The following is a 63,140-nucleotide window of genomic DNA, read 5'->3' as shown; positions in this document are numbered from 1 at the left end:
GCCGTCATGGCTAAGAGGGCAAATTCCCCGGGGAGAGGTCAAGCCCGGGCGATGACGTATTGCGAAGCAGGTTAAGGAAAACCAACCAATTACCCCGAACACGCCGCTAATTAAATATAAAAATGTTAACCCAAAACAAGGTGCGTGAGTAATCCGATTCTGAATCGCGATGCCCCCTCTGTTCTTTTTCTGGGTTTATCCGTGGGGCAATTAGTGGGGCTTATTACATCGCCTTTCAGCACCCAATCCGTAGTCCGTAATCCATAGGAAAGACTTTGACTCATAGCTCTATATCCATACATAATATTATGTATTAATGGTGATTAATGATCGGAGCGACTTTGTTTGCGGTGGCAAGGTGGTAAGTGGAATACAATTTTCATCCGGTTAGAACCTGCCTTGGCCACTGCCACTGCCAGCGATTTGATTTTTATTTATAACAATTATTGTGCATGTTAATTGGTTTATTCACCAGCGATCGAAAATGTATGAAAATTAAAGCAAACACAGCTTGCCAAACAAATTGGAAAAAATCAAGTCAAACCGGCCCAGAAATTGTAAATTATATTTAAATTCGCTGAGGTGCATAATAAATTCCAGAATATTTAAATTGCGATTTGTTAATTAAATGCCGGCAGTTGCGTAACGATTGTTATAATTTTTACGAGAAATTCTTTCGATGTTATTGACACGCAAGCCTTTGACTCTCAGCCTTTTGCTGAATTATTCGCTAAGTAATCTCTGAATTTCAGATATTCTAATTGGCCAAATAGGCGTGGCATCCATCCTCCGAACATGGTCCCTCGTCATTGTGTTTAGTCACGGTGCGATTTTCACCTGCCGATGTCGATGTCGAATGCCGATGCCGGCATTCTAAAATAGCCTCCGGCTTTAGATTTATGTGTTGCAATATTGCATAATTTACGAGCTCGCTGGAATAAAAACTAAACAAATAGTACATAATAATCACACAAATCGAGGGAGACAGAGGCGAAGCCAAGAAAAAAAAGACTGAAACAATATTGTGCGTCGTCGTTACGTTGGTGACCAAAAAGGTCATACAATTTATGCAGTTCTATTCGTAATTGTTGCTATGGCGTTAAGGCATTATATTCGATTTAATGCTGGTAATACGCTTTGAGTTCTCGCCACAGTTTCGTTGCACGGCGATCGAAGAGAATATGCTTCTTAATTGGGTACATCGACTGCTAAATGGGCTTTAGTTTCAATAGAAATATGTTTCAATTCAATAGAACCCTTCCTACTGACGCTCTCCAGGCCCATTAAGAACCATCTATTTTTAAAAAATGACTACCTATTTCGCTATCGAATCAAAGTGCAAATAGTTAACTTAACTGGGAAATCCTGCTAATCAAAAAACAATTAAACAAGAGTTCACGATCGCTTCTTTAGGGCATTATATAATCACCGTCGCAAATGGTTCTTGGCTACGAGTAATTATTGCATTACACTTGTAATGGGCACGTTAAAATTGACTTTTATTGATTTCGTGTGTAGTTAGCGGCGGCGTAAATCAAGGAAAATGTGCAAATAACATGCAATCAGTTTGGCGAGTCGCTTAGTCAGTCCGCCAGTACAGTACGGGGCAGTCAGAGCACCCCGTACACCTTTTACTTTCTAAATTTAAATTGGAAGCCTTGCTCTTCGAACTGAGATCTGCCCGGCTTACATTGTCATTTAATTTGCAAGAATTTCTTAGTCAGTGCTGCTGCCCAGTGCCCAGTGGACTTCCGTTTGTGATTCAACTGGGTGAAAGATATCCCCGAGCAATTAATGAAAACAAATCAAATTATATCGAACTTAAAAATAGCGCTCCCTTGGACCCGTCGTGGCGTTCATTGAACCTTTGTCTCAGATTTTTTCTGGTTCCGAGCTGCCGGCCTTAGTTGTCAATATATGTTTGTGGTTTGCCATTAAGACAATGCTTTATAGAGGGTGTGGTTTTAACTTGGCCTTTTTGATTGAGCGATTATACAATTGGCAGGTATTTGCCCATTCTCGGTAGTTAGTAGTTCGCTAATGTATTGCGGATTAGGGGCTGTCATCGGGAAATATTAGATAATATTCAGCCATGATAATATGTTTGGCCGCACTTTGATGATTAATGGAGCATTAGAAGAGGATTATGTCGTTATTAAGTCTCCAGTCTCTCTGGCACGTAGACTCTGAAATTTACATTAACATTTACAAGATCTTAATGCGAACGTCGCACATTATTTCATATTTGAGCGCCGCTCGCCATCGTTTCCGACATAATCAAAAGACTTAAGCGGCGAACTCGACTTCCTGCACAGGTGGTGGAAGCCAACTTCCAACTGCCAAGCAACCAACTGAACCCAGCAGCCCCAAAGCAGCCCAGCTTCAAAGCTTCAAGTTCAATGGAATTTTCGTGCACGCGCCGCAAAGTAAAGCGAGATTTTTAAATTTAGAATGCAATGGCAGTTGATTAAATATTGCATTACATAAAATGCAAAAAATGCAAACAAATGAGCTCAGCACATCGAATCACAGCTCGGTAGTAACACATGCGATTCCCGACACTTGACGCTAATTAGTCGCCACTTTTCACCCTCGTTAAGCATTGAAAGTCTCTTAGTATCTGCTACTAAACATCATCCAGCTAGAATCCAGAATCCAGCGGCCAGCTGGACTAATGAAATTGTTACTTGTTTTTATGGGCAGCTGTTCGATTGAATCGTAATTAATGCAAATGTCTCTCAATCAGGAGGCAACTAACTGCCAACTAACGCCTAGAAAGTACTTGGCCTTCATTTGAACCAATTGCCCAGCCAATTGCCATAGAATTTCGTATGGCTCGCCTTGACGAGACAAGACCAAGAATTATTTTGGCCAAATTTCCATAAGACATTCTTGAAAACAGTAGCTTATCGATTTTGGATAAAAAAAAACTGGGCGTTAAGTGGAGCATATTAAAATAATTATGCAAACCTGTGTGTGTTTAGTTTTTATCAGTTTTGAGAAACCAGTTTGACAGAGAAAACCCCAAAACAAAGCCAAAAGACAAATACAAAATTTGTCAAATCATTCGCTAAGCTATTGCTTACCATTGTGAAAATATATAGAACGTTTCCTAGGAAATAACCAGCAGAATTATGCAAATCCCCCAGAAAACCCAGAGCCATCGGAGACGTCTTCTTCACGCTGGAACGACCGCAGCATTTCCGATTTGGCGAATTAGCACAAAAGTGCCGAACAGAATCAGAATTCCGCTCACATGCAAAAATCCCCATGTAACTGGGAAAAATATCCACCTTTTTTTATCCACTTTTTGAAAGTATCACAGCATCTGACCATGACTCAGATTGTGTGCCAGTCGTAGGCAGGCAGCAGAGTGTGTATTTGTTTTTTAGCGTTTTGTTTCTTGACGCAAGTGCGTTGGGGAAGACCAGGCCGAGTCAGCTAACTTGATTTTGTGGCACAGCCATCAATTAGCGTGTGACTCCTTTGGATTTAATGGCCTGCCGCTGCACCTGTGCCGCGGGAATCCACATCTTTAAACTGAATTTTGTGTGATTTACATTTGTTCGAGCACAAATCTCTTTCGAATCAAAACCAGAGACAGGCACTTGTGAAATGAAAAGCCTGGATGGATGGGGATGTTATGTTTTCGGTTTTTGTGACCCCCCTCCCAGGGTGCTCACAGGACTGTCACCGGCAGGTGTCTATTGATTTTTGGGCCGAGTGCATGCATCAGCGGGTGGGAACCCTTTTGCTAATCGGGTCAATTGCTGGGACGAGAGAAAAACAATGTCCAAGTGGACAAGAGGGCCCGTCACTCGCACCATTTTGTATCTGTGGGCAATAACATTTAATATCGTTAAATTACTTGAACCAGTAGAGTGCTGGCATAACAGCTAAAATCTTCCGCACTTCTTTCGTGCTTTAATTTTAACTTTCTTTGTGTAGTTAGTTGGCTGACGAGGTGCATCAAACTGGTTTAGTTCAGCCGTGCTTTGTTCAACTGTAGCCGAATTTTTACGACAATGTGATAATAATGACAATATATGTATATACTCACATATATTTGCGAAAAGCTACTTTTTACCGATTATTTTTGGGGGCTCGTTCGATGCCACTGCGTTGGTGATTAAGTTGGTGTTTATTTTTGGCCCAGTCCAGTGCGTGAACACGCCTCGGAAATGTTTTGGAACACATTCCCCCGTAAGTAAGGCAAAGTCATTAAAAAATCAACGATAAGCTAAATATAAAATTGTGATTGGCAGAGGAAACAAGAGTCCTCCAGCCCGGAGGTCACATTCCTTTTTGGGGACATTCTTTCAAGAGTTCTTACTATTATTTGGGAAGACGGCAGTATAGATCTATATATATTTTATTGGTTACTACATTCAATTTAATTTGAAAAGGCTTAAAATTACTAACAAACTAAAATATAAAACGGTATAAAATAATATAAAGTTAAAAATGTAATGTTAAATACGTCACCTACCTGGTCCAAGGTGATGGAAAATTATAAAAACTTATTAAATATTTAATTATTTAGGAGCTACTCATTTATAAGTAATACGGCAGTATAGATCTATATATATTTTATTGGTTACTACATTCAATTTAATTTGAAAAGGCTTAAAATTACTAACAAACTAAGATATAAAACGGTATAAAATAATATAAAGTTAAAAATGTAATGTTAAATACGTCACCTACCTGGTCCAAGGTGATGGAAAATTATAAAAACTTATTAAATATTTAATTATTTAGGAGCTACTCATTTATAAGTAATTATATAATAATAAGAACTGGGCATTTGTGTTAACAGTCCAGATAAATTAAATAAATAGCTTAAGATTCCCTGCTCACTCACCAAACTTTTCCCTAATTATTTGCAGGAAACCCCACAGAGATGATGTTTCTGCGAATAGTCACAGCTTGTCAATTCCCTCGTCAATTAATGAAAATGATTAAAAACAAGACAGCTCACCATTTGATTAGCTGTTAGATTTCGCTAGCGCTCTCCATTAAAAATATACGTCAAAAGACTGGGGTCCTTGTTTTGATCTCAAAAATATAAAATCCCCTGGCCAAAGCCAAAGATGCTATGCTGCAATGACGCTGGACTTTTTTTTATGGTCTTATGTATGTTTTCGGTTTGGCGCACGTGACGTAAAATCGACAAACAAAAAATCATAAGTGGAATAAGCCAATCTAAACCAAAACAAACACGAAAAACAAAACGAAATGCGAACGAGGCGCGCGGCTATTTTGCATATTCAAATGAACAATTTTACTGCTAAATGCGGGCGATAAAAAGCCGGCGTCATCTTTGGCCAGTGAATCAGCCGCGAAACGAGTTGATCTTAGAAAGCGGCGTCAGGTGGAGAGTGGTGTCAAGACCCACCCACCTCCCCACCGCTTCCCAGACCCTGATCCAATCACGTGCCACGTGATTGATACATCATCGCAAATTGGTGGACTCCCCCTCGGAATCTGAACGTACCGATCCCGGCCAGCTCAGGCCCCTTGGCCAGCTCATCGATCTGGCCGGCTTCGATTTGGGAAAGCAAAACTTCAATATTATACAATAATTAGCAGCAAAAATGATTGCCATTTGTAATTAATGCACATAATTGCTGGGCCAGATTGGTGCCGTAGAATGTGGCTCGATAGAATGGAAAAAAATAAAAATAAAAATACAAAAAGCAGCAAAATTAAAAATTGAGAATTTTTGAAATGGATTCGTAATTGTATTATTAATTGCGCTTAATTGAATTATGAATAATATTTAGTGGCCGCCTAGGAAGTGCGGTCCTAGCACAGATTTGAGTTCTCGGAAGTTTTTCCAACAAGGGCGTTCGACGAGGGCTGGGAGATTGTGTTCCAAGTGGATCCGAGCAAGGCTGCAAGATTGTGGGAATTGCTATTGGAATCGGAGAAGGGGTACCAACGCTTAACACGCCGGAAGGTTGGGAAATTTCGCAATGTGACTTCTGGTTTTATTAAATTATATTGCATATCGAAAATGTGTATCTTTTGACCAAATAGGTCGGTTGAAATCCTGTTCTAACGGTTTTCGGCTATGAATGGCCAACAGGAACTGCTTTCCCCGGATTTTGAAAAGTTTTTTGCGCCACATTATGCCAACAATAATGAATGATTGATGGACGGAACCCAGATCCGTACTCTAATATTCCCACTTCGGTTTGTGGACTACGTGACCGAGGCAAACATAAAATTTTTTTTAATAGAACAATAAGGTGGTGTGTGGCACAGTAAAAAAGCCAATAAAGTCCGAAAAGGTCGTTTGTGAAATTTTTAATTATAGAATCTAATTTGTTTGAACGCTCTTTTATCTTGATGATTGATCATTGGGTCTAAGAAAAGAAACATAAACCAACGAAAAGAGTAAAAAGTAAATCCGTCTTATGTAACAAAAGTAAAAAATTGCAAAAGCCAAATCATCGACCTTCGCAGCCAGCCAAATTGAGTTCTCAAAGGAGCCATTTCAAATTTTTTGTAGCAAACAATTAAACATTGTTTAATGGGAGGGAGCAGCCTCGAGGCGGGCGTACTTCGGGTGGAGGGGAGCTCCTAAATATGTATGTAGTCTGCTTCACTTATTATGGTTTGATCATGAGACTTCAATAAAACAAACAAACTGGTTTATATTTTGGGATGGAGATTGAGGTGGAGATGGGGATGGGGATGGGGATGGGGATGGAGATGGTGATGGTGATGGGGTGGGGGCTTAGAAGCTAGTCAACCGTTAAAAGGTTCACGGCCAAGGACAAGGAAATCCCAGTGAACGGCCGCCTTCTACGCTCCGAGATGCATGGAGCTCCATGAATCACGACTCCAACTCCGGTGTGTATCTAAAACAATTTTGTGATTTCTGAAACCTTGGGCGTGTACTCGTATATTCGTTTGCATATTGTGCGCCGGCATATATCTTATAACTTTAGAATAAGCAGCACATATGCGCCGTGCACAATTAAATTAAAATATTTAATAAAAACAAAGCGGCAACAAAATAATCAGAGACTTAAACAGCAAAAATTATAAAGGCTGTGCCTCAATTATGCACAAAGAACAATAGTAGAAAACTAATGTCGGAAGAAAAGTTTCTCCGAAACCGTGAAGGCATTCGAACGTGTGTGAGATTCAGATATTGCTGGCATATGCTCACATCCATGTATGAACACGGCGAAACATAAAAACCTTAAACAGAAATTAAACTTGGATTGGCTTCCTAAAAGAGTGCACGAAAATCGGAAGTAAGTGTTTAGCTAAATGTGAATGGTAGTTGGCACATGACTAATGGGAAATAAAATATTTAGAGCAGAGCCTAAATGAGTAACATTCTAATTTCATATTTTGAAACTATGTATATGAAATATTAATAACTAAAAGTTCAAGCTTCTCTGACAGTTCCTTAGCATTAATTTAATAAATTAAAAGTTTTTCCTCCAATTTCCTTGTCACATAACCGTCGATAAATTGAATCATAAATTCCACTCGAACGATCCAATTGGTATAATGAATGTACCGACTGGTTGGATTATGTTTTTGCCTTCTCCAGATGTTCTAATAGTCCGGAGATTTAATAACTTAATGCTACTGTCCGCGTCGAATCGAGCCGGATCGGAGATCGGCGTATGATGTGTTAGCTCATTATCGGCTCGTTAGCTCAATCAGTCGATGTGATCTACTAATTTGATCGGTCGTATTAAGTTAGTTAGTTGCTCGATGCAGGCTGCAAGGATGACCGGATTGTTGGCAAGTACAAGTGCACATATGTAGATCAATGGCAAATTGCGCTGATCGCGAGGCGGCGCTAACTGAATTTGGTTAAAATCAGCGAACGGCTACTGCCACTGTCACTGCCACTTGACATTCGGCGGACCGCGACCAATTTGAGAAGCTATTTGCGAAGCCAGCCTTGCCGGCGTTATCAGCTTACAGGAATTTATAATGCCGCCATGGCGTTAATGTTACCGCCGATCTCGTAATCCGTCAGCTGCCATATGCAAATTCCGTTCGCCAGATGTTTTGATAGAAAACTGGCACTAATATGGCCGTGCTTATCGCCCGGCTTAGTTTAATGTGCTACAGTTACGCATGCAAATTAGTTGTTAAATGTGCTTTTAAATTTAATTGATATGGCTGGGTGCCGCCTACTCTTCGCCCACTGCCACGCACAAGCACATTCTAGCTGCTCCGGGGACTTCCTGTTTATCATTTGTTCGCTTCTGTTTACCAACGGACTTTCACTTTGTCCCTATACCTGATCCGCATTTGCATCCGCTCTAGATTTGCTTGAACTACGCTTGAGTCATTCAGGATCTACCCATGATCTTTAAATGTGACAGATCTTGGAATGTTCAGGCACTAGAAAAAGTTATTTATTATTTATTTCTAGAAGCTCCAGAAGTGCTATGCTTTTAATTCTACAATAAATATGTTTACACGGCGTATACCTCATATTTTCAATTAAAACCATATTTTGATTTTACTAACTAAATGTTTATATATATGCTTCCAGGTTCCTTAGCGCTGCCTGTATTAAAATAAGAAATTTTATAAATATTTTTTTGTTTTTTTTGTTATACATGTCGTATACGTAATATTTTATAAAAACACTTATTGGCTAATAAAAATATTATTTTATTTAACTTTAGTTGTTATTCTACATTTTGTAACTAAAGCAAATACATATTTATGAAAAAAATAAATAACTGAAAATTATATAATTGTAGTTTTCTTTTTAATGATACATTTTTCCCATTTCTCCGTCAACATGGCGTATACTTAATGGAAAATGGTTCTGTTTTGGTAATTTTTGTGACCTGTTGAGGATTTTCTAATGACGCTCCAGCTGGCCGAGACAATTCCAAACGGCCGGGGTATTCTACCTTTCCGACTGACGCGCACGCGCTAATGGTTAACCCCGCTTTGAGCCAAGATTTGCCAGCCACCAGCCATCAGCCGCCAGCCACCGACCGCAAAGGCAAAAGCAAAGGCAAAAAAAAAAGCAAAAGCAACATGGCCAATGCGACGTTCTAGCCTGTTGCCGCACTTGAACTTGGTCGAGTCAGGCCCCGCGATTCTCGACCCACTGCTGGTGAGAGGAAACCCCACGGCATCGCTGGCGACAATAACAAAAACAAAATGAAAATAAAAAATACCAAAACCAAAATAAAAACAATAACAAAAATACAAACTGAAACAGAAACAGAAACAGAAAAAATCCACACTCCAGCTGGGCAACTACGTCACAGCCGCGTCATGCGAAAACCAGTCATCGTCGTTGGGAATCGGCTGGCCGTTCGTTCGCCTGTTAACTTGGCCGACAGCTTCGGGCTTTGGGGGTATTTAAGCGGCGGCATCTCGACCTGGAGTATGCATTGATTCGCTATCATTCGCTCTAAAGACTTGTGCCCAGCCTCAAGTAGTTTGCTGACTCTGTTTGTTGTAATAAATTAGTTGACAAGGATACCCAATTGAACCAATCAGTTTCGAGTTCGCGAAAGGATCCAGTATTTGAAGAAGACCAATCACCAACAAAGATAACAAATATCTGATCTTGTATAAAGTTATATTATCGTGAATCGAGAGTCGAGAGTTCTTGTCCAGCTCAATTCTAGACGCAAACAGTTCAGTCCAGGAGCGAATTTCTTGTCCAGTTCCCCAGCCGATCGCCAATAAGCAGTGAAAGTGTCAACACATTTCGAGTGCTTATTCGCCAAATCAAACAAGAAAAGCGCAACCAAGCAAATAACCAAGCAAATAGTATTCTAAGTGTTTTTGGCAACACTTTGCGTAAATTTTTGTTAACACAACCACAACAAAAACCCCCAAAACACACAAAACAAAATGATGGCCGTTGCAGCTGCCCAAAAGAACCGCGAGATGTTCGCCATCAAGAAATCCTACAGTATTGAGGTGAGTACCCGAAAATATCGCAAAACGATCCAACCATATCAATACGATCAGAAATCCCATGAGATTTGCCACAGGCCTTAAATAGAGACAGTGGCGACGTTTGGTCTACGTGACTAGTCAAAGGTTTTGTTCAAAACTCAATCAAAACCTGTTGAGAGGCCCCATAATAGGGCATTTCTTTTCGCAAAATCAGGTGGCAGCCGTTATCCAATTAACACACCTCTAAGAACGGCGGCCCAAATCGAAAGGCAATCGCAATCGATCCGGCGGCGGCCACAACGAGTCGTGTGTTAAGTTATTATTTAACAAATAAGTGAAAGTGGCAGCCAGGGCAGCCCCTGCACTTAGCCTGGCCGAAACAGTCGCGCCTCATTGTTGACTCGTCTCTGTTTATGTTTATGCTGAGACCTCAGTCTCAGTCTCAGCCTTTGCTGCTTCCAAAACAAAATATGAAATCAATAAAAATGATTCAATGAGTGGAGCATCTTTCATCAGCCACAGAGCTGCCCCAAAAAAATAAAAAAAATTTAAGAAAAAACCCCGAAACAAACAAAAACAAGATGACAGTGAAAACTGCAACTGAGGAAACCTTTTTCCCAAAAAAAATAATAAAACATACCTTTAACGGTTGCCAGTTGCATTTTTCCCCCAGAATCGCATGGGGAATTTCGATGGCTTTCCGATGTCGGCACAAAATATCATTTATCTTCGCACCTGCCTTCTTCGATGCGGTGACTTCGCATTAAATTATCATTCGGGTTTTGAATCACAATTGAATTGAATGCGGTGCCATGAATAGATCCGCTCTATTCAAGAAACCCAAAGAAAAGATCTGAAGACACTACGGCAAAATTGAGGCGCTTTCACGCCGCACATCAGCCCAGACCTTTATATAAGTTTCAAATTGCGCAATAGTCTGCTAGCAGAGGGGGCGTGGCAACCCAGCCACCCAAAAGTTTATTAAAAAAGGCCCCCAGATGCCTGAAGGTCAAGGCAAATGTCCAATTTCCGATGCATATCCTGTCGCCTCAAAGAGAGTGTCACTAAAATGCCCGTTTCTTCCATTTTAATTTGCAGAATGGTTATCCATCTCGCCGCCGCAGCCTGGTGGATGATGCCCGGTTCGAGACCCTGGTGGTCAAGCAGACCAAACAAAGTGTCCTCGAGGAGGCCCGCAACAAGGCAAATGGTAAGTTTTTCAAATTATGTCTATTAGGACTGAGAGCTTATGAATTTGGCTTCAAGTGGGGTTGAAAATTGAGTCCTTTCACTGTGGGTTTCCTTTTAGTTTATTTTTTCCCTCCTTATTTATTGGTTTTTATTATTTTATTTTAATTTTAAAGACGCTTCTCTGGAGGAATGCGTTCTGCAGGCTCAGGAGCACATTCCGGCCGAGCAGAATGTGGAGCTCCAGGACGAGCAGCCCAATCTGGAGAACCTGCCCATGGAGAACGACTATGTTGCAGGTTAATGTTTATGATTTTTTACATTTTCTAAGCCAATGAGCTGATTAGCTTTGATTTGATTTTTTATCCTCGTTTCAATTTGATTTTTATGATTTTTTTGTATTATTATTTCTGTCTTTAGTTGAGGAGGATGTGGAAATTGAGACCGCCCAGCCTGAGCAGTCGCAGGCCCAAGAGCAGGAGCCCGAGGGTGAACCACAACAGCCGACCAAGAACGGTGAGCCGGGGGAAACAGTGGGCTACATAAGTAGTACTTAACTTCTGAGGGGCTTTTGAAAAGCGTGCGACATTGATTTAAGTGCTTAATATGATAAAGTGCCGGAGCAGGAGGCGAAGTCGTTGGGAAAAAGCACTCAGCCACACGGACAATTGAGTGGGAGCCGCCGTTGAAATGTCGCATTTCCCTTTTTCATTTGTTACGCTCGACTTAATAAAAATATGAAATGCGCTTGCCAGGCAACCGGAGAACCCGGCAACTCGGTTCCCTCCGCCCACGTAGCCTGCTTATCGTTTACGTGACCCTAAGCCCAAGATGATTGTTGCATCCGTTGCCGTCTCTATAACGTTATTCGTCTTCGTTTTTTGCAGATTATGGCCTCACCGAGGACGAGATTCTCCTGGCCAATGCCGCTTCCGAGTCCCCGGAGGCCGAGGCCGCCATGCAGAGCGCCGCTCTGGTTGTCCGCCTCAAGGAGGGCATCTCCTCGCTGGGCCGCATCCTCAAGGCCATCGAGACCTTCCACGGCACCGTCCAGCATGTGGAGTCCCGCCAGTCGCGTGTCCAGGGCGTCGACCACGATGTCCTCATCAAGCTGGACATGACCCGTGGCAACCTGCTGCAGCTCATCCGCTCTCTGCGCCAGTCGGGCTCCTTCAGCAGCATGAATCTGCTGGCTGAGAACAATATCAGCGTGAAGGCTCCGTGGTTCCCCAAGCACGCCTCCGAGCTGGACAACTGCAACCACCTGATGACCAAGTACGAGCCCGATTTGGACATGAACCATCCCGGATTCGCCGACAAGGTTTACCGCCAGCGCCGCAAGGAGATCGCCGAGATTGCCTTCGCCTACAAGTACGGAGATCCGATCCCCTACATCAGCTACACCGATGTGGAGGTCAAGACCTGGCGCTCGGTCTTCAAGACCGTCCAGGATCTGGCCCCCAAGCACGCCTGTGCCGAGTACCGTGCCGCCTTCCAGAAGTTGCAGGACGAGCAGATCTTTGTTGAAACCCGCCTGCCCCAGTTGCAGGAGATGTCGGACTTCCTGCGCAAGAACACCGGATTCTCCCTTCGCCCGGCCGCCGGTCTGCTGACCGCCCGCGACTTCCTCGCCTCCCTGGCCTTCCGCATCTTCCAGAGCACTCAGTACGTCCGCCACGTCAACTCGCCGTACCACACCCCCGAGCCGTAAGTACTTTATTTCATTCTCTATTGGATGGTGTAAGAAAATCACATCAAAGGGGGAAAAGCTCTTTGTTCGCCCCTAATTGCATTTGCCTACCCGGAGAGCGGGTGGCTGCCATGATGGTTGGCTTCCTGCCACTACCACCTCTTCCTCCTTTGGCGCTTCCGTGCTAACTTTTCCTTGAGCCAATTTGCCAACACTAACGGCAGTGGGAGCAGGAACTGCGGCCTTCTGCCCCAGCTCATTTGCCCCGGGCTAATTGCTTTATGTTCGCATATTTTCCACACTTTTAACAAGCATTATTTCATTCTTTTTGTTTTTTCCCATTACAGTGACTCCATTCACGAGCTGCTCGGTCACATGCCCCTGCTGGCCGATCCCAGCTTCGCCCAGTTCTCTCAGGAGATTGGTCTGGCCTCGCTGGGTGCCTCCGACGAAGAAATCGAGAAGCTGTCCACGGTGAGTTTCAAGCTTGGTTAATTGAACGGCAATAGTCGATATTTATATATAAGTGACCTTAGCCTCAAGTGCGGCTATGACACAGCTGGTTTTTTTCGCAACCAAGATCAATGTTTAGTCACTGCCAAAGTCAGATGCAATGATTTTTCATTACAACTCTAAATTGATTCTTAAATGGTAGCAAAGTACCTTGATGATCTTGTTTCTCAGCTTTAGATTAATAACTACGGTCGGTTTTATATTTGCAGGTCTACTGGTTCACTGTTGAGTTCGGTCTCTGCAAGGAACACGGTCAGATCAAGGCCTACGGCGCCGGACTCCTGAGCTCCTACGGCGAGCTGCTCCACGCCATCAGCGACAAGTGCGAGCACCGCGCCTTCGAGCCCGCCTCCACGGCCGTCCAGCCGTACCAGGACCAGGAGTACCAGCCCATCTACTACGTGGCCGAGAGCTTCGAGGACGCCAAGGACAAGTTCCGTCGCTGGGTCAGCACCATGTCCCGTCCCTTCGAGGTGCGCTTCAACCCGCACACCGAGCGCGTCGAGGTCCTCGACTCCGTGGACAAGCTGGAGACCCTGGTCCACCAGATGAACACCGAGATCTTGCACCTGACCAACGCTATCCAAAAGCTGCGCCGCCCGTTCTAAGCCCAGGAATTGTGAGGGAGAGTCCCAGCAAGCGAAGCAAACGAAACACCGCCCAAAAAATGAAGCAAAAGCCAATCCCATAAACACACAATCCACATACAGGTGCAACGGTCTCATTTATACAAATTAATTTTAAATTGACATACCGCACAATCCCTCGTACACGTAATCCTTAAACCAAAATTAAGGCATCGCGCATTATTTTTTAAACTTTTTTGTTTACTGTTTTTGTTTGTTTTATTTTATTTAATTGTCATCTGAAGTTCTATTTGTCTGCACGCACACATGGTATAAAAAAAAGCATATTTATTTTGTTGATCACCCGACCACCCACCACGCCCACTACACACCTCCACCCCGACCCGCATATTTATCACCGCAACTATTATTGGACCAAAAAATCGTTAGACTTTTAAGTGATGTGACAACAAAGCCAAGCAAAGTGAAGTTAAGAGCTGAGAAAGCAAAGTTCAGATACATCCGCACCACACATAATAGACAAAGTACCACACAAAAAAACCGCTTGTATACTCAGACACAAAATGTTTTTGTATTATTATTATCAACCATTTTTTTTCCGCCTCTCACCATATTTACCTAGACTATATAGACACGCGATATAGTATGCCCGGTATTGAAAACTTTACGAAAGAGAGTATTTTGAAGTCGAAAGGACAACATCATTAGCAAGCAAAACAATGGAAATGATCGAAATTGAACACAAAATAGAATTTTCTTACAATGTACAATAACTGTAAACGACAATATTACTATTATTATTATTATTATTATCTATTATTATGCTTATGACTATTACGTATTGTATTGTAGGTATGTAGAGTTTAAACATTATTATTTTATTTAAGTTTTGTGTATTAATAAAATTAAAAATGCAATTGAAAAATAATTACTCTTTGGTTTTCTTATTTTCATATTGGCAATTTTCTTTGGCAATTTAGCAACTCTGAAGTCTGAATCTGTTTAGGGAATATTTTATGACACGAGAAGGGAACGCTTGTTTACAATTTTAAAACTTATACTTACTTAAATCTATACCTGTACTAGCAAATGTATTTAACAAAGAATTGGAATCGTGAATTTAAAGCTATATACATGTATGGAAGAGAATCTATATCGATATTTAAATAATCAAACCCAAGGACCAGAGTATTAAAAACTAAACCGTAACCTAAATCAAAAGTTCTAATCTACAACTATATCAAGTGTTAAACTTTAAAGTTTTATTGTTAATGCTCGAGGTATTTGCAATTTGATCGGAAGCCAACCAAGTGTTAACATTAGTGCAAGCAATTAGCCAAACTATATGCATTATTTAATCGCAAATTAAACAATCAAACTACACATATAATAAATCTAAGGTATAAGCGCAGTTGGTCCCCAAGCCAGGCTTTGTTGGTTCTGAAAAAATGAACACGACAATTAAAATAAATTAATACAAAAGATTATTAACACGAATGGTGCATAGAACGTGCATGTATCTTATTAAATATATATCTCTTAATGTATATGTATTCGCTATTCAAGACAAGCAATTTCTGCATAAATAAAGTTAAAATCGTTTAAACTCAAAGTCGGCTGAGAAAGGGAACTAACTTTCAGGGCGGGGCCGTGGCACTTAAAAAATAAAACGCCCCCAGCCATTGACAATGATTTTTTGTTGATTTTTTTATTTTGTTTTGTAGAGAGACAGAATACACCTTGACTTGCCAGAGATCCTGCAGTCATGATTAACAATTGGAAAGGGGCCTGCGATGGAAATATTTGATTCTATTCTAGTCTCACAACCTATGCCAATTTATTTTAATTAGCGAGCTCCAGTAATTAGTCTTAATTACACATGAGCAAGCTGTAATTACTATTTGTTAGAACTGTTCTTTTCTTACTATTTCGCTTTAATCTTGTCAATTTTCGGTCTTTAAGATTTTGATTAATATTTAGCAATTTATTTTCGTTGATTATCAAGAGCGACAGCTGTTTTAAAACATGACCTACCTCAGCATATTAAGTGTGGAAAGGAAAAAAATGCGATAAATAAATAACACCTGAGCGGATTTATCATATGCCAATTACAATACGACTACGACTATGAGTACGGGTTTATTGTGATATAATAATTGGCTCTGTGAATTGAAATTGAATGTGCTAATAGTTTAGAATAGCAGCGGCCAGCAACAGCGGCAATTAGCGGCATTCGATCCGATCGGATGTAGGCGATATGGAGTGAACTCGTGGGAACGCCCACATCGCGGCTCTATTATAATGATATTAATATAAAATCGGAACGATAAGGGACAGATGTATCGAAGCTAATATTCCCTCGCAGGTGTGCCAATCATCTGCGGAATGACTACCCATATGTTGGGAATTTCCTTTCGTTAGATTTAATTTCTGGAGTATTTAAGAGGGTCAATTTTCATTTTACCTACACAAGGTAGGATGGCACTCGCACTTGGGATGATCTTGGTCTTTATTTTTTGGCGGCTTCGTTAGAATCAAGATTTGTATTTTTCACAGATTTTCGACTTAGTTTTAATCGGGCAGTTGTCTTACCGATTTGGGTCAGGCTGAAAAGGCTAAAAGCCTGGCCAAAGCTACTTTGTATTGTATTTGGCTTGGGCAAACATTTGCACTTGATTCGAGTGGAGTGGCTTACGTGCCAGTTGGCCCATTGGCATAAAGTTCTTTCGTCTTCTGTCAAGGTCACTGAGCAAATGGGTTAGGGTTGCAGGAAACGCTCTGGGACGAAAAGTAGCAGGGGCGGTCACAGGTTTGTTGAACCGTCCGGCGTCCGTCTAATTGCCGGAAGCCCAATGCACTTTGCAATTAAACACTTTTCATTAATTGTTAAGGTTTTGGTTTTTTTTTTTTATTTTTTTGTGTTTTACACAGCCAAGAAGAAAATAAAAACAATAAGCAATAAAAACAGTGGCAGTGGCAGTGCCGAGAGCGCAAACACGTTTCATTTACAGCCGCCGCAACATTTCAAATTTGGCTAATTAAAGCCGCATAAAAACCGAAAGACAACAAAATATAAAAGCCAAGGTTAGCTGGAGCTTGGCTTTGACAGTAGCCAAAGGAATTAACTAGAACATGTCTGAGACCAGTTGGTATTTGATATTTGGCTTTGGCTTAATCGAAAATCAAAGTCAATGACTTACAGCTGGCATGGCCAAACTCTGCTTTTGGCTTTGGCTTTGGCTTCGCCATTTTCGTGGCGTTCCAATTAATTGCAATGGAAACTCGAGTCTTGAACTTTTCAAAGATACTAATTCAGAAATTCTGAAACTCTGGGGCTGGAACCGCCGATGCTGGAGGTGTGAATATCTTGCAGCCAAACCGTTAGCCAGCCCACTGCACACTACACGGGCTCTTGGCCAGAGCGCCAGTGCACCTGTTGGCCAATTCTAATTTAAATGATCGAGCATTTATACTCAAGAAAGCAATAGCTCTCGTACTAATTAGAGTTTGAGTACAGGTTTTGTCCGACGGGGTGGTAATGGTCGGGGGAGGCGTTGTCCCTCCAGACCATACATTTGCATGTTAGTTGCACCAGCTGGTCTTATGAATATTTAGGGGCGTGAGATGTGCATCTATAAATAGATTTTATAATTTATTGTAATTTTAGACAATATCATAGACAAGGTATCCTTATTTCCTGCAGATTGCCCGGAAATCCTTTTCGTGTGACCCACAATGGACCTTCCAAGACAACTTCCAGAACTTTCAGTGGTTCTCGGGTCCATAATTAAAATCTATTACAGCACCAATTGGCCCAGACAATTACGTCCACGGGGCCAGCTGCACATTTGCTAAACAGTTCAAGCAACTCGGAACCCGAGACTATCGAACGACACCTGGTCCAGATAAGTGCTGCACTCCGGTAGCCAAGGGCTAAAATACCAAGACCACTTTCGAACATAAATTAAAATTAGAATTTTAAATGCGAAACTAATTAGGCAAACAAAATTATAAGTACGTGGAGGGAACCTGTGAGATTTCATGCCACAAGCCAGCCATGTTAAACATTGTTAAACAATTGCAAGAAAATCGTGCATATAATTTCCCATTAGCAGTTGCCAACCAGCCGCCATGTCTGGCTTTATTTTTTTCCTCAGCCATATGGTAAGTTCGGCTTGGCCGACGGGGCGTATGAGCGATAATGATTGTACACTGATCGCTTCGTATACGCGGCACGCGATCGTATCGCAATCTATAGATTCGAGTTGAGTTAAGTCGATTTGGGCCAGATTCTGCGCATCATTGTTCCCATTTATGAGTCGGTCAGTGTCAATATTTTGGTTTTAACTGGGCAAACAGATCGAATAGCCAGAAAGAGAGCTGACGCAATGTCAACAATGTCCAATGTGAGCCGATTCCGAAGTGTAACTCACGCTTACTAACCTTTTGCACTGCGAAAAATAAAAAATATTGTATTTAAATTACATACCATTTCTATATTATATTATTTCCCTATTATAATTTTTATGATAGTTACAGCTCAAATTAATGTTTTTATATTTCTTGAAATTGAATAATTTTTTTCTGTTATGCTGGAGAGCGTAGGTCCCAGTGTTAAGTGGATTTACACGCTTCATTGGAGCAGTTGTTGACTCTGGCTAATTAAAAGTCGTGCACACGCTCCCCAAAGCGGAAGTTTGTAGAGAGCTTAGAGTTTGGGGGAAGGTGTCAGAGGTGGATGCTTAGATCTTAGGGAATCAGTGACCGTCGCCCACATTCTATATTTTTCCTAACTATAAAAATTTTTATGGAAAAAATTATGTGGTTGATACTTATGAATTTTTAAGTCGACAAATTATAATTTGATAATATTTATAATATTTAAAAAATGGACATCTATAGTAGACTTTTCAGAGTATGCCGATCTTTTACCCAAATAAATGTTAGATGATAAAGTGAACAACCCTATCCCAATATAATTGTGGTTCAAAGACATAAAAAATCATTGTGTATAACTTCTTTACACAAAAATGTGTAAGCCTCCTTTCAAAATATTAAAAATACAAGTAGTAAAAAAGGGTCCTTTTTGGTGGCTTAGTTAAATTGGAAAAATCTTAGTTTGAGTATGTATGCTGAGCTGTTGTATGTATATTTAAATATTATATGCAGTTTATGGAATCGGACATTTCCTTCCCCCTAAAATTAAAAGTATAAAACTAAAATCGTACTATTTAAACTATTAATTTTAATTTTGAGTTTTATTTTCACTTGTTAGTTCAGTTTTTGAACAAAACTAATAGGGGCGCCACAGTTACTGAACTAAAGCGTAACACAAAGCTTTTCAAAGTAAAGGCTGTCAATTGCTGATTGCTACGAAAGTAATAAAAATGCATTATTAAAATGAATCTGTATTGAATACATGGTTTACAGTGGTACAATGGTTTACAAATCGAAGGAATACTAAGAAATCGTGTATAACTAAATGATAAACTTTAGCGATTAGATTTAGGTAGTCCGCTAGGTGGCGACACGCATGTCCTAGCTTGTAGCTAGCGCGGGAAGGCACTATAAATATTGAAGATAAGATAAGGTTGTAATAAATTTTTAAACGGTATAGTCTTAGTCAACAAAATAGTAAATATTAAAAAAAAACTATTACAAAAAATGTGTTAAAAATTACCATTTTAAAATTTAATTACTCTCAGTTTTCCGAAGACCCAAATAACGAAAACCTTTATTCTGTGTCCGAAAATAGGAACTCTAGAATATCGTGTTTAATATATTTAAACCAAATATTAATCTTATCTTTCTAGCCTTAGTTGTAATACCAAGAAATTAAATTTTTCCGACATAAATGATTCATTTTGTTTTTGCCAGTCGATGACTTCGGAGTAAAAATCAGAGAATAAAAATGAGTTACGTTTCCTGGTAAATTTTTTGTATCATTGTATAATAATATCTCAGCTGAATAACCTGTTCCTTATTTTAGGAAAAATCGCGGAGCTGAAATGCTTAAGTCTGGTCTCTTTTCCGATATTTGCATACTCGTTAAGGACTCCAAATTCCCTTGCCACCGATTTATGCTGGCCCGTGCCTCGGAGTTTTTCGAAAAATTGTTTCAAAAAGATGGCTTAAAGAATGGAAGCGTGCGTTTGGAGGAAACAACACCCCAGGTGTTTCAAATTATTCTGAATATTATTTACACTGAGAAGAATGAGCTCTTAACAGGCCTTGAAAGCGATATATTAATACAAGTTTTGAAAAACGCGAATATTTGGCTAATACGTGAAGTTGAACAATGTTGCACTGAGCTTCTTAGAAAAAGAGCAGAAAATATGAACTTTGAATTATTAATAGAATTGTATGCAGAATTTTTCCTTCTCGATAACAAGAGTTTTTTGAAGGAGATTATTGAGGTAAGTATTATTGTGGCACATAAAACCCGGCTGATTTTCCTTGAATCGTATTTTTACTGCGAATTTTTTTTTCAGCTTCTTCAAAAGCAATCGGACAAAAGCAATGAAACTTTTTCAAAGGTGTCTAATCTAAGCTTCAATTGCTTCAGGGACTTCGTTCAGAGCACTTCGCACATTTATTCTGAAAGTACACGTTTTGCTATGGTTGAAAGTTGGATTCTGAAAAAAGTGGATTTTGAAAATAGTTCCATTAATTATTATAAGTGCATAATAAGTAACATTAATTTTAAGAAAATGTCAATTCAAGAGTTTCGGGATGGACCGGGAAAATCAATACTCTTGTCTGATAAAGACAAGTACGAAATATTGTCTGAAATATCAGAGAAAAACCACAAAAGAATTTTTGATTCTCGGAACTGTAAGCTAATAGCGACTTTAGTTGAAACCTTCTTCTACAAAAACGATTATAGGAACATTTCGTGTGTAATCTTTGCGACAGAGGACTTTCAAATAGTGTATCGGCGTGGAAATATGAATGTAACAGATCAGTATTTGTTAGAGTTATTCAAGAAGGTATTACCAAAAATGATTAATGAACATATTGTCCGAGATTCAAATGGGGTAATTTTCGTGGACAAAACACTACATACTATTCTGTTTGTAAGGTGTGAAACAGGTTGCTACGAAAGTTCTAGTTTGCCAAGGTATCTTAAAGATCGTCAATTTTAGAAGACATCATTTAAAACAAGAAAGGAAAGCTAACTTCGGGCGGAGCCGAAGTTTATATACCCTTGCAGTTGAGTCGCAGTCCGCTAGGTGGCGCCAGGCATCTTATATTATTAGATATATAACGGATCGTATATAGTCAGGCGATCCTTATGAAATTTGGCATATCGAATTATTTTGTCCAAAGAGGCATCCATTGAAAGTCCTATCCTTCTAACTTGAAAAACAACGAAGTTATGGCATTTCCGATTAATCAGTTATATGGCAGCTATAGGATATAGTCGACCGATCCTGGCCGTTCCGACTTATGTACTGCCTGCAACAGAAAGAAGGGTGTGTGCAAAGTTTCAACTCGATAGCTTTAAAATTGAGAGACTAGTTTGCGTAGAAACAGACAGACATACGGACATGCTTATATCGACTCAGGAGGTGATCCTGATCAAGAATATATATACTTTATAGGGTCGGAGATGTCTCCTTCACTGCGTTGCACACTTTTGACCAAAATTATAATACCCTCTGCAAGGGTAAAAAAATAAAATAATGTTAACCTAAACTTATGAAATTTTTGGTTCGCGTCAGATATTAGTCGACCAGATAGTACAAAGTCACACCTGTGAATGGCTAATGAAAGTTAAAGCAAGTAATCCTCACTTCGATAATACAATTTTTGAAGTATTCTCTTGGCCTTATCAAAGTTTTACTCTACTGCAAATAACTACTCTAAAGCAGAAAAAAAATTCTCTTTACTTTCATATTTAGACTAGCATGTTTTTTTATTATTTCCTTATCATGTACACGGTGAACGAAATTTCAGTACTGCAATTTTTTGATAAAATGTTTCAAAGATATGGTTTAGATTCGGGAGAAGTGCGTCTGAAGAATACGGCCCTAGGGTCGCACCTCTAGAGGTGTTTTCAAATAATAAGTTTTTTGAAAGGGATTATTTAGTTAAGTTGTATTATCCTTTATATGGCAAGTAAAGATCTTCCTGTTTTGAAGTGAAATGTTTTGTTACTTTGAATTCTCCAAGTACAGGTCCTCCAAATGCACTCGGTTTCTGACGTAACTTCTTGAAGCGTGTTTAATCTAGGCTTTGATTGTTTCAAGGACATCGAACCGTGCACTTCGCACACTTTCCCTGAAAGTAAACGCTTTGCCATGGTGGAAGAGTGGACTCTGCAAAAATTAGACTATAATTGGCTATCAAATAAAGAAACATAAACTGTACCCGAGCGATGAAATTTGGGTGCGAAGACGGTTTTTCTTTGAAGGACTTTTTTGGCTTCTGAATTTCGTCTTTCACTGCGAGGATGCCCAGATGTTTTCGTTGCGAACATACCAAGGTGCCCCAGTGATAGTTCTCAAGATTTTTGCTGGCGCGCTGTATTATGTCTATGTTGGTGCTGCTCGCGTTCCGCCACAGCTGGGAGCCATACGTCCGGATTGGCTTTAGGACTGAATTGTAAAGTAGTAGCTTGTAGTCCAGTCACAGGGGCGATCGTGAGTTTATGATCCAGTGAAGGCTGCTGGCTTTCAGTTTTAGGTGCATCTTCTTCCATTCGATGTACTTACGCCAGGTTCGTCGTCTATGAAGGTGGACGCCAAGGTACGTTACTTCGTTAGCTTGAGGGGTCTGCCTACTCTGTCTATTAGAGGGATCTTTCTTTTAAGAGTAAGCGTTACATGTTTACACTTTTGTTCGTTTATTTTAATTCGCAACTCAGACAGCCACCATTCCACTACTATTAGAAGATTAGCTAGTTGGTTTGTTGCTTGCGTTTGACATCTGGAGCGACTAAGGATAGCGGTATCGTCGGCGAACGTTGACGTAGTTAGTTGTGCGTTCGTAGGAATATCCGCATTATACTTTACATATAGACACGGGCCGAGTGCTCTTCCTTGTGGAACTCCAGCTTCGATGATGTAGTTTCCCGAAGAAGCTGCGTTGCATCTTACTGAAAATACCATATTGTAGAGGTATAATTCTAGTAGCTTGTGGGTGTATGCTGGCAAATACGTTTTAATGTTGAGAATGAGTCCATTAAGATCTTATAATTCTAGACCCAAGGGGGGGGATTGATCCCCCTGATCCCCCCCCCTATCTACGCTACTGCAATAAGCCAAACTCCGTCGAAAGCTTGAGATACGTTGACAAAAATAGCGCTCGCTGTTTTTATATAAAAATAGTATTCTCGCTGTTCGAAGGCTGAGCGTATTTCGGATGTTAATCTGTTCACGTGTTCGATGGTTCCGTGGTTTCTTCGGAAGTCAAATTGGAGTGCCGGAAGAATGTTACAAGCTTCTAGATGTGGTATTATTCGAGTTGGCGAGCATTTTTCAAACAATTTAGACAAACAAAATAGAAGGCTTATTGGTCTGTACGATGCAGAATTGTGTGGTCTTTTCCAGGCATTGGTATCATAATAATGATGGATATCTTCCACTTTTTTGGGAAATAGCCAAGATTAATTAAATTAGTTAAATAGTTTGCAGACGACCTCTATAGCGCATTTTGGAAGTTCGATCTGCACTTTTGCTGGGGAGCCTTGTATATTTATATTAAATATTTGTATATATACATTAATGTATATGTATGTATGTATGTATGTATCATATGCAGTTTATGGAATCGAAAAAATTTTTTTCCCCCTAAAAATAAAAATATAAAATAAACACCATACTATTTAAACTTTAAAATTTTTTAATTTCGAGTTTTATTTTTACTTGTTAGTTCAGTTTTTGAACAAAACTAATAGGGGCGCCACAGTTACTGAACTAAAGCTTCACACAAAGCTTTTCAAAGTAATGGCTGTCAACTGCTGATTGCTGCGAAAGTTATAAAAATGCATTATTAAAATTAATCTGTATTGAGTACAGGGTTTACAGTTGTACAATGGTTTACAAATCGAAGGAATACTAAGAAATCGTATATAAATAAAATGATCAACTTTAGCGATTAGATTTAGGTAGTCCGCTAGGGGGCGACACGCATGTCCTAGCTTGTAGCTAGCGCGGGAAGGCACTATAAATATTGAAGATAAGATAAGGTTGTAATAAATTTTTAAACGGTATAGTCTTAGTCAACAAAATAGTAAATATTAAAAAAAAACAATTACAAAAAATGTGTTCAAAATTAAAAAAAAAGCAAAACGTTTTTAAAATGTAATTAAATTTAAAATCAGTTTTCTAAAGACCCAAAAAAACCCAAATCTTTATTCGGTGTCGTAAAATAGGAACTCTAGAATGTCGTTTTTTATATATTTAAACCAAATATTAATCTTATCTTTCTAGCCTCAGTTGTTATACCAAGAAATTAAACTTTTCCTACAAAAATGATTCATTTTGTTTTTGCCATTCGATGACTTCGGAGTAAAAATCAGAGAATAAAAATGAGTTACGATTCCTGGTAAATTTTTGTATCATTGTATAATAATATCTCAGCTGAATAACCTGTTCCTTATTTTAGGAATAAGCGCGGAGCTGAAATGCTTAAGTCTGGTCTCTTTTCCGATATTTGCATACTCGTTAAGGACTCCAAATTCGCTTGCCACCGATTTATGCTGGCCCGTGCCTCGGAGTTTTTTGAAAAATTGTTTCAAAAAGATGGCTTAAAGAATGGAAGCGTGCGTTTGGAGGAAACGACACCTGTTGTATTTCAAATTATTCTGAATATTATTTACACTGGGAAGTCTAAGTTCTTTACAATCCTTAAAAATGATATATTAATACAAGTTTTGAAAAACGCAAATATGTGGCTAATACGTGAAGTTGAACAATGTTGCACTGAGCTTCTTAGAAAAAGAGCAGAAAATATGAACTTTGAATTATTAATAGAATTGTATGCAGAATTTTTCCTTCTCGATAACAAGAGTTTTTTGAAGGAGATTATTGAGGTAAGTATTATTGTGGCACATAAAACCCGGCTGATTTTCCTTGAATCGTATTTTTACTGCGAATTTTTTTTCAGCTTCTTCAAAAGCAATCGGACCAAAGCAATGAAACTTTTTCAAAGGTGTCTAATCTAAGCTTCAATTGCTTCAGGGACTTCGTTCAGAGCACTTCGCACATTTATTCTGAAAGTACACGTTTTGTTATGGTTGAAAGTTGGATTCTGAAAAATGTGGATTTTGAATATAGTTCCATTAATGATTATAAGGGCATAATAAGTAACATTAATTTTAAGAAAATGACAATTCAAGAATTTCGGGATGGACCGGGAAACTCAATACTCTTGGCTGATAAAGACAAGTACGAAATATTGTCTGAAATCGCAGGTAAAAACCAGAAAAGAATTTTTGATTCTCGGAACTGTAAGCTAATAGCGACTTTAGTTGAAACCTTTTTCAACAATAGGAACATGTCAATTATAGGTTATAGGAACATGTCGTGTGTAATCTTTGCGACAGAGGACTTTCAAATAGTGTATCGGCGTGGAAATATGAATGTAACAGATCAGTATTTGTTAGAGTTAATCAAGGAGCTATTTCCAAATAATATGAATGAACATCGTGTCCAAGATTCAAATGGGGTAATTTTCGTGGACAAAACACTACATACTATTCTGTTTGCAAAAAGTTCCTTTGGCCATACCGGTTCTAGTTTGTCAAGGTATCTTAATGATCATCAATTTTAAAAGACATCATTTAAAAAAATAAAATAAAGTTAACCTAAACTTATGAAATTTCTTATGAAAGCACGTAATCCTCACTTTGATAATACAATTTTTGAAGTGTACTGTTTATCAAAGTTTTACTCTACGGCAAATCAAAGCAGAAAAAAAATTCTAGTTTACTCTCATATTTGGATTAGCATGTTTTTTTATTTGTTCCTTCACATGTACACGGTTAACGAAATTTCAGTTCTGGAAGTTTTTGATAAAATGTTTCAAAGAGATGGTTTAGATTCGGGATAACTCCGTTTGAAGAATACGTTCCTAGGGACGTTAGGTTAGGTTAGGTTATGGCGGTGATGCTAGGGGGTCATAGAAGACCCCCCCGCTTCCACTTGAGCCGCTAGGGCTCCTTGTGTTACCGCTGGGGCAAGGGTTTTTACTTAAGTGCTACCCAGTTATTGCCCCAATCGCTAGGATGCAGTCTGGTCTGGTGAGAGCAATAAGTCTCGCTGATCTTTTCTGAGAGCGTGTCGGCCAGATCAGACGTGAGGTTCTACAGGTCTGGAGATTTCTCCATTTCCTATTGGCTGCCAGGTCAAAAAACTCCCTGCACTTTAGCCTGCAAGTAGCCAAGGGTATGCCTACAAATTCTTTCTCCGGTAGGAGAGGGTAGGAAGTCCCTGCCCTAGCTAGTTCATCTGCAGCGCAGTTTTCCTCGTGGTCCCTGTGACCGGGAACCCAAATGAGGTAGATGTCATGCTGTTCAGCCATCTCGTTGAGAGATCTGCGACAGTCATTGACTGTCCTGGAGTTGGACGAGAATCCGTCCAGTGCCTTGAGCACTGCTTGACTATCTGAGAAGATGCATATTGTATCCCGATTGCCCCTTAGTGGTGGGGATTCCAGTGCTTCCCTAATGGCTACTACTTCAGCCTGGAAAACACTGCAGTGGTAAGGGAGTCTGAAGGACTCCTTTAGGCTCAAATGTTTACAAAAGTAACCGCCTCCCACCCGGCCGTAAAGTTTTGATACATCTGTGTAGATATGAATGGAGCCCTCCGGTCCCGGTGTCCGGGCGTCCCATTCCTCCCTCGAGGGGATGATGATTCTGTAATTAGTGGTGGGTTGGTCGATGGGCACGCAGTAATCCGTGCCCCCCTCAGGCATGAAGTGATGTAGGTCCAGTCTGGTATGACCAAAACTATTCTTGCTCCATAAATTCACCTCTCGCAGTGTTATTGCCGCCAGAGTGGCTATCTTTATCCCCATCAGTTATACTGGTAGTAAGTCAAGGATGATATCTAGGGCGTCGCTAGGCGTAGTACGTAGACTGCCTGTTATACAGACCTCCGCCATGCGCTGCGTATTCCTGAACCTTTCCCAGCATAAGGAGTTGTCCAGGGCTGGCCACCAGACCACATCTCCATAGAATAAGATTGGTCTGATGATCGCTGTGTATAACCATCTGACTATTTTGGGAACATTCCCCATTTCAGGCCTACCGCCTTGCGGCAGGTATAGAGTGCTATTGCCGCTTTCTTAGTCCTATCTGCGGTGTTCAGCTTCCAGTCCAGTTTCCTGTCTAGTGTGATGCCTAGGTACTTCGCACTATCACTAAGAACTAGTGTTTCCCCCAAAGGCTTCGGAAGCCTTAGATTTGGTATTTTGTACTTCCTGGTAAACAGCCCGAGCTCTGTCTTGGACGGATTGACTCCCAGCCCGTTCCTTTGCGCCCAGGCCGACAGAACTTCGAGCTTCCCTGTCATTAGGTCGCATAGCGTTTGTGGGTATTTCCCTACGAAGGCAATAGCAACATCGTCCGCGTACGCAATGATCTTACAGCCGCCACCCTCCAAGGATCGTAGTAGGCTATTAACCGCCACGTTCCAGAGTAGTGGTGAGAGTACACCTCCTTGCGGGGTGCCCCTCTTGACGTATCTTCGAATAGTCGAACCTCCAAGAGTAGCCTCGACACTCCTGTTGACCAGGATCTGCCGTATTAGGTGAATTGATCGGTCGTCTATTCTAAGTCCCGTCAGTGCATCAATTATTGAGCACGGCAAGATGTTGTTGAAGGCCCCTTCTATGTCTAGAAAAGCAACAAGTGCGTATTCCTTAAAGTTAATCGCTCGCTCGGCGATCATAGTGATATCGTGGAGGGCTGTTTCTGTTGATCGGCCCCTTTTGTAAGCATGCTGAGAGCATGAGATGTCACTTGGGTTAATGTTTAGTTGGAGATGGAGACTTAAGAGTCTTTCCATAGTCTTAAGGAGGAAGGATGAAAGCCTTATAGGTCTGAAGTCCTTAGGGGTGCAGTGGGATGGTTTGCCCGCCTTGGGTATGAATACAACCTTCGTGCACAGCCACGCCTTTGGTACCATACCAGTAGTGAAGACTGTACTGAAGATTTTCTGGATCCATTTCCTTAGGTTAATACCGGCCCTGGATAACTGAGCCGGTATAAAACCGTCTGGGCCCGGAGATTTAAAGGGTTTAAAGCTTTCTATTGCCCATTTAAGATTTCTGTCACTAAGTAGGTAGTTGAGTAAGCCCTGATTGCCCTGGCTACGCATCACCTAGATTGTTTCCTCCGATGAGCAACCCGGGAAGTGTGCGTTGACAAGGGTCTCCAGGGATTCCTGGCTTGAGGTTGTCCACCGCCCATCCGTGTTTTTAATGTAACCTACGATGGGGGCTGTAGTAGAGAGAATCTTTCTTAGGCGAGCGGCCTCTGATGTCTCCTGGATATTGGTGCAGAAATTGGCCCAGGCAACCCTCTTTTCCTTTCGCTATTCTTTGTTATACCGTCTGAGTTCAGCTTTATAGGCCTCCCACGCTTCGTCTGTGTTGGTATGATGCGCGTGGTTAAAGGCCCTACGTGCATTTTTCTTGAAGGGGGCTAGCGACGAGGTCCACCAAGGAGGCTTCTTCGATCTGCTGCTACCTAATCTTTTCTTGGGACAGGCCCTGTGGTATGCTTTTGCGCTCGTCGCAGTAGGTTTCCGCAGTAAGCTTTCCTACCATGGCGTTGAGCCCCTCACAAGTCTCAATAGTCTCTGAAGGTGGTTCACCTAGGGATCTATCCAGTATCTTTTTATAGAGCTCCCAGTTTGCCTTCCTAGGGTTTCGAACTGCTTGCTTGGTGACGTTTTCAAAATTTACGGCTACCTCAACGTAGCGGTGGTCTGAAAAGGAGTGTTTGTCTAGGACTCTCCAGCTGGTGATTGCATCAGCTAGGGAGTACGAGAATAGTGTAATGTCAATAACCTCTCTCCTGTTCTTGACGACGAAGGTGGGTTCTGAACCTCTGTTACCCACTAGAAGCTTAGAGCTGAGGATAAAATCGAAGATTGACTCACCCTTATCGTTTGTGTCCGTGCTTCCCCACTGACTGTGATGAGCGTTGGCATCGCATCCTATTAGTAGGTCGATTTTCCTCCTTTCGCTGTCTTCCACAAGCCGCCAGAGTAGCAAGTGCGGTGGGGGTCCTATTTGGTCATGACCCATATACGCCGAGCATATTCTTAGATGGCCGCCTGGGCCTTCTATCGATGCGGCTACATGATCTTCATTGCTGAAATTTGATAGCAAAAAAATGTTAAGGCTGTTTTTTGCGAGTAGGCATGCTCGCTTTTATACCCTTGCAGAGGGTATTATAATTTTGTTCAAAAGTGTGCAACGCAGTGAAGGAGACATCTCCGACCCTATAAAGTATATATATTCTTGATCAGGATCACCTCCTGAGTCGATATGAGCATGTCCGTCTGTCCGTCTGTCCGTCTGTCTGTCGGTTTCTACGCAAACTAGTCTCTCAGTTTTAGAGCTATCGAGTTGAAACTTTGCACACATCCTTCTTTTCCTTGCAGGTAGTACATAAGTCGGAACGGCCGGGATCGGTCGACTATATCCTATAGCTGTCATATAACTGATTGATCGGAAATGCCATAACTTCGTTGTTTTTTAAGATAGAGGGTTGGGACTTTCCACACATGTTATATTTGACCAACATATCTTATGTACAAAATTTCATAAGGATCGGCCGACTATATCCTATAGCTGTTATACAACGATCGGAATTGGCATAACTTTGGTATTTTTTAAGTTAGAACGATGGGACTTGGTACAGATTCTATTTTAGACAAATGAATCTGATTTGCCAAATTTCATAAGGATCGGCCGACTATATACGATCTGCTATATATCTAATAATATAAGATGCGTGGCGCCACCTAGCGGACTGCGACTGAACTGCAAGGGTATATGAACTTCGGCTCCGCCCGAAGTTAGCTTTCCTTTCTTGTTACCTGTTACATCGGCTGTGTACAGCCTGAAATCCGACGCCCCCAAAACCGAGAATCCTGTCTCTATGGATCCAGGGTTCTTGGATGAGGGCCACGTCAGCTCCACTCTCTGCGAGATGGAGCAGGAGGGCGGCGGATGTCACCTTATTGTGATGGAGATTTATCTGCAGGAATGTCAGAGACATCCTTTAGATTTTCCACCACAGTAACCTCAGCCTCGGTGTCGGAGCCTAGCAGTGAGTCCTCCTCCATGCCGACGCAACCTAGAGCCCTTGCCAAGTCACTCTCCCTTCCAGAATGTCCTCCTCCACATCTGACATTCCTTCTGGGCGGACCTCTTCGGTCGGTTCCCCTAAGTCTAGCTCTTGTGCGTCTATCTCCAAGTCGATGCCTCCTGGCTTATTCTTCGCATCCGACTTGTAGATCCTCACTGCTACGTGCTCGAACCCGTACTTAATACGGCTACCAGCACCCTCCAGGATCCTAGCAGTCTCCTCTTTTAGAGTGAGGACGACCTGCCTTCTTAGTCCCACTGCTTCCTCCACCTTGGCGACTCTCCAGTCCGCCGTAGGGAGTGTGGGATTGCACATCTTGAGCATGGCCAGTATGGCAGCAGGGTCCGCCGGCTTCTCTGTCAGCCATACGCGGGCCCTCGGTTTGCTGGGGATCTTGTCCCAGTCCACCGCCTCCAGACTGGCTCCTGGGTAAACCTCTCCAAGCGACGCAATCATGCGCTTGTAGAGGCTTACAGACCTCGCATCTTGACACGCTATCACCTTGATGCTACCTTGGTACCACCCTGCGTCTTCGCAGTCCGGTGGAGGTCCTCCGCTCTTGAGCATCTCCTCCATGAAGCGCCCATGCAGCTCGTTCACCACGCTCCGCCAAAGCTCCTTGGGAATCAGGCCATCTTTGGAGCCGTTGTCAACGACCCCAATGATGGTCCTGCCCTTAGTAACCTCTGCGAAGGATCTGTTACTCTGTTGCGTCTGCACCATTTTTTTCTTAGCTAGGGGCGCTCCACCGTTCGTCGACCTCTGCCTCTTCGCACTTTGTGCTCTATCCTTGGCAGAGTCGCCTACTTCTGTCGGCTTCTTCGGATCCAGTCTCACCCCCGCTTTTGCTGGCTGAAAGTCAGGCAGGATTTCCCTCGCCCACTTTATTATCTCAGCCTGGTCGGGGTTGGATTCCGCCGATGGGTCTGCCCTCATCAGAATGAAGGCCGCTCTCCTCCTATCCTTGTGGGAGCCCTTCCGCTGCAAGGGGCCAGCAGTCGCCGGACCGGGGCCTTCCTTTGGGATAACGCCGGTGCGAGAGGAGCTCGACCCTGGGGTCTTGCCCCCACACCGTTCGGTGGTCCCATAGTGGGCCCCGTTTTGGGGGTCGGTGCCTTGGCATCTCCCCCTACACCGGCACAGCTCGCCTCCGGACGTTGTCCCTCAGTGGGGAGCTTCGCCATCCCAGCATCTCTTTGGCCTTTATCTGCCTTGGAGATTGACGGATCCATGATCCCACTTCCGGACTTTCTTGGGGAGTTCCGTTCTCCACTATTTTTATACCCTTGCAGAGGGTGTTATAATTTTGGTCAAAAGTTTGCAACGCAGTGAAGGAGACATCTCCGACCCTATAAAGTATATATATTCTTGATCAGGATCACCTCCTGAGTCGATATGAGCCTGAACAGACGGACCTGTTCATCTGTTCACCTCCTGAACAGACGGACCGTCTGTCCGTCGGTCCGTCTGTCCGTCTGTCTGTTTCTACGCAAACTAGTCTCTCAGTTTTAAAGCTATCGAGTTGAAACTTTGCACACACCCTTCTTTCCTTTGCAGGCAGTATATAAGTCGGAACGGCCAGGATCGGTCGACTATATCCTATAGCTGCCATATAACTGATTGATCGGAAATGCCATAACTTTGGTGTTTTTTAAGTTGGAGGGTTGAGACTTTCCACACATGTTATATTTGACCAAAATATCTTGTGTACAAAATTTCATAAGGATCGGCCGACTATATCCTATAGCTGTCATAGAACGATTGAAATTGGCATAACTTTGTTGTTTTTTTAGTTAGAAAGATGGGATTTGGTACAGATTCTATTTTGGGAAAAACAATCTGACTTGTCGAACTTCATAAGGATCGGCCAACTATATCCTATAGCTGTCATATAACTGATTGATCGGAAATGCTATAACTTCGTTGTTTTTCAAGTTAGAAGCATGGGAGTTTCAATGGATTCCTCTTTTGGCAAAATAATTCGATATGCCAAATTCCATAAGGATCGGCCGACTATATACGATCAGCTATATATCTAATAATATAAGAAGCGTGGCGCCACCTAGCGGACTGCGACTCAACTGCAAGGGTATATCAACTTCGGCTCCGTCCGAAGTTAGCTTTCCTTTCTTGTTATTTATATTTTTGTTCAAATTCTTACTTGGACCCACGAGTAGGCGGGAAGAGGTTCGTCCATCATGACATAGCCCGCTTATCATGATAAGCCTGATTGAAACTGAGGGGTCGGCCGGTCCCCCAGAGTCCGCATATTAACGTCCGTGCACCCCCCGGACATGCATCCCTCGGCATATGCTGTTCCACCTTGGATTGGGGTGATTTGAAGAAGGGAGTGTTCTTCTCCCGCCCGACTACGATTCGCCAGCGTCCTCGGCAGAGACATGACCTTACCGGGACCTGTTACCAGCCGCCCTCACGTGGAGAGTATAGTCGCACTACCAGCGGTGTACACAGTTACGGCACATGAAATTATGCGTTTCTCCCCCTGTAGTACCCGTTGGCTGACGGCCTTCCTAGGGACGTACATTTAGAGGTTTTTTCAAATAATAAGTTTTTTGAAAGAGATTAAAAAGGTAAGTTGTATTATCCTTATTATAGCAAGTAAAGATTTTCCGGTTTCGAACTGAAATGTTTTATTACTTTGAATTCTCCGAGTACAGGTCTTTCAAATGCACTCGGTTTCTGACGTAACTTCTTGAAACGTGTTTAATTTAGGATTTGAATGTTTCAAGGATATCGTACCGTGCACTTCGCACAATTACCCTGAAAGTAAACGCTTAAATTAGGCAAAAATTGACTATCAAATAAAGAAATATAAACTGACGATCTAGGCAGACCTTTGAAATCAACATAAGGATCAAATATTCATTCGCAAATTTTTCTGGGGTGTTTTCACTTAAAGTAATCTTAATTGAATAAATTAAAAAAAAAACCATCAATCAATTAATTATCTTTGGTTATCCCAGAACACTTGTACACCTAAGAAAAAACTGATCAAGGATGATCATTAACGATTCTATTCTTATTGAAAAAACAGAGAATTTTTGTATCTTGGTATAGAAATGAATATTGTTTCCAGGTACGAGGTCCTTTAGGCTTTCATAGTGCAATTTAAAAAAAAAATTTGTCTTAGCATGTGCCTCGGAGTTCTTCGAAAAGCTATTTTTAAACGACGGTGCAGACATGCACAGAAAATGTCGAGCCTTTCCAAAATCTCAATTATTCTGAGCTATTAAATATTTTAATCTGCGCGAATAAGTGGCTTATATGCGAAGTCAAAGATTTGTGCACTAAACTTCTTAAAAAAAGAATATTAAGCGCGGATCCAGATGCGTTAATTGAATTTTTTGAGGTGTTTTACCTTCTTAACAATGAGGACTTTTTGTCTTAAATTATCGAGCTACATTTTAGCTACTCACTTTTATATACATCGAACTTCAATGATTTCCATTTCTAATAAAAATAAGGTGATGGAGGAATGAAGTTTTTAATTGTTTTGTGAAAAAAAAAATATTTTTTTGACTAACACATTTTTTTGTTAAAATTTGTATATCTTATTTATTGAATTAAGAATTAACGCTTCGTTTTATTTCCGATTTTTCGATTGCGTCGTGTAAGCTACATAGATATTCCAAACTTGTTTGATCTGGGATTCAGCTGCTTTGAGGGATTTGTTCAAATTATTGCACACATTGTCCCTGAAACTCAACGTTTTAGTGGTATTGGAGAAGTGGATACAGAGTAATGATTCTCCAGAGCATACAGAGTCTTTGCTAAGCGTTATCGATTTTAACAATATGAGAGTAAAGGAATTTTATAGCGGCCCTGGCAAATCGAACCTTTTGTCTGACAGAGACAAATACGAAATTATGTCTAAGCTTGCTTCCAATATGAAAAATCCTGATAATGAAGACACTCTATTTGAACCGGAACATAATTCCAAAAAAAGTAAAATAGCATTCTTCTGGAGCTCAACTATGACTATGTGGCATGCAGCGGAAGTGTGTGTCGTGGGCCGATACAACAATGAAATTTGGTTTCAGTCCGACACTTTCAACTCAAGCGTCGAGCATTTGAAAATTCTTCATCAGAGAAAAAGTGTACCATGTGGGTTATATTTTAAATTCGTTTCACATTTCCAATTCTTAAACGAAAAGATGTTCTTTGCCTTCACAAAGAAAACAATTATATTTGGAAAAACCTTTCCGAATATTGTAGTAGCTATAGCGAGGCTTCGAAATATGGTAATGAGTGTCGAAAAAATAACGATCTCTTAATATAAAATCGAATCTAATAAATGTGCAATAAAAAAGGGACTTTCACAGTTATGTTTTATGTGATACCCCGTAACAGTTTAGAAATAAATCATTTTAAATAAATAAAAAAATGGGGCTTGATATGAAACAACAAAATTTGATAATAATAAGATAGAATGCTTTTCTATTTTTTAGAAAAATGTACATTTATTTACAATAAGGGGTCACCGTCGCTATCAGTCTTTTGGCAAATTGCTGTCGCTCTTCCCTCGGCTGTAGGGGCGGGAGCCACCGAGCATCCGCTCGAGAAGACTCTGCTTGGACTTCCGCTTGGAGGCGAGCACCTCCTTGCACAGCTCGTTAAAGACCTCGGCTACCTGATCGACGTGGTCTGCAGCGGAGACCTCGCTGAACTTGCACTCAAAGTCCTTGGCCAGGATTTCGCCTTCGTCGCGGCTCACCTGGCGTAGGTGCACCATGTCCACCTTGTTGGCGCACAGCTGGACGGGAGTGTCGGCCTGAAGGTCGGACTTGGCTCGGCGTATATAGTTGAAGCTCTTGCGATCCGTAATGGAGTAAACCAGCAGAAGGCCATCCGCCCACTGGATGAGCTCGGCTGCGTTTGGGTATTCGTCTTCGGCCTGAAACGATTAACATAATAATAATGAGGAACTAATTGTTTTCATGGATACCTACCTTGGGACAGGTGTCGAGGATCTCGAATAGCACCGGTTCCCCATCCACCATAGCCTCGTGTTTGTACCGATTCTCAGTCTGGTGATCGTATTCCCCGATATAACGTTTCGTCAAGAAACGCACGATTAAAGCTGCAATCAAATTAAATACAAAAACCATTTATGTAACATGAATTTAATTTTGTGTCCGGCCTCCGAACCGCTATCAACGGGATCAGGTGTAAACCAGGGTAACGCCCTCCTGGCGGATCCCGAGCAACCCTCGTCCGGAGCAACGGATTTGGGTCACCACTTAAGCAAGCGTGAAACTTGGAGTAGCGCTGCCAAAATGAATGGCTGGACGAGTGCAGGAATAAACACAAGCGGGGCAGGTGGAAAATGCGACTTGTGGGGTTAATAAACCCGCCTCGGCTGCCCGGCAACACAGGGCTGGGCCCTAAAGTTGCGTGTCTCGAAACAACAAAAGCTGTCCTTCGTAGGCCTCCTGCGAGTCCTGGCGGGGGTTGTCCTATGGCCGGTCGGTCTTTGGTCATTTCCTATGCAAGTGCTTTGAACTCGCAGCTAAAAACAACAACAGCAGTGGGAACTGAAACCTCAGGCGCCACTTGAAACTAGAACGACAATGTACAGTGAAAATTTAAATGCCAGTAACTTAGCGAAAAACCTTTTAGAAATTCGCCAAGGTATTTACTAAAAATTATTAAATTTAAAATTTTTTACAACCCAAATGGACTGGCAGAATCCACCTTAGACACGCCCGACTGTAAATTATTTCGTATGTAGATTTTTAGTCGCATGGCTAGTGGTTGCCTTGGTTTCCTCGCGACTTTTTAACGACATTTTCATCATTTATTTTCCCAACACCGCATACATTTGGCCAGTGCTCTTTTTTCCCAAAAAAAATTTATGTTTTCCGTCTTTTCTTTTTTATTTTCCACGAGGTCAACGTTTAAATATTTCGACGCACGACGCGACGCCCGAGTGGCAATGGGGATGATGGTGGCGTCTTCTCCGCCCGCTGGGCATTGATCGAGTCCACATCATGGATACATACACTTGTGTGTGTATTATCGCGGGTGTGCAAGTGTGGCAGAGTGTGCGGTAGAGTCCGCCTGGCGGTGGGCGATTAAATTGCCACACCGCATACACACACTCACCCGCGAATTAAATATTTGCTGTGGTCTCCGTTCATAGAGATTGCGGCTGAATGACATTTATTTTGTATAAATAAATGTATTAAACATATATGCATTTGTCATCCATTTTCTTGGGGTTGTTTGTTTGAAAAACGGGCAATAAAAATATTCATAACTACATACTACCTATATTCAAGTATCAGATCCTCCGCCTTGCCCCATCTACACCACCCACCGATTACTTGCTGCATTCTTCTTATTATTAGTGGAGCATATATTCTAGCCATAGATCATGCGGCTCCACTGTCTGCGATCTCATGCCTCACAATTTTCATCTTTTTTGCACTATATTTGTTAGCGACGACATGCAGCACGCAGGTGTAACCCGAAGTTGACAGTTGCACTGCATGGCGGGCATAAATTTTCGGGCCAAAGCCGCCATCCGCATCGTCTTCATCTTTGGGGACACGGATGGGGCCTAACAAAATGTTACAAATTAAAATTATTTTGGGGCTTTCCGGAATAGGTGATGCCTGACAGGGAACATCAATTTACGCTAAGTCGCTCGCAGCGAAGAAATATGCAACTGCTGCCAATGATCCATGATCCATGCCCCATGCCCCATCCATATACTCATACACATGCCCGATCTATGGGATGCGATGTGCTCATGGGCCATCATAAATTAGAGCATGGCCTGGTCTTTGGCCAGAGCCGCTTGTCAAATCAAACGGTGGAAAGCGATTAAGGCGGCAGGCAATGCCAAAGTGCCAGCCAGCCGCCGCACACAGATACTCTCCGCTTTATGGGTGTGCGTGTTTGCGAGTATCTGCATTTTATTTTCACAGTTCTGGCCACAAAAGTAAAATCTTACGGTGGTTTTCAATGAGGAAAATTATTCATTAGACCACCAAAAAGTTTAAAAATAAGGAAGGAAAAAGTTGTATGTTTCAATATTATTATTATCCGAATATGTTATGATAATAACTCCAAAAAAAGTAAAAAAAAGAAAAGCCAATTTATATTTAATGAGAGTTGACCTCAAGTACTCCGTATACGTGTAACAATAAAGTTTAAATTAATATTTGAACCCACTACTTTATGTTTTGTTCAACATTTAACAACTCCAACCCGATTAAAATCCAATTAGTACTATTCTCTCAACTGAAAGTGTGGGCTGCCACTTTATAAACAAAACAAACAAAAGTCTAAATATACACGAATCGGCGATTGCTCAACTAATTTGCTGTTGTTGCTCGGCATCCATGCTACAAGTATCTATCGGATACGTCTGCCGCTGCCACTATTGCTATTGCCACAGTTGTTGCTATTTCGGTTGTTGTTGTTGCTTCAGTTGCTCCCATTGTTTAATTTTTTTTTTTTTTGTTGCAAAATCTAAGGAAGGCACTTGCTATGATCTTTGGGTGTCTTACCGCTCTTGCCCACACTGGGCGCCCCAACAACGGCAATCTTCAACTCCGTGAGCGTGGACTTTTTACGCCGAATGCGCGTGGTCATTTTGTTGGATCAACCCGAAAGCGATATCCCTAGGTTTTTCGATTTTCCCTGATCTCTTCCGTGATATTGTGATGTTCCTATGGCAGGTGTAGTATGCCCGTGTGTTTTATCCAATTTAATTTTCCGATTGTTATTGTTGTTTCGTTTCAATGTCAAAACAAACGTAAGAAATGCGTTTAAAATTACAGCACAAAGAAACGATTTCGCATCCGTGAGATACGAACATTTGTGTTTTTTGACTTTTGGAAAATTAATGAGTTTTCTGCAGGTTATTTTAGAAATAATTTCGTGATTTTGTGTCTTTGGTATTTTGGCATTTTTATTATGGATACAGCAGGAATCTTGATCCGCATGTGAAACGCGCACTGCACTCTGCCATGTGTGGCACCGAAAAATCATTTATTTATTTATTTTAACCATCAATTTTTGCGTATTCCTCGGTCCGCTGATCAGATCAGATGAAGTGTGTCTTTTCTCCTATTTCTTCTGTTTTTTTTTTTTGCCTTTGTTTTTGTTTTTCTCTCACAGTTTTTCTCCCAACTCGACTCTATCTGTCCGAGTTTATGTCTATATCTATATCTCTTCGATTGGATATTCGCCCGGCGCATCCGTGCGTTTTGCGCGTTCAACGAAATTGTACTGAAAGAGCGGAATCTGTGCTACGCCGGAGTGGCGATCGTCCGTTCAGATCGTGACTTCTGCTTTTCGCGAGTGTGATGGCGGATGGCGATGGCGAGCACCGACCAAAAATAGAAAGCCGGAGAGGCGCGGAGCGGAGTAGTCAACGCCGGAGACGCCGCACCAGATCGAGGAGGATCGGCAGCCATCCCATTCCCAGACACGCGCCCTGCAAAGGGTTAAAGTTAAAAGCATTCACTCGGCCAATAGGCTAATCGGTGGCATCGAAAATAGCCGATCTGTATCCATTTGGGATTGGGAGAATTTTCTCTCGATCCGAAGGCCTCATCATCATTATTCTTCTGGGGCTAAGAGGCCCCTGTCGTTGCGAGAAGACAAATGCAACTGTGAGTAGCTGCCAGCAAGTGTCGCCTTAAATTAAATTTAATTGGCGCTTGGGGAATGGGCTAGAGCAGCTAAACGGGCGCAACTGTTTCTGGAGGGATTCCTTTTGGCTAAAAAAAAAACCCTTCAACAAGTCAGCCAAGAGGCAGCTGGGTTTGTGGTTGGCAGGAGGTTGGCGGTTTATACACCTGGCATAGGAGTTAAGGAAATTATCATTGGGAGGGGATAGTAACGTGAAAAATAACTGCCTAATGTTTTACCAGAAAAAGAAAAATATTTAATAGGCAAGCTACCATAAAATCACACACCCTAAATATTAAATAATAAATAATAAATCATAAAAAATTATTTGGTTTATATCTATATCAGGGCCTACACTCATCACCTACAAGGATATTAAGTCAATTAAAAACTACCGAAATGGTCATGAGAATAGTTTTATGTTTATCTAACATCGCCCCTTTTGTAAACAACTTATTAAGGACCTTTTAGTTATGCATATTAGGTCAATATTTTCTAGTTCATTAAGGAAATGGTCTATGCATATCTGTATGCATATCAGTCATAGGAATAGAACCCACCAGACGGACAAAACACCCTTGCAACAATGTGTTCCACTGCACGTGTGTCTATCCTGGTATTGTGTTCCCGGTGGAAATCCCACTCGGTTTGGGGGTGTGTCTGCGCCTAAGGGTTGAAATGGATTCCAGACAGCCCAAAAAACTGAAAACATTTCGTTTGCCGGAAAATCTTGGCAAATGCAAATATGTGTGGTAGCTTGGGAAAAGAATAATAACTCGTAGCATAAGTAGCCAGCATTAGGAGTCGCCTGAAAGTATGTTACGTTATTTTTCAGCCGACTCTTAAGTCACAGTCGCGTCCCTATGTACAATGGGATACATGAATTTATCAAGTTTTATGCAATTTATGATTTTTTTATTGAAACAATTTTTTGTTGAGCATATTTTAAATGTTTAAATTTTTCTTCCAAGTGAATTTACAGGTTTATAAAGTCGTATGACATGCTTACAAAAACTTGTTCTTTTATGAATCGTTATTTTTGTTTAATTTTTAGAGTGTGTTAATTTTTAATTTTTTAAGCAGTACTCCCAATTTGTTGCAGAAGATTCAAAGATCTGTTTGTAATAAAAAAGCCCAGTGTAAAGTCTTTTTGAGTTTGTTTGGTAATATAAAGTGCCGGACAAAGTGGTAATTCACCCCATAGTGCGGAGCAGACTGAATACTCTCGTCTGGCCAGACGTCGTTCAGTTTTCTTTTGAACGACGAGGCGTTTGGACGTTTCGAAAACAACGCGGGTAATACTGCTACCGAAATCGAATATCGTGACTCGGAGTCACCCACGCCGAAGCTCCTTTAACTTCGTCGCCGGCAGCTGCCGCCAAAATATAAATATATATACAAATAAAAACGATTTTTGTTTTTATTTGAAGCAAAACGCGCGACGCGCGCCTTTCGGTGTGTTTTCCTTAGCCACTATATATATATATATATTATACATAATAGTGTTTCCTTTGGTTTCGACTTTTTATTTTCTTATTCGAAAAACTTATTTTCGTAGTTCTCGCTTTTAGAAATTGCTGCGCGTTTAGTTTGGCTCTGTCGCTATTATTCTTGTGCCAGGCAGTGTTGAATTTAAAATATTTTCCTTTAATTTGAAAATAAGAGAAACAGAAATACAAATGAAATCAAAAACGATTTCGAATTCTCTGGTGACAGTTGGCCAAGAACGAACAAGTGCTCGTGATGTCAGTGATTGGTGGAAGAGTGTGTGTGTTTTTGGCTAATGGAGAACGTATAAATAGCAAATAATGAACCCACTATAAACAGCAGCGGTCAATTGGTGATTAGCCGAATAATTAGCTTAAGAAATTGCCACAAAAACGGAAGCAATATTAACCGATTATTGTGGTTCAATTTGGACAACATAATACATTTTGGACAACATAATAAATATTCCTTATTGAATTGAATTTGGCCTTGGAAGTTTGTAAAGTGAATTTAAATTTACTGACAAATGCAAATGAGTCTTAAAATATTCTTAAGATGTTTTAAGGGTCTCAATAAAATTTTATTTATAAATTTTTTATGTTAAAAAAATGTTTAAAAATTACAATAAATTCAAATTTAAGATTTAGCCACAAAAAATAATGAATATGGTTAAAAGTCATTAAAATGGTATAAGAATTCCAAATATTAGTAGTGTATTCAGAACAGTACTATTCTTTAACTTTCGAATGCTTTCCTCGTATCCTTCTGAAGGTCCTTTGGCAAGTTCCGCTTTAAGCTTACTCACTAATCATTTCACACACATTTGCGCCTTTGAGCGTATTTATATACACATTAAAAACACACTGACACACAATCAAACCCACTCAAAAAATTGTGATGTCATCTGGTTTGTTGGCTTCTGCGGTCATCGGTGGCAGCCAAGAGGCAAAATTAAAAGCGAAAATGATGTGGCAGCCGAACTGGCGAGAGGCATCAAAACAGAAGAAGGAGGACGACTTCGGCACTGACACGGACTCGTTTCTCCTCGTTCACATGTTGCATTTGCTTCAATGGATAGGAGCAAACAGGCGCCCAGAAGTTCGGGGCTACGTCCTGAAAATGAAATCATCGAGCGGGAAACCGAGAGGAGAAAATCAATGAAATTGTAGGGACATAGTTTTGGGTTGACGTGCTGAAAAATGCAATTTCGTGGCGACTCTTTGACGCTCAGACAGCCTGGCGACACGGCCATGGCACATAAAAGGACAATTGCTTAATGCACTATGCAACCAAACCCCTCTCCGCTATCCCTTTTGTTCAGGAGAACAAACGGAACAAAGACAGCCCTTTGTTCATTACCCACAGTGTGCACTCGGGTAATTTAATCAGCCAAACGCGCTCAATTGTCGCCAGGATAGTAGGGATAGTAACCTTGGTAACTAAATGCCACACAAGCCACGAGCCCTGCGTGTGACCATTGCCTCCCACTAATGTCCAGGGAGGAGGGTCCGGGGCAGCCGGCAATTTGCTGTAATTTTTATTGACATTTTTATTTGCGCCCCATGAGGTCCGTCGGCCCAGCTAACTTCCACTTACCACGTTACTTCGTTACCATGTTACCATGTTGCAACTGTTGCGTTTCCATTTCCGTAGCTCGCAGTGCACTTTTTCGATTCTGTCTAGTTATGAGTCTTATGGGTGGCAGACGAGCCCCTTTGAGAGTTCTTTTATGGGATGACCTAATAGTTGCAAAATAGGTTTATGGGTTCAGCGACAAATTTAATGAAAGGCTGGGTTTCCCGTAAATGGTAAATGGGAATAGAGATGAAAATGAAATTATAAGTCAAGAAATAATGAAGTAATAGACCATTTGTGAGTATTATTTTCTATGAACGGAAATATTTAGTGTCTAGAAATGACAGAAAATATTTGGTCTTTTACCTAAATATTTAAGTGGCTGGTAACAAAAAATAAGTCTGAAATATGAGCCGACCTTTGGGATTTCTTATAACTTTTACTTATAAAGGGACGTTCCTGTATATCCCCCTTTGACCCAGAAATTTCTCGATCTATCAATAAATTAAGCAATTTATCGTTACTCCAAGAAACCATAACGAAGCAAAAGAATGAAATAACAATGTTGTGCTTAGCTTCCGTGTAGGATTTCTGAAAAATGCCGATGGGGTGGCATCAAATGCCGGTACACAACAATATACCGTTAGCCACCCCTTTTTGACTGTGGAATACCCGAAGGAAATGGGAATTAAAACACGCCAGGCGTTGCCATCAATCAAGCCAAAAGTGAAATCCAGGCAAAAGAAGACCAAGAAGCGTTATGAAACCACCCCGAAAATAGGTGGAATGTCTGGGGAACCACCCCTAGGAAGCAATAGACAACCACCCCGAATCTAAGAAAGTGCGTAAATTTCAAGATATCCACCTTGGGAGTGTGCTTCTGCCTCAGAATGTTTTGCGACATACACACAGATGAAACACGGCTCAGACCCAGAAGAGAAAAATAAATACAAAATACACCCGCAACGTCTGTTGCTTGAACTTGAATTTAGCAGAAAGCAAGGCAAGGCAGTCGACGGGGTTCTGAGCCGATATCTGCAGACGCAAAAACCCGACAAACAACTTTAGTGCTTAAAACCGGCAGACAAGACATTCTAATGGCAAACAATGGAGCTAAACCCACACACCCGCAAAAATAAAGGCACATCAATAGGGACACATAAAAGAACATATATATAGGTATACCTACATTCGTATGGGTATAATTTGAAACACAAAACCCGAAACAAGCTTTAGATATGAAGCATTCGAGTGTGTCCGCCGCTTATGACATCATTCGGCCTCATCGGCGATAACCTCATCATGATCCCTCCCGATCTCGATCTCTGCCGGTCTGTCGGTCTGTCGGTTTATTTGCTCCACTAAATTGCCATAGTATTGGAATTATGTTAGCTAAACTCAAATTTATTATGCTGATTTTTCCACAATTTCAAATTACATACATATGAATATATATAAAGGCTGTGGGCTATATTCTCGACACATTTTGATCTCATCTGTTGGCACATCTGTTGAGGATATTTTCAATGTGCTGTGTATTTTTTTATACAAACGACAAGCCATGTGGGCAAATAAACAGAGCCATAGTGCCCCAAAATAATCATCAAAACATAAATAAATCCTATGGTACACAAGGGATAAAGGGAAAAGGGCAGGAAGGAAGTATACAAATGTCTGGAGACTTATTTTGGGTTAAGATTTATTTTAAATAAAAAATTAAGTTTTACGATTCCAACATTGTTATCAGAAAATATATTTTAATATTCAGGAAATGTTTAAAATATTTTATTTTTCCCTCTGAGAGTTCCATTAGTGGTTGCTTTTAACTCTTACTAATCACTCCAATTATTCTTTAGGACTAAATAGATTTATTTATAATTTAAAGGCACTTTCGCCTGAGCGACCTTCAACTTTTCAGTCCCATTTAATCTGTATCTTTTTTTAGGGGTTCAACTATGTTGTAATACATTTGTGTTTAGGTGGTCTATAAATTCTTAAACAAATTTTCTATATGTGTGTCAAAGCTTTGGCAAGAATCCGATGACTCAGAGCCCACGATGCCTCCTTCAGGCTGTCTCCGTCGGTTTGCCGATACATACCTAGATATACAATATATACAAAAAATCACTTATATACCGAGAGCAAGCCACTTTCTGGCTATTTCAGCAACTGTCATGGACCCCCTAGCATTTACAGTAGCTGCTTGGTTTTTGTTTTTATTTATGACGCACGACTATTTTGGCGGACCCACGAAACTGGGCCAAACTTTTGTTGATTCTGCTCCGATTTCAGATTTCTGACTTTTGGCGACCAAGTGGGAAAGTTTGTTTGCTGTCGCTGGGATTGGCCTGTGTTAGCATTAAGTAAGGCAGTTAAATTGCAGAAAATTCAATGTCAGGCGCCCCCAAAGAGACGGCGGCGCCATTGTCAATCGGGGGAACTGCCCACGCCAAGCAAATAGGGATTTGCTCTGTCAGACCGACTTTTCGACTTTTGGCTTCGAAGCAGACACGAAGGAAATGTTGTGAACTACTCGAGAACATGCTCAAGTTAATGCTGCATTCGAGGAAACGTTTTCCTGTTTACAAGTATCTGCCGCTTGAATGACAAGCCAACGTCAAAGCCAAGTTGTAGCTACAAATGTATCTATGTATCGCCTTTTGTGGGATGTTTACGGGCTCGCTCTTGGGGGCCGGTTTCAAGAATTGCATTTGTCGCACGCAGATCCAGAGGTTTTCTTCTTTTTTTGCGGCCAGCCAGCAAGCGCGCCAGCGAATTGGAAATCAAGTTTCGAGTTTTGAGGAAACGACTGCAATGCGTGACTTGACTTCAATCGCATCTTTTCAGGTCGTGTCAGCGCCATTTGGCTCCCTTGACTTTGGCTCCAAGTTTGGAAGAGTCGCAGGTTATCGTCGCACTTTTATGGTGGCAGCCCACAGCGCCTGCGCAACTCGAAGACTCTGATGTCTCAATTGGCGGCATCGCCTGTCTAATTCTGTTTTCGGATAACAGCAATTACTGTGCTGGCTAATTAATTGAGAGCCAAACTCATCAAAATTACTATTCAATTGAAGCCAGACACATTCAGTGTGGCAATAAGCTTGCAAAACGTTTATAAAGTGGCCCATAAGCATGTTAGTTGAAAGACTTATGAGTGATTTTATTAAATTTTAAATTAGATAGCATTTATTTGAAACAAAATGTAGTTATTTTTTGTAGGTGTATTTATTTCGCAGAAACTGTAAACAAAAAACTTTAATTATAAACATTTTTTACGGCTGGCCTGAAAAAAATATTTGTACGATGCGGTAGCGCATTTTCTACAATATGCATTGAAAAACTCGAGGTCGTATGCAAATTTCAGAAATCCACTGAGTCAACATGCTCCCTCCTCCGAATGATATCATAATTGTGACATAGTAACGGTATTGCTGTGCAAAAATCGATTCAGGAATAAATGAAAGTCCTTGAATCAAAATAAATTAAATCTTGTGAAGCTAGAATTAATCTTAGTTAGGGGAATGATTTCATAATTATGATGTCATAGTGTTGTAACTAAAGAAAACTGATTTAAAGAATATTGTCTAGTATACAAATAAAACAACCTAAGTCCACCTTTGAAGATGATTGTCCACTTTTCTACTGAGCGCTAAAAAGTTGTTTAAATTTAGAATCGACCGAAAAATATTGCGTCAAATCAGGCAGATGATGTCATGTGGAGGCACTGCTCCACATTCTCTAGACTCTAGATTCTAGAGAAACGTGAACGCGAGATCGTCGCTGAATTTCAGGGGTCATGACATCAACAAATTGAAGCTGAAATAAGTTTTGGACAGTTTAATGGCGCTTGCTTCACCGCTGACGGCAAAGAAAATCAACGGGAATTGAGCGAAAATAAAATATTTTTGCAATTAGCCCACCCGCCGTTGACCATTTTGGCAGACAGCTGACACAGCCGTCAGCAAGACAAAAATGTTGTAAACAAAAGTGCATTTGGGAGGCAACAAGTTGCCGGCCGGGCAATTTGAATTCAAGTGCTGTCTAGCCTCCACCTTTCACCGCGAAAGCCCAAACAGAAAACCGAATTTGAATGCCTACGTTGGGACTACCTGAAATTGTACATATGCTGTACGATGTTCCCGAATTTTCAACAGATTTTCCCTTTAATGTGCGGCCTAAAAATAACAATTAAATAGAGTCTATTGGGAGGAGATACACTTCGCTTTGTTGTTTCAAAAAAAAAAAATTAATGACTTGGTTGGAGGATATGGAACTCCATCGGTAGGGAAACTCATTATTATGGAACACCCTGAAAGATATTTGATATCATTTAATAGAGAGTTCAATTTAAATAAAACACATTTCCATTCAAATTGTTTAGAATTTCGCCATTAAATTGAGGTCTGCCGTCCAAATCGCATTATGCGGTCCATATTGAAACTAAAATTTCAATTCAAATATAAACAACAATAAATTCAAGCCCGCCGAAATATTTATGAATTTGTTTTCAGGCCGGCGGCAAAGACAGATTTTCTATTTTTGTGTCCAGCACTAATTGAGAGAATTTTCGCCATAAACTATGTAGAAATATTTCTCGACTGGATTTGTTCATCTACATAACTTAACCTCCGCTCCCAGCCGAAATTCGGAACTAGACAAGCGCCCCTCGCCCGCGGGGGAATAGTGACTTGCGTGCTGATGGTCCATAAATTGCTCAATCATGGACTCGCTTGGCTTTACATTTGCACATAAATTCTTGTTGGTTTGTCGGAAATTTTACGTATTTTCCGATTTGGGGAAACATGAAGAGCATGGGGCTTGGAACACGGAGCACGGAGCACGGAGGGCTGGGTCAACTAGCCCTCCTAGCCCACCCATATTCCCATGCACTTGCCTTCCGTGTGTGTGTGTGTGGGGGAATGTGTTTTGACCCAATTTCTTCAGCTTAATTAATTAGTCGGCAGCACAAGCCATCATATGAGGTGATCCGGGGCCGGGGGTAGCGTGTGCCACCCCGATTGGGGCGTGTCTGAGGTCCTCAAGGGAGCCGTGTAATGCTGTTGTTAGTGTGAATGCGTTTTTGAGTGCATCTGGAAGATACTAAGTAGCTTGTAATTCGCTTGAAGACAAGTGGGTGGCTTGCCTATAAATAGGTGTGTTTATAAATGGTTGCCTTTGGATGCATCATCAGGGAATAGCTTTTGTTTTGTACAGGGCCTACGCTTTAAATAAGATCATTCATAATCTTTAACACTTTCCATTAATTTCTTTACTTTACTTTTATATAAAAGCAATAATTATGGGGCTTCTTATCCTAAAAACTGAATAAATATATTTAGGAGAAAGGATCAGGACTGGGGGAGAATCGTACCGGGTATTATAAACTTTTCAAGTTAATGCTTGACTGTTGTGGCTGCATTCCTCAAAACTTGTCACTTTACACGATTCTGAGTCAGGAAAATGTCTGTATGGCTGATTTCCATAATGCACCGGCAGTGGGGACTGGCAATGCAAATCTCCCATTCGGAGAGACCTCACACGAAAACAATAAATTATTGCTCAATGCGAGTATCATTAACACAGCCCTAGCGGAAATGGGCCTTATAAACTACCGCCCAAGGCTCGGCTCAAAGGTGTGCGTTGTCGCCTCACCTTAAAAATCTGGGGAAAAATAGACTTTGTGGCACAGTCATCAATAACTCAGTTACCCCATTGATTAACGTTACGGTACTTTACTCGTTCGTTCAACTTTAGCCGTATACCTTCTTCTTTATGTTAATAAGTGGGTGCAATGTGTAGGTCGTTCCAATGCAACCCATGGGAGGAGAAACAAAAAAGCGAAAAATAAAGCAGAACCGCGTTACGTGCCTACATTTGTAAACAGCGAAGAGAAGCCCAATTAAACGTACAAATTTATGATAAAATCGAAGAAAAATGCCAAACAATAATGAGGAAAACGTACAGACTATAATTATGTATGAGTCAAGCTTGATTTGCTTATGGGTGGATTGCACCTGGCCTTATCCGCTGATTTATTCCCCGCCGATTCGACAGCCAAATGTCAAAGGGCAAGTGCCACAAAATGTCTAAAATTTCCATTCGATTTAGAATTTTGATTTTACATTTTGTTATTCCTGATACGCTCGCGCGAATCTGAATTATTTTTGGGGGCTGGGGGATATGGTAATGTTGCGTTTACCGACTTTACACGCGATTAAAAACAGCGCAGAAAACCTGGCAGACATCCAGAGTGGAAATAAACTATGTACTTTCCTGGCATTTCCCTCACTTTCATTGGACCTATTCGAGAGGCTAGAGTCTAGACCTTCGGATGACGTTGCACTTGCCGGGGCGGGCGGCCCACGTTGACTCTCGCCGCCCATGTTCGGAGCCAAATTGCTGACACAGTTCGAACTGGCGCGCAATTTATGCATTTTAAATGTTAATTAAAGCCGCTCACCGCCGCTTAAACTGGCACAGGGTGGCCAGATCGCGGCGTTCATTCAGAAATTTAACTGAATTCAAGGGGCCTTTGTTGCGGCTTTCCTATTGAATGCATTTGTTGCTGCTGTCGTCGTGTTACGCATAATTAAGCGGCGGCCTGTCATGCGCCACACAGTCTGGGCTCAAGCCCCCAAAAAGTATCTGAGGCAAGACTACAACAAAAGTCCCATTGACCCATTATGGGGATAAGGGGTCCGATGCACAAGCGCAACTTCGTGGCTGAACATAGCTGTGGAAAGAAGTGCACCTAAAATAATGATTTTTATACAAAAGTATTTGCGAACATATAATACAAATTACAAATAAATGTGATGAAACAAAAACATCTTAGAGATACACCTTTTTATTTGTATTTATTTTAAAACATCAGTCGAAAAAATGAATGTTTTCCTGTGCTGCCACTCAGGTGGCTTGCTTGGTGGCTACCAAGAAAGGTGTGAAAAAATCTTTGGCAACCGGTCTGACGGATCTTGTGCAAACAATGCGAATAAACAAGTAACTGCAAAGCAAACCGAATCAGCGCCAGCAAACAGAATTTGCATTGGGCATGCGCAAATATATTACCTCATTGTTTCTTGGTTGTCGTCTCTGGCTTTGGCCTTATCACTAATTGACATTTACAACGTGATTTACCGTGCAACTGATAAAAAAATACGGGGGCATTAATAGACACAGGGGGTCACAGCGCAAACAACTCACGCTGTTCACGGGGCGATTGTCGTTTTTTGTAATTAAATTTCTATTTTCGGACGGCCCAACTTTACGCACACATTCGTACATAATTACCGCCTCCATCAGCACGGCAAGTTACCCTAAAAACAGGGTTCTCACAGCTGGCTTGTACTATTTTTTGTATTTTGTTTTCGAAGCAGCAACAAAAGGCAGATCCACTGCCACCCAAGCGGAAAAGTTGCAACCAGGCGGGTGGCGAAAAAGAAAACTCAAACACGGGTACATTTGCGCAGGCGGCAAAGAAGTCGATGAGGAAACCAGATTTTCGAATCTAAGCTTAGGTTTTGCTGAGTATTGTTTATATGAACTTAAAATTGACCTTTAATCTTGCTTGGTAAAGAAACAAATAGATAATGGACAGAAAATTCTTGAAATTCAAAAAATGTATGGTCAAGTTTAGAAAATTCTTAAAAAACACTTATTAATTTATAAGCGTAATTATACAAATTTTCAAACATTTGGTTTCTTTAAAAATATTGAATATTTTTATTTTAGCAATGTTATTATTTTTTGATTATTTCGATTGGTTTTTGGTGTCATTTTATGTGTTTTGCTTAGAATTAGGAACTAACTATAAAAAAAACAACATAATTATTCATCATTCATAAGGCGCAATATAATTTTTTTTGATTTTTATGTGTCTACAATTTTTAATATTTTTTAATTCATAAAATGGTTATTACTTAGAGATAGAAAAGAATATATTTACGAATATTAAAAACATTTTTTTGATTGCGAATAATAAAAATGGTTTAATGTCAAAAAATTCTTCAAAAATTAAAAGGAGGGAAACTTAAGAATTCTTCCCATGTGTGGGAAGCAAGGGCTAATAGATCAAACCCATTTCGAAGCGAAAAAGGTAGTTGAAAGATACGCGTAGAAGTTTCTATAATTTTGTCGCCTGTATAGCATGTAGCATGTACTCGTACGTTCGGGGCTAAGATGGTTAATTGCCAAATGCCAGTGGCTCCCATGGGTATGTTTGCCTGGTGCTAGTTCCGTTGGACGGCTCCGATGGTTCCTCTGCCACTTCCTCCTCCGATCTCGATGCGAAGCTCACGCAATGGAAAACTAAAGCCATTGGCTTGCTTTCTGTGGCTCTAGCGCCGGCCAAAAGTTTACCTTAGGTCATAAATAAGCACACTGTGTCATACATAGTGCCCATGTGGGGCAATCACTGGCAGTCCAGGTTGGGTGTGTGGGGATCCACATCGGGCTTAGTTTTTCCTCTTTTATTTTTTGGATATTGTTTTTTTTTTGGGTGTGTGCGTGCTAGGCGTTTTGTCATTAGGTTGAAACTGAAGCTTTACTTTGTTGTTTTTTGGCTGCTGGTCGTTGGCTGGTTACTAATTTGAATTTTTGGTCTCAAACCAACAGCGACTTTTTATAGTTGCTCTCGTATTTATTTGTTGCTCTGCTGGCTTACGTCATGCGTTGCTGGCTGCCTGGCTTTTGTTTGCCCGGTTGACCTTTTTTCGTACCTACGACTAAATTCAATGCTGATGCTGAGATAAGTCGGCAGCACTAAAGTTTACTATATTTTGTTTTACTATTGTTGCTGTATCAGCCATCAGTTGTGGTGATCATCTGATAACAGATTTATGGACATTAGGAAATCAAATTTGTATGAAAGACAAATGGGTGGAAGAACAGGCCTTCTACAAGTATATTATTTTATAAAATGTTTGGAAGCGAATTAAAAAGCGTACTTTGAAATTGATGGCCAGTCTTATCAAGCCAATGACTAATCATTGTATTTTAAATTTAATCTCTTGAATACACTCTATTTCAAGAGATGCCTTTGGGTCAGATGTTTTATTTTATAGATTACTCCCTAATCATTTTGAAAATGATTCATTGAGCTGCCCAAGAGTTGTGTTTACTTATGGACTGCTTGTGTTTACTTGGCTTGACCTTTGGCAAGGCCGTCTGGGATTATTGATTGGCCCAAAGGCAGTGGCAACACTAAAAGCTTAACACTTTATATATTTTGTATTGTTAATCTTATGGAAATGGGACCTTGGTTCAGCCCTGCTGTATAGGGCGCGTGGGAGGAAGAGATTTGTTCAATTATCTGGTGACTTTTCTGAAGTTCTGCAGATGGCTGATGGATGCCCATCTGCCTGGCCTCGGTGGTATTGGGTTGGGCAGCTGCTAGGGGGCGTAGCTCGTAGATCGCACGCAGAGTCAGTCAAATGTTTCGCTTTCTGCTCGGGGTGATGTAATTTGCCTAGCTGACAAGCCAAACAACCGGTTTAGCTGCGGTCGAAGGCAACAAACTACTTAAATCTTGTTTCTTGTCTGGGTTCTCTGAGCTGAGCAGCTGGAAAATGCCGCAACCGAGTTAAATATGATCACAGTCTGGCTGGCACTTTCCTTTTCCTTTCCGAGTTTCATTGTCAACGCCGAGAAGAGCACACTTCAAGTATCATCTTGCGAATTGCATTTCAGACAAAGCAGAAAGGGGACTGAATGCATTTTAGTTATTTTCAAGCAATTTACTTGTCGACTGGGTTTAGTGACCTGTCTAGTGGTTGCATTAAGCCTGCATTATGTCTGAATTGCACCCTCAACCCATCTCAGCTCTCATCAGAATCGCCGGCAAATAGTTTTCTGATGATTAAAGCAACATAATTGTGTGTGTGAGTGCCATTGACAATTTCGTTGACAGTTAATTTAAATTTATGTCTAGGGCAGGCACAGTATGTATTTAACTATTGTTTGTTGTCTGCCATTGTGTTCAATTATTGTGTTATGTTAGTTTAATATTGTTGTTGCTCCTGTTCTGTGCCAGCTGCTGGGCAACGGTGCGTATGTGTGTTATGAATGTCGGCTGTGGCCTATTGCCTATTGACACTTGTTTATTTTTGACACCCCATTGTGTCACAAATATACACATATCTGTCTATATCTGTTACAGCCAGTCTTTCGAATCATGCCAGGCATATTTTGTTTGCCTACCGATTACCATTGACGAGTGACATAAATGGATTGATTGGTTTTTGATATCCCCACAAATTGGACACAGTAGCTTCATATGCAGCATATATAGGGTGCACAAATAGTTTTAAGAGCCTCTAATAACTACTGCTGTTACTGCAGCACCCCACTGATCTAAGCCTGCCCAGTTGCTGTGGTTGACAGCCTGCTGTGGTTGGTCGGTGGTGCCTATGACTTTTGTGGTTGCATGAGACGCTCACGTTTCAATGTCTCCTCCAGTTGGAAATAGCTATTTTATCGAGTTTCTATCTTTCCAGAACCCATCGAGTCTATCATGAGCATCTGATTCCCAACGAACGCAGTGGAATTCGACGAAGAAGAACGAACCCATCCCCGAGGTGGCTTAATTAGAGAGATTAAACTAGATAGTTTGTAGCATTCAGCAGCCAAGAAAATGGGTTTCATTGCCGAACGCAAGCCGCGAGTCAACAAGACGTTGATTTCGCTCAAGTTTGTGGTATTTTTCGTGATTAGCGGTGAGTAAAGAAGATGTCTTCAAAGCCATGACATTTAAAAAAAAAAAGGTTTATTTGACTAGGCACATAATACTATGATGTGTTCGTTTTAATTTTAAAATATATATTAACTATTGCCTTAACTGATATTAGCCAATAAATCATAGATCCGTCCTAAGTTTTGTTTTCATTTATTTAAAAAGATCGTTTCTTTTTCAAAACATTCTGTGAAAAATTTGGGTCAAAGAAATAATTTAAAGTAATAATAAAATGTGAAATTAGAAAATAAAGATGTTTATTTTGTTTCTTTGTATATTAATTATGAAATAATTATTTACAATAAAGCACGAAACTAAACCGTGTTTCTACAATTTCAGGTCTCACAGCTTTGCATGTCCTGCATGCCACAAAGCCCCTGCTCCTGGGTCTGACCTTCTCCGAGTATCGCACCATCACCATCCTAGCGCCTTTTGTGTCGATTCTGGGTCCTTTGATTGCTGGTCCTTGGGCGGATCGCCTGGCTGCCAGGAATCCCAACACCTTTGGCCGCACTCTGCGAGTGCTGACAGCTGTTTTCCTGCTGATTTCCGCCCTGATCTACGCTTTCCTGTTTGCGGTACCGGATGTTAGCCGAGCGCCCGCCCACGAGCCGCTGGTCAGTTTTGGATGCGATGCCAGAGGCGGCTTCCTGTTCCAGGAGCGGTGTGGCGCCAATGCCAGCTGTAGTCGGTGGGAGCAGAAGGAGGGCCGCATCAACCTGACCCGATGCACCTACAGTTGCCAGAATCCTAAGCTCTACGAGCCCTTGTATGTGGCCTGGTTGGCTGAGGTTCCCACTCTGGCTCCCTCGACGGAGCAAAGCTCGGAGTTCGATTATGATGACGAGGCCACCAGTGCGGTTACCGAAAGCCTGCGCACCCGAAGATCTGTAGATGCCTCTGATCCAGCGGATAGTGCAGGTGTGGAGGCTATAAGTGCCGAAACCACCGCCCACCGAGCGACCCGGCAGGTGAAGACCGCACCGAAGAAGGTCTATGTCCAGCCGCCCCATGTCTGTCTGACGGAGAAGAATGAGCAGGGCCAGGACATCGTCAAACACTGCCACGCCTACACCGAGGAGAAAACCAGTGTCGTCATGGATGCTGTAATGGGAGCGGCAATAAGCTCCGAAGACCTGAACGATGACTACGATGGCTGGTGCCAGTATCCTTTGGGTGAGTTAGGGAGCTAGGTTTATAAATCTGACAGTTTACCTTTACTAGCAATGATTTCTTTTCATTCTAGCCGGTTTCCAGTGCAACATTCCCGAAGATCAGGCTCAGTATATGAAGGCTCTGAAAAATGGAACCAGCTGCAAGCCTATGATCGAGTGCCAGGTAGTGAACCCCTACCATGACAAGAGCGTGCTCTCCGACAGCGAGTGTGTCAATGTGAGTAGTTCAGGAAAATATAATTTCAAGCAATTAACTCTAATTGAGTTTCTCCTCCAATCCCCAGACCATTGGCAGTGTGGAGGACACTCTGGTGAGCTACACAATCATCCGGCTGCTGGGCGACATCTTCCCCATGGCTGCTCTGACCCTTTTGAACACCGCCATTGTGATTGCCGTGCGAGAAACGTCCGAGGGAAGGGGCGAGGTCTGCCGGCAGTATGTGTGGGGTGCCATTGGCTACGTGGTGCTCTTCTCGCCACTGGATCTGTTCTTCTTCCAGAATGAGCCCAATCAAGATGCCGCAACGGTTGCCCTAATCATATTCATTGTTTGCTTCGTTCTGGGCGCTGTGGTACTTCTGTGTGCCACACAGATGCCTCTGAGCCCGCCGGAGTGGTGGTGGCACACAAAGACCGGAATGCTGGTGGTGCCCATGTCCGCCATCCGTCGCTACAGTCCTGAGATTGTGGTTCTGACCCTGGTGTCCATCTTGTTCGGCACCTTCTGGAGCAGCATTCACAGCTTCCTTCGCTGGACCTTCACCGATGCGAATGCCGTTTGCTACTCGGGTCTCATCCTCATCCTGGTGCTCTTCTTCAACGTGGACAAGTTCATCGAGTACTGCGGTCACTCCAACATCTTCATCGGCGGCCTGGCCATTTTTGTGATTCGCTTCACCGCTTTGACCGATGTCCAGTGCCAGTGGCTGACCATCGTCATGGAGACCATCGAGCCGGCTGTAATTGGTCTGATTTGGATCACGATCATCCTATACATGCGCCATGCCATGCCCCGCAAGCTGACGGCCACTGGTCAGGCCCTCGCTGTCTTGGCCTTCTTCGGATTAGGTTAGTGCATTCGAAGTAACTGAAACAAGTCGAGACAATTATTAATTCCTTTTTCTTGGTCCCACCAGGCAAAGGCTTTGGAGCTCTGATTGGACTGGCTCGGGATGAGAAGAACCCCCACCTGGAGGCCTGGCAGTGCACCTACCAATGGCTGGCCATTGTGGCGTGCGTCGTGGCCCTGGTCTACTTCGGGATCTACAACCTGATACTGGCTCCCCGCTGTACCGCCAAGCCGCAGCACTCGGAGGAGCTCATCTCCGGTTCGGCATCCCAGAACTTTGGCAATACCGGAACCGGAAACGGAACGGGCAACGGCAACGGGGCCGGAAATGGAGCCGGAGCGTCGCTCAATGGCAACGGAAACGGCAGCTACTCGCCCCTTAGGGTTTACCACAACGAGAGGGGGAAGAAGGGCCAGTTTAGGTACTAAGAGATCAATGAACAATTGAAATTACTCCGTCTGTCGCGATGCGAGTGCGAATGATATTCTTAGGTTTTAAATGTGTACACCACGCCTACTCCACCTCCCCACGGCATGGCCCGCGCCGGCCCCCAGCCCTTCGCCCGCCTGAGGGCACCACTGCTAATAGTTTGTAATGCATATTTTTGCTAAGTGTATACACCAGAAAAAAAATTCAACAAAAAAACAAAACAAAAGAAAGGATAAAAAAAATACTTTTTTATAAATCGCATGTAGAACTTATTTAATTTGTTATTTAATGCCAACTAAGCGAGTTCATAATTTTAATTAAAAACATAATGGGGAAGTTGGCAGGCAAAAAATGAACCATCAACTGCCCGCTTTTAATGGCAATACAATAGCAACAACTACAGCCACAACATCAGTTAATGCAAAAACAATTTCCCCAGATATCACGTCGTTCTCTTTACCAAGTTACAAAAATGAAGGCATACATTTTTAATGAAACATTTGCGTGATTTTACTAAGCATAATACATGATGCACTACGAGCATATAAATGTAACAATAAAACAGAAAATGTAATTATACAAAAATATAATTAATGGTAATTAAATGTTTTCAAATTAAGCGTAATAACTGCTGCAGAGTTTTTTTTGGTTTGGGCCTTCGTTTCGGGCTAAATCCAGGAAGTGGCAGTGTCATGCGGAAAATTTAATGATGGCAAACGAGGAAGTACTTTGGAAAATGATTCCTCTTTTAAATATTCTTCATATATTTTTTCAAGGCGGCTTATAGTTAGGCAAAGCGCCATCTACACTTGGCTTTTGGAACTTAAAGAGCTATTTCTTCTCAGACAACGACCTTGGTAATGGAACTTGGCTGCTTTGTAAGCTCTCCCATGGCTGGAGCTTTTCTTCGAAAGCTGCTCCACTTATATCCTTCGTCGCCTTTCTTAATTATTTGTATTTTCCCGCAAAGATTTGCAATTTATGAGTCCAATGAATTGCATTTACTCAGTCAATGACGTAGCGTAAATATTTAGCCAGCACTTGGCCGGCCAATATATGAGTCCTTGTGTGGCAAGACGGAGACAAGAGCCGCAGGACGCCGGCCACTTGACCCCGAAGGATATTCGCTGGGTGGCTGCTGGCTGCTAATAGCCGAAACTCAAGAGCAGAAGGGCAGCCAGCCAGCCAGTCAGACAGTTCCAAGGAATGAAGGCAACGACAGTGTCCACTCAGGCAAGCGTTAACTAAAAGTAAATAAATGTACACACAAGTAAACGAGTACACTGAGGAAAAATATGTGTATTTAACTATTAAAAAGTAATTGGTAACTTGTATTTACAAAATATACAATAAATATAACTAAATAGAACATATTTTTAACGATAAAATAGTTAATTAAAATTATAAATTTTAACCAAATAATTAAATACGTATGTATCTATTCTTGAGTTATTCTCAGTGCAGACTCCCCAGAGGCTATTTACTTTTGTGTACATATTTAGTTGCATAAAAGGAGTAATAAGTGCGGATTTTATGATGCGACGCGACACACTACCGCACACACGCTGGCTCGATTGCCTCCCTCTTGAGCTCTCGACGTGCGTCTGCCCTTTGACATTAGCCGCACACCCACACCCTCCAGCCACACCCGCTCACACACACACAAACACACATGTAAGCACTCTCTGCATGTGCGAGTGTCAAAGTGACAATAAGCCACTTAAGGCAGCGCGCACTTCATTAGTTTTCTTTATTGATATTTTCACAGCAAGCCAAACAGTTATGAGTCGTAGTTGTAGTGCGACGGACGAACCGATATAAGCGTTCGACTTGTTCAGAGTCTGATTTTGATGATTCCATAAAAATATCGCACTACTTTTGGCTTTAATTTAATGCCCTCTGCTCCGGGGCTGGCGGAGTTCAACGATCTGCCAGAACGGCAAACGGATTTCTCCCCAAAGTGGGAAATAATGGATTTCCCACGAATTAATCGGGCCCATAAACCAGAGTGGCTCAATGATATTTTTAAAAGGTTATAAATGGATTAGTTGGGAAGAAAGTTCAACTGCTAGCTGAACTTTGGCCATGCAAATTGTACCAGAGTGACATTTAAATATTTGCACTGCATGTGCCACGGGGCGTATGTGTGATAAACTTGGGCGGCTGCGCTTAAGGGTTTCGGAAGCTCTTCGAATTTAAGGTTGGCCATGTGTGTGGTGCAAAGGGGCTTTTGGCCTGAGCTGGGGTTCTTCTTTCGGTCTGCCAGGCAGCACAAAATCTTGGCAATTAGGCACTGACAGCGAAACAAAAGCCCCGACCGAGGGTTCTGGATCTGGCTCTCGCTTCTCCGCTCGGCAGGGAAAGACAAAATTATTGTCACTTGGCACCTCGCAAAGACAACAACTCCAAAGGAGAGGAGCCTGTGGAAGGGGCTTTGGTAGGGAGCCTTCCTAGCGCTTTGCTCTATGAAAAATTGCTGTCATTTGCACAGCATAAAAATAGGAATATGCCGGGTGAGCCACGGATAGAACGGGATGCACTCCCCCGACTCCGACTCCGACTCCGACTCCACCCACTCTACCCCGCCCGGACTGCTAACCATAAGTTAACGGAAATCCACACAACCACATGGCCATTTCCACATCCACATTTCCACATGCTGGCGACAGGGTGCCATGGAAGGGGGCGGGAGTGGGCGGGACTGCAAAGCACTTGTGAAAAATAACTTTGCACATCGTTGGATTCGGTGTGCAGCTTCCCTCCTTTCTATTCCTTTTACTTTTAATTTTGTTTGTAAAGAAAACTCATTTTCATCATTTTGAAGTTGCAACTGCGCTTGTCTTTTGTGCAAAAAAGCAATGTCGAAAAAAGGCGCTTCATGTAATTATTTTGATCATTTGCATCAGCGTCTACCCGCAAAGCAGACTCTGAAAGGGACACCGACTTTGTTGTGGCTCCTCTTCTTAAAGGCTTTGACAGTCCCCACCAGAAATTTATTGTGGAAGTGGGAAGTACTAACTTTTGCCCAAAGAACCATTTAATATCTCTGGGGGTACTGGGGCGGTCTTCAATTTATTTCAGAAAATTCTATCTATTATGCCATACAAAAAAATAACAGTTGTATTTTTGAAAATATTTTAAAATCATGGGATCGTATACCAATTAAGAATATATTTTCCACTTTTTTTTGGAGTATAGCTAAAACAATACATGTATTTTTTTCCAGCGTCATCACCATCATCATGGGTGTGGCAATTTATGAGCTCGTCAGCCCCTTTTGCAGCTGCAGGTTGCACGTGTGAAAATTGTTTTGCCCGAGTTGGTTTTGGCTCGCCATGGAAACGCAGCCCAAATCCAACTGCCACTCCGGTCGCCACTCCCAATGGCACTGCCACCGCTTAGCCCCCCGAACGGCCTTTTTGTCTGCCTCGACATTTATTACAGTCGCATATTGTGTCATAATTCCAGCGTACAAATCTGCACGAATGCACAATTTAATTTTTATGAAATTCCTTGCTCTCCTGGCTTCATGCATAAACATCCGCGCTGATTTGCGATGTTTACCGGCGGATGGCGGTCCAGCCTCGTGGCAGGACCCGCCACATGATGCGTATCCCACAGACTCAAGCTTGAACGATGAAAACCTGCCGATTTTATGAAAAATTCGTTGCTATTTTTGCTTTCGGTATCCATTTCAATGCTAATTTGTTATATTGTGGAATTTTTTGTTTGCTTGGCAGGCGTAAATAAATGAATTTTATTGCATACATTTGCGGGCAACGCCAAGGGCCATACATATACACAATACATATATATTTTTTTGACTTGGCGTCCGCTTTGTTGCTGAGCAATTTATTCATTCCAAAAGTTGGCTCTCCGAGGCGTAACGAGGTGAAAGTGAGTCGTCGTCGTCGGCCTTATATAATTGAAATATTGCCGGAGGTGTCGCCTCACTGAATGGGAAATATACACTTTTCGAGTGCGGAGCAATAACTGAATCCATCCTCAGCCAAGGCAATCAGTTTGACTGAGTGCCTCTTGGAAATATTGTTCAACTCTGAAATGGATGTGATTATCACACATGCTGCTCATATCAAAGTTATGCAAATTCCAGCCACCCCTCCTCTAGATCCTCCCTCCCCTTTTGCTCGGCCTTCCCTAGTTCAGAAAGTTCTTTGAAATAAATTGGATTATGCTCGTGGTCCTGCTGTTGGTTGGTTGGCGCACTACTATATATTCTGGCTATCATTTACTTGGGTCGAGGGCTTTTCATTAGAAGCCACCCCTCGCCACGGCCACTGACAGGCGCCTGCGAAAAGCCGGATGCCCTTTGTTTTTAGGCGCAAAACTTTGCTAATTACTGTGAAAATTTTCGCAGCGTGCGACTTTTATGTTTCTTCACGGGGATTCCACACGGAGGTAGCAGGCAGGAGGAGTGGGGAGATGCCCCAGGTCGCCCCAGGCCATTAAATGTGTGCGAGTTCAATTCAAGGTGTTGACTTTTTAATTGTATGTGAAGTGAGCTGACAGGGGTGGTGGGGGCGAGAAGGAGCCGGGGCCTTAATGCCATCCACCCTTCCAGCCCTTTGCAGTTAATGAGAAGGTCTTGTCCTTTGTCCTGGCCACATGCAATTAACGCTTTCGTAAATTACCAAATTCGTGTTGAGGATCGCCCTGACTGGTCCTTGATACGAAACATATTTTAAAGGCGAAGAACTTAATTTTTTAATTGGCCGTTCATGTGAGGGCTCCATTGTCTCTATTAGGCCGCTGTCTGCATAATTAAGCTTATAAAAATGAAACCCATCAAAATGAGAACAAAATATGAAATGCCTTAACTTCAGAAAATTGTTGTTGGCTTTTTTACCTGCTGTAAGCATGATTTTTAACATATATTTTATACCATGCATACAAAATTGTATTAACTTTTTTTTCGAATAATACAATACTCTTGAAAAATGTTAAATTATAACAAACATAGCAAGTAAGTCTACGTATATGAAACCACACAAATTTTTTGCAATTTGTTTGGTTTTTATTTAAATACCTCACAATTTTTCATGGTTTTAAATACAAATACTTAAATGTATGAAAATAAATTCCTTTTATTTTAGACAACCATGAGATGGAAACTAAAACATTTAAATATTTTGTTTATTTTTGTTATGAAAAATCTCGGCTGATTTAACAAAATTCACATATTTATTCCAGGTTCATGTTTTTTGTTAAATTCCTGCCGAGATTAAAATTGTATAAATTGTAGAAATTTAAAACATTTCTATTTAGCAGTGCCTGGTCAGCAGGCACACACGTACCACGGGGCTAAGGGGCTGTGGAGCGGAGGATGGCCCCGCCTCTTTATTAGCCGCCGACTTGAGCTTCCAAAGTTTTTCGCTTGCCAGCGCAGTTTTCATCATCAAAGGATAAGCGTCCCGATGGGGCCAGCCAGTGGGATAGGGAGTGGGGGCGTGGCTGGTACGTTGCTTGCATTCAAAAGCGCACAAATCGCATTTTCTTGAGAGAAAATGTTGCTTCATTTGTGCAACGCGCGGCGGTTTGTATAGAAAAATGTTTGAAAGGATTTCTCTTTCAGTTCCAGTTCCAGTTCAGTTCAGTTCGGTTCGGTTTGGTTTGGTTCGGTTATAGTTTGTTGGATCTGTGCCGTTCCGTTCGGTCGGTGTGCGTAGGTACAGCCCAGCCAAGTCGGATCCTGCAGGATACAGATCCAAGGGAGGGGCGGTAAATTGCATGTGCAAAATTAAATAAAAGCGCAAAGCCATAAATGCAATTTAGCAGCAACTGCAACTGCAACTGCAACAGTGGTTGCATTGATAAAATAGATATCAATTGATTTTTAGCTATTATTTAGATGGCACGCTGATTCAGCATAAGCCAAAAGGAGTCAAGAAGGATTCAATGCTTGGTTCAAGCAGAGCTCGACTCGCTTCAGCTCGATAAAATCGAAGAAGGAGCATATCCTGAATTAATGTCCACCTTTATAACTCATCCGAAAGCTGTGCGAAGCGGCTCTTACCCCGAAATTTATGGCCAGATATCCGGCGAAAACAATTAAATAAAATTACCTCAAGCAAAGAAGAAGTATTAAAAATCCATTTACATTGCATTGCCATTAGGCACAAATTGTAGGCGAGGCGGAATAAAAGTTAAGTAAGTTATTTTTATTTGTCATTTCGGCTGGGTGAATTTCGCTTAATTTTTATACGCCCGGCAAGCTGCGGCAATAAAAGATAGAAACTTATTTTATGGCGCTATTTATTTTGCCTGATTACAGTTTTTACGAGGCGATGGCGACAAAGCGACCAATACAAAGGAAGCCAAAAACTGCTGCATACCTTTTGGCGCACCACCGAACGAACACCTAACTCAATATTCAAAAGCCACACCAAAAAAGGGAAAAAATGAATAAAACTGAAACCGAAGAAAAAATGGGAAAGGTGGAAACGGGGGCGAATAGGGAAAACCAAAAGGCAGCGCAGCCAAAGCAATAAAAATGCATTTTTATGAGCAAAACTACCAACAAGCATAAATCTCTATCGAAAGCTGCTTTGCATTGCCATCGTATAGAGGAACCCACCTGTTCAGGGGTGGATGCGAAAAATTCTTCTAGAGGAATTATAAACTAGAGAATTATAAACTTGACTCATTTTGGGGCATGAGACGTTAAGCCATGATAGGAGCAGTTAACATAATAAGTCTTTTGTCTATGCATGGTGTTATTGCACTCGAAATATATTTTTTACCCCCAAAAAGATTCTTGAGCTGACGCCACTGGCCTTTGGGGTGGAGGACGAGTACATATGTAGTGGCAGATATAAGATAATGCGGCGACTTCACTAAGACTCCTGCGACAGAGACCCGGAATCGAGTCGGAGAACAATAACAAATGCATGGGAAAACAAATTACAATTCGTTTGCAGCACCGCCAGGGCAGGCGGAACAGGAAGAGGTATCCGAGAAAATAATCCCATTTGTAAAAATTGATTGCACTTTATCGATAAAAAAAAAACCTTGCAGCACTAGAAGAGTGGCAGGCAGGAGCAGAAGCGGGCTAAAGCCGGAGCCAGAGGTAGAGGCAAAGGCAGAGGCAGGAGAGAAAGATGAAACACGTTTGTTAAGTGGAAGTGGAACACCAAGCACAGGAGACGTTGACCAGGCCAGGACAAGAAGCAGACTGAGACTAAAGGGGGAAAGAAACTCCTGGACATCGGAGATAGTTCATCTATAGGCCAGGCATGGGGTACATGTGTAAAGCACAGATCATTAGTGTGTCCTGACAGACTCGTGTGGCCCGACATTAGGACGTGATTAATGGACAGATGACTACAGTAACTCCAGACTGGACAATCAGCTCTCCGGCCACAGTCTCAGTCTCCGTCTCGGTCAATTACCCAGACGGTGTTTGGCTCAGCTCTGCTCTTCTGCAGAGCAGCTTCCTCCATTTATTAGTCGGATATCCAGTAGCTGCATCTACATATATATTCGCTTTTTTCCCCGATTTTTCTGGCTTGCAAATTGGTCACAGGTTTCGCTTGAGTTGCGGTTTTTTCACTTGCTTTGGAATCGGGCTGGCAAGCCAGAAACTTTTTGCTTACCTTATACAAAAATGGCTCTAAACGGGGGAAGTGGCCTGCATTCAATGAAATTGTGGCAAAAGTTTACCAATTTTTTTGGTTTATTTCTATTTTTGGCTTGGCATGGCTTGACTCTTCTTTATTTTTTGCCGTAGCTGTAGATGTAGCTGGTGTAGCTGGCGGGGC

At 41.6% G+C, this 63,140-nt stretch overlaps 5 protein-coding genes across 7 annotated transcripts; 4 read left to right on the top strand and 1 right to left on the bottom strand.

Moving 5' to 3' along the window:
* The first annotated feature begins 9,365 nt into the window (after positions 1–9,365).
* On the top strand, positions 9,366–14,783 carry LOC6493759 (tyrosine 3-monooxygenase). The gene is made up of 7 exons (XM_032454033.2): positions 9,366–9,939; positions 11,017–11,128; positions 11,283–11,405; positions 11,527–11,622; positions 11,994–12,813; positions 13,144–13,270; positions 13,519–14,783. The coding sequence occupies exons 1-7, from the start codon at positions 9,871–9,873 to the stop codon at positions 13,915–13,917; spliced, it is 1,746 nt and encodes a 581-aa protein (XP_032309924.1). The 5' UTR covers positions 9,366–9,870; the 3' UTR covers positions 13,918–14,783.
* A 4,971-nt stretch (positions 14,784–19,754) lies between these two features.
* Positions 19,755–22,039, top strand: LOC26514397 (kelch-like protein 40). Its single transcript, XM_014910128.3, has 3 exons — positions 19,755–19,824; positions 19,886–20,312; positions 20,388–22,039. Exons 1-3 carry the CDS (start codon positions 19,808–19,810, stop codon positions 21,039–21,041), a joined length of 1,098 nt encoding a protein of 365 aa, XP_014765614.1. The 5' UTR covers positions 19,755–19,807; the 3' UTR covers positions 21,042–22,039.
* Positions 22,040–24,336: 2,297 nt separating this feature from the next.
* On the top strand, positions 24,337–25,722 carry LOC26515134. The gene is made up of 3 exons (XM_014910216.3): positions 24,337–24,447; positions 24,508–24,934; positions 25,009–25,722. The coding sequence occupies exons 1-3, from the start codon at positions 24,431–24,433 to the stop codon at positions 25,672–25,674; spliced, it is 1,110 nt and encodes a 369-aa protein (XP_014765702.1). The 5' UTR covers positions 24,337–24,430; the 3' UTR covers positions 25,675–25,722.
* An 8,937-nt stretch (positions 25,723–34,659) lies between these two features.
* LOC6506187 (ras-related and estrogen-regulated growth inhibitor) lies at positions 34,660–38,549 on the bottom strand. The gene is made up of 3 exons (XM_001958347.4): positions 37,768–38,549; positions 35,200–35,330; positions 34,660–35,144 (listed from the first exon to the last, which is right to left on the bottom strand). Exons 1-3 carry the CDS (start codon positions 37,850–37,852, stop codon positions 34,740–34,742), a joined length of 621 nt encoding a protein of 206 aa, XP_001958383.1. The 5' UTR covers positions 37,853–38,549; the 3' UTR covers positions 34,660–34,739.
* A 1,595-nt stretch (positions 38,550–40,144) lies between these two features.
* Positions 40,145–55,990, top strand: LOC6493760. Of its 3 annotated transcripts, none has more exons than XM_014909047.3 (6): positions 40,145–40,351; positions 52,453–52,671; positions 53,028–53,864; positions 53,935–54,080; positions 54,148–54,931; positions 55,000–55,990. In XM_014909047.3, exons 2-6 carry the CDS (start codon positions 52,590–52,592, stop codon positions 55,359–55,361), a joined length of 2,211 nt encoding a protein of 736 aa, XP_014764533.1. In that variant the 5' UTR covers positions 40,145–40,351; positions 52,453–52,589; the 3' UTR covers positions 55,362–55,990. The 3 variants fall into 3 exon arrangements, with proteins under 3 accessions (XP_014764533.1, XP_032309708.1, XP_001958384.1); XM_032453817.2 differs by having other exon boundaries at positions 40,153–40,191; XM_001958348.4 differs by lacking the exon at positions 40,145–40,351 and adding an exon at positions 40,590–40,736.
* Positions 55,991–63,140: the final 7,150 nt, after the last annotated feature.

This window comes from Drosophila ananassae, chromosome 2R (assembly GCF_017639315.1).
Source record: "Drosophila ananassae strain 14024-0371.13 chromosome 2R, ASM1763931v2, whole genome shotgun sequence".
NCBI lineage: Eukaryota > Metazoa > Arthropoda > Insecta > Diptera > Drosophilidae > Drosophila > Drosophila ananassae.
This window is presented reverse-complemented; position numbering and strand designations above follow the sequence as displayed.

Coding starts and splice junctions, on each gene's coding strand:
- LOC6493759 (XM_032454033.2), top strand. CDS start 9,871: ATGATGGCCGTTGCAGCTGCCCAAAAGAACCGCGAGATGTTCGCCATC. Junction 9,940..11,016: donor AGAAATCCTACAGTATTGAG/GTGAGTACCCGA, acceptor TTTAATTTGCAG/AATGGTTATCCATCTCGCCG. Junction 11,406..11,526: donor GGAGAACGACTATGTTGCAG/GTTAATGTTTAT, acceptor TTCTGTCTTTAG/TTGAGGAGGATGTGGAAATT.
- LOC26514397 (XM_014910128.3), top strand. Junction 20,313..20,387: donor TTTTGAAGGAGATTATTGAG/GTAAGTATTATT, acceptor TTTTTTTTTCAG/CTTCTTCAAAAGCAATCGGA.
- LOC26515134 (XM_014910216.3), top strand. Junction 24,935..25,008: donor TTTTGAAGGAGATTATTGAG/GTAAGTATTATT, acceptor ATTTTTTTTCAG/CTTCTTCAAAAGCAATCGGA.
- LOC6506187 (XM_001958347.4), bottom strand. CDS start 37,852: ATGACCACGCGCATTCGGCGTAAAAAGTCCACGCTCACGGAGTTGAAG. Junction 35,331..37,767: donor GCCCAGTGTGGGCAAGAGCG/GTAAGACACCCA, acceptor ATTTGATTGCAG/CTTTAATCGTGCGTTTCTTG. Junction 35,145..35,199: donor TCCTCGACACCTGTCCCAAG/GTAGGTATCCAT, acceptor TAATCGTTTCAG/GCCGAAGACGAATACCCAAA.
- LOC6493760 (XM_014909047.3), top strand. CDS start 52,590: ATGGGTTTCATTGCCGAACGCAAGCCGCGAGTCAACAAGACGTTGATT. Junction 52,672..53,027: donor GGTATTTTTCGTGATTAGCG/GTGAGTAAAGAA, acceptor CTACAATTTCAG/GTCTCACAGCTTTGCATGTC. Junction 54,081..54,147: donor CCGACAGCGAGTGTGTCAAT/GTGAGTAGTTCA, acceptor TCCAATCCCCAG/ACCATTGGCAGTGTGGAGGA.